This window comes from Cannabis sativa, chromosome 3 (genome assembly GCF_029168945.1).
Source record: "Cannabis sativa cultivar Pink pepper isolate KNU-18-1 chromosome 3, ASM2916894v1, whole genome shotgun sequence".
Classification (NCBI taxonomy): domain Eukaryota; kingdom Viridiplantae; phylum Streptophyta; class Magnoliopsida; order Rosales; family Cannabaceae; genus Cannabis; species Cannabis sativa.
In genome coordinates this window covers 74763199-74835287 of record NC_083603.1, presented here as the reverse complement: position 1 = coordinate 74835287, position 72089 = coordinate 74763199, and the positions used below count along the sequence as shown (strand labels likewise).

The 72089-nt window shown below is 35.5% G+C and overlaps 2 protein-coding genes and 1 non-coding gene across 3 annotated transcripts; 1 reads left to right on the top strand and 2 right to left on the bottom strand.

Moving 5' to 3' along the window:
* Positions 1 to 36059: 36059 nt before the first annotated feature.
* LOC133036286 (uncharacterized) lies at positions 36060 to 37175 on the bottom strand. The gene has a single exon (XM_061112832.1). It carries the CDS (start codon positions 37173 to 37175, stop codon positions 36060 to 36062), a length of 1116 nt encoding a protein of 371 aa, XP_060968815.1.
* Positions 37176 to 49084: 11909 nt separating this feature from the next.
* On the bottom strand, positions 49085 to 49901 carry LOC133035503 (uncharacterized). The gene has a single exon (XM_061111337.1). The coding sequence runs from the start codon at positions 49898 to 49900 to the stop codon at positions 49133 to 49135; it is 768 nt and encodes a 255-aa protein (XP_060967320.1). The 5' UTR covers position 49901; the 3' UTR covers positions 49085 to 49132.
* A 913-nt stretch (positions 49902 to 50814) lies between these two features.
* On the top strand, positions 50815 to 50921 carry LOC133036365 (small nucleolar RNA R71). Its single transcript, XR_009687022.1, has one exon. It is a non-coding gene; the product is annotated as a small nucleolar RNA R71 (small nucleolar RNA).
* The last annotated feature ends 21168 nt before the right edge of the window (positions 50922 to 72089 follow it).

Below are 72089 nucleotides of genomic sequence, written 5' to 3'. Positions count from 1 at the left end.
CCATGAAAAAGCATGAAAAATCGAAGAAAAACGAAAAAAATGTGAGCTGTATGCACGGTATGCGGTGCATACACGTTCGCGCGCGCTCACAGGGGTTCATGCCGAGGAACCTCGGCGCAGGAAGGGGACGTGCAGGATTTCCGCGCGCGTAAGGGGCTTCAGATAGGCGCTGGGCAAGCTGCTTGTCTGAATGCTCTCTGTCCGCGCGAGTGGGTGATGCAGCATCCCTATCTTTTTTCCGAATCTTCAAAAAATCATAACTAATTCAAATTAAGTCGAAATTGAGTTCTGTAAAAAAGTAACTTGCTTAATTTTTTCCATACTATCCAATAAAAATAATTCCAGAAACAAAATTTCAATTATTTTTCACAAAAATTTACAGACATCAATCAATCATCATATAACACTCAATACAACATGATACCATCCAAATAACAAACAATTTTTTCAAAGTCCAAATTTATTGCAAGCAAATCAATTACCATGGCTCTGATACCAGTTGTTAGAAATTATTTTACCAGGATCTTAGATCTACTCACAAATATGTTGTTTAACACCCTAAATATGAACTATCTAAAACGATAAAATAAACACATATAAAGTTAAGAAAACCTTACATTGATGCAGCATAATTAATGTCTCCTTCCACTCAGATCTCTAACCCTTGTATCCTTTCTGTCGCAGAGTATTATCAAGATCTGAGCCCGAATGTCCTTCTCTTTGAGTGTGATCCTTCACAGTCTTCCAATCTATGATTGAGTTACCACTTGCTGTGTGTGGGCACTTACTCTATCACTAAGGTTCGAAATTTATAAAGAAGAAAAGAGAGAGAGAGGTTTCGGCCAAGGTATAGAAAAGGGCAGGCTCAGTTTTTCTGAAGAGAGAATTTTCTGTCAGAAGAATAATGAAAAACTTGTATTTTGACTGAGCCATCACTTTCTATTTATAGTCAACTACTAGGTTTAGGTTAGGAATTATTTGGCATTAAAATAATGAAAATATCAATTTTAAATTCCACATAAAGTGGCCGGCCAAGGTGTAAGTAATGGGCCCCACTTAGTTTTGTAGTTTTCACAAATTTTATTTCTATTTTCTCAAAAACGCCAATTTTCCAATTCTAACCATTTAAATGCCAAAACTAATTATTTAATAACTAAAATATATTATTAAATAATATTGTCATTTAATTTAATTATTAACTATGTTGGATATTATTTTACCAGGATCTTAGATCTACTCACAAGTATGTTTATTAACATCCTAAATATGAACTTTCTAAAACGATAAATTAAACACATATAAAGTTTAAGAAACCTTACATTGGGTGCAGCGGAATTATAATGACTCCTTCCGTTCAGATCTCTAACCCTTGATTCCTTTCTGTAGCAGAGTATTATCAAGATCTGAACCTGGATCTTCTTCTCTGAATCCTTGATGCTGAATCTCCTTTGCTGTTGATCTTTCTTCACAATCTTCCTCACTATGATTGAGGTATTGCTTGATGTGTGTGGGCACTACTCTAATCACTAAGAGAGGTTCGAAATTTTGAGGAAGAAAAGAGAGAGAGAGTGGCGGCTAGAGAAGAGAGTGGAGGCTCAGGTTTTTCTGATTCAGAAAGTGTAATTTTCCTGAAGCCTTCACTATCTATTTATAGCATTCCTTCTAGGGTTTGATTTGAATTATATGGCATTAAAATAATGAAAAAATCATTTAAAAAAGATAACATAAGTGGCCGGCCCTAGGCTAGGTGGACTGGGCCTTGATTTTTGCAATTTTGCAATTTTACCACTTTTGTATCTGATTTTCTCAAAAATGCCAATTTCCTAATTCAATCATTTAAATGCCAATTCTAACTATTTAATAACTATAAATAATTATTAAATAATATTGTCATTTATCATATTTATTAATTGCACCATACAAAGTATCACAATTAACAAATATGCCCCTGTTAACTCTTTCTTTACAATTTCGCCCTTACTTAGTGAAAATTTCACAAATAGACATAGTCTAATTTGTGAATTATAATTGATTAATCAAAACCAATTACATGAGTCTTACAAGCAATATTATCTCAACTAGTGGGGGGACCATGGGTCTATATAAGCTGAGCTTCCAATAAGTAGATCAAGAATTTAGCACTAAAATTCACTAACTTATTAATTCTTCGTTGAATCCACGCATAGAACTTAGAATTGCACTCTCAGTATATAGAATGCTCTATATGTTCCACCATATAGACACATCATTAGTTATCCATTGTTATAATCCTAATTTGATCAATGATCCTCTATATGAATGATCTACATAGTAAAGGGATTAAATTACCGTAACACCCTACCATGTATTTTATCCTTAAAACACTTGACCCCGTATAAATGATATTTCGGCTTATGTGAAATGAGATCTCCACCATTTATTTTCGTTTGGCCAAGCTCGAAGGAAATCATCCTTTGCTTACTATTTGCCGGATAGAAGCTATAGATTCCATGTTTATGCTAGCGCTCCCACTCAATTGCACTACCGTGTTCCCAAAATGTACGTATCACCCTGACCTAAAAGTAGGCTTAACTAACAAATCAAAGAACACGAATAGCCTTTCAAGATTGAGCCTAATCATAACAGGATTAAGATCATTTGATCTAGGATCAACTTGGCGATATTGACTTGAATAGATTTTACGGTAACTTTAATTAAATCTAATTCAAAGTTCAATATCGGTCCCTTCCGATGCATACTCCATGCATCCAACACCGAGCTTTACTTTAACCAATGTTGGAAAGAACATAGTATTTCTCCAAATACAAGTAAACTCTTGTTGTAGATTATCATATCGGTAAAACCCCGTGTACCGATAAATCTAGGAAACTTTATTCACATAGTCATGTTTACTTTCCAATGTGATGACAAGACAATAAACATGATCAAGTATGTGAAAAGGGTTTAAGATGAATTTATAAATCAATTAGACAAGCAATTGATAAAGTGAACCAAAACATACACAAATGAATGAAAAATACTTCTGTTTCTTTATTGATGTTGAATAAAATAGATTACATTGAAATGGAGTTTTATTTAGGGCATAAAACCTAACAAACTCCCACTTGCACTAATATAAAACTAATTAGTACATATCAATTAATCCTAAATTCTGACGGTGCTTTTCAAAGGTCACGGCCAAGACTTTGGTAAATGGATCGGCTAGGTTGTCCTCTGTGTCAACTTTCTCAACTAGTACGTCCCCTCTTGCCACGTATTCTACGATAATGTGATACTTCCTTTCAATGTGTTTGCTTCTCTTGTGGCTTCGAGGTTCTTTACCGTTTGCTATTGCTCCATTGTTATCACGAGTAGTACCGAGGCTTTTCCATTCCAGGGAACAACTCCTATCTTTGGTGAAGAACTTTCTTAGCCGGACAAGTTCTTTTGCGGCTTCTACGTCGCTATGTATTCAGCTTCCATAGTTGAGTCCGATATTGCGGTTTGTTTAGCACTTCTCCAAACCTTCGCTCCACCCCCAAGAGTAAACACCATCCCGGATGTTGATTTCACGTCTTCAAGACTTGCTCGGAAATCCGAATCGGTGTAGCCTATGGGATTTAAAGCACCACCCTTGTAGACTAACACAAGATTCCTTGTACTCTTTAAGTATTTCGAATATACTTAATCGCATTCCAATGTTCATGTCCTGGATTAGACTGATACCTGCTCACGATTCCAACAGCATAACAGATGTCAGGTCTAGTGCATAACATTGCATACATTAGACTTCCAACTGCAGAGGCATAGGGAATTTTCGCCATGTCCTCTATCTCTTGAGGATCAGTCGGTGATTGTTCCTTAGATAGACGAATACCATATCTAGAAGGCATGTTTGCCCCATTGGTGTTGCTCATGGAGAATCTCTCTAAGACTTTGTCTATGTAGGTCGTTTGAGAGAGAGCAAGAGATCTCGTTCTTCGGTTTCTTATAATCCGAATACCAAGAACATAGGTGCTTCACCCAAATCTTTCATATCGAATTGAGTGTTGAGCCATTCCTTAATGTGAGTCATTTTCTTGACATTGTTTCCAATGATCAAAATGTCATCAACATAAAGGACCGGGAATACTACTATTTGGTCTTCCTTGAGTTGGTAAACACAAGGTTCATCTTCATTCTGAAGAAAGCCGTAGGTTTTGATGATTTCATCAAACCTCTTGTTCCATGAGCGAGAAGCTTGCTTGAGTCCATAGATAGACCTGTTTAACTTGCAAACTTTCTTTTCTTGCCCAGGAAGAACATAACCTTCTGGTTGCTCCATATAGATGGTTTCTTCAAGTACCCCATTAAGGAAGGCGGTCTTGACATCCATTTGCCGCATTTCATAATCGAAAGCGGCGGCTATGGAGAGAAGAATTCGGATGGATTTGAGCATGGCAACGGGACTAAAAGTTTCCTCATAGTCCACGCCTTCTCTTTGGGTATAACCCTTGGCTACAAGTCTAGCTTTGAAAGTTTCGACTTCGCCTCCAGCTCCTCTTTTCTTCTTGTAAACCCACTTGCATCCTATCGGATGATAGTCGTCGAGTGCGTCTACATATTCCCGAGACTTTGTTCTTTTTCATGGAATCCATTTACGAATCCATTCCGCCGACCATCGTTTCCGTTGCGGACTAGCCATTGCTGTTTATAGGTTAATGGATCGTCATCAATACCGTCACCTACGACCATATTGATTTCACCATCCAAGCCATAACGAGCAGGTTTTGTTGAAACTCTCCCACTACGACGAGGTATGGTTGTCTTCTGAACAGAAACTTTAGTAGTAGATTTCTCGCCTTGTTCAACTGAGGGAGTGGGATCGTCTTCTTCACGAGTGGAAGAGGACGAAACATTGGAAGGACTTATATCTGATAGCAATTCCTCTAGAACAACTTTACTTTTCGGTTTGTAGTCTTTAATATAGTTCTCTTCAAGGAAAGTAGCATTTGTAGAAACAAACACTTTATTATCCTTGTGACTATAAAATAGTCCACCCCTAGTCTCTTTAGAATTTCCAACAAACATGCATACTTCGGTACGTGATTCAAGTTTGCCTTCTTTCTTTCTTAAGACATGAGCAGGGCACCCCCAAATTCCGTAATGGCGCAAACTAGGTGTTCGACCATTCCAAAGTTCGACGGGTGTCTTAGTGGACTGCTTTAGATGGAACAACATTTAAAATGTCATTTGCCATACGTATAGCATATCCCCGTAAGGACGTAGACAGAGTTGAATAACTCGGCATAGACCTAACCATTTCCAAAAGAGTGCGATTTCTTCTTTACGCAACTCCATTTTGTTGTGGAGTAGGGGGCGAGTGTATTGGGATTCAATTCCAAGTTCAATTAAATGATCTTTGAACCGCATATCCATATATTCTCCACCCCTATCGATTCGCAAGATCTTTAATGATTTACCTAATTGGTTTTGGGCCAAAGCATGAAATTCTTGAAACTTTTCAAACGTTTCGCATTTCTTTTGCATTAGGTAAAGAAAACTATATCTAGAGAAATCGTCAATGAAAGTGACAAAATACTCATAACCACCTCGGGCTTTGACATTCAAAGGTCCGCAGACATCGGAATGCACTAACCCTAGAGGGATTTTGGCACGCTCTCCCTTTGCAGCGAACGTTTAGTCATTTTTCCTTCTAGGCGGGGACTCGCATGCTTGGCGGTTCACCTAGGACGACATTTTTTAATGGACCGTCTTTGGTGAGCCTATTGAGTCTATCAAAGCCTATATGACCTAAACGTAAATGCCATAGATAAGTTTGATCATCATTATCAATCTCTTTTCTTTTTAGGTTTCTAGGTCTAGCTACACTTTGAAAAGTTCACTATTTAGTGAGATTTGAGTACTCGGTCTTAAAACATAAAGCCCTTGTTCCATTATAGCAACACATATTTGAAATCCATTACGAGAAATTGAACAATTTGTACTCGAAAAATTCAATATATAAGATTGTGTTTGCAAACATGAGACACTAATCAAGTTTCTACTAAAGTTTGGAATAAATAAAACATTTTCTAAAATTAAAAATCTTTGTTGAAACTTGATGCGGGCTTTTCCTCTAGCTTTGACCGATACTAATTCGCCATTGCCAACTTTAAGCTGTAACTCTCACGGAAGTAGATTTTCCCGGGTTTCAAGCAACCGCAGTGAAGAACATACATGGTTAGTAGACCCGGAATCAACAATCCAGATGGATTTGTCGTTCTTTAAAACACATGATTCAAAGACAAAAGCATTACCTTCGTTTGAATTGTTTAGAAGCCTGGGACATCGTTCTTCATGATGACCCTTTCCATTACAATTCGAACATAGAAGATTATGTCTGATAATTGTACTTGAAGAAGCAGTTTTGCTAGATCCTTCATACCTAGTCCTTTTCCTTCGATTGTTGATTGCAAACCCGGGGGACCCATTGCAATCAAGTTCCGTTCATGGGCTCGTAATTACGTTTCGAGCTTGTCCATGTCGGAGGAGTTAGAATTGTTGATCATATAAGAGATAACAAATTAATTATACTCCGGAGGAAGACTATTAAGGATAAGTTGGACCCATTGTTCTCTTGATAAATCAATTCCCGATAGATTTGCCTTTTGGAATTTCGGATTCATCATCAACGAGGTGCGAGTTAATGCAACTACCGGGATGCATTTTCACACTATAGAGTTCTTTTGCTAAGATAGTAACTAAGAGAGGATCGGGGTGTGGGTTATTCATAATGACACTACAACACATCAATAAAACAGAAGTAAGGTTTTGGCTCATAAATTCATACACAATTTAGAAAATAGCAAGTAATTACATATGTTATAGAAATACTAAATCTAACATAGTTTATTTTCCAAGGTCTTTCAACAAACTGACACGTTGTCCCGTTTAGGCGAGAGTCAAAGCATCATTCATTGAATAGAGTTGTCAGCTCATCTAAAATGATAAACATTCTAGCAACCTTTTATTCGATCAAGATTTGAATTCAGCGTTGTCCCGTTTAGGCGAGAGTCAAGGCAATTCTATCTTATGAGCTTCCACCATTGTTTCATAACTTGCAAGTCAAGTATGGTCGCCACCATTAGGGTGATCTATACCATACAAAACACTTACAAACTACTTATCATGCGAGGTTAAACGGTGCGAAATTGCTAATGAACGTTCCTCCATTAGGGAGGATTACTCACTAAAACAAACACGGTGTAAAACCCACAATGGAGATCGAATGTCTCTTGATTAAAAGCTCATTATTTAAAAAAATATATATATGTATTTTGTATAATCATAATATTCGATATTATAATAATGAAAAATTACAAATTAAAGTTGGTTTAATTAAAATCAACTTTAATTAATTTTCAATTATTATTTAAATTTGAAAAATAAATTCAAATAAATATCGAATAAGTTCCATAATATAATAATGAAAAATTAAAAATCAAAATTGATTTAAATAAAAAATCAACTTTAATTAATTTTCAATTATTAATTAAATTCAAAAATTTGAATTTTAAATGGAACAAATTTGAAAATATCTTGTTTAAGTTGTTTTAGAAAGAATCTAAAAAATCAACTTAAATATCTTTCAAATCAGATTTAATTAAATTCAAAATTAAGTTGTAACCACTTAATTTTGTAGATATTTTAAGTTAAATATTCAAAAAAGATATTAACCTAAAAATATCTAAGATATTCCATTTTAAGTTAATATTTGAAAAATATCAACTTAAAAAAAAATATCTAAAGAATCTTAATAACCAATTCCTAAAATTCCTCAACTTAATTTAAAATTTTGAATTCAAAAGATATTCAGATTTAAGTTGGTTAGTTATGTATAACTAAATATCAACTTAAATAGGAATATTTAATGAAAAATTTAAAATAAGTTCCAGAAAGAATCTAGATGGTTATAATTCTATATTTAATTAAATACAAGAAAATACATATAGTTTAGCTTAGAATATTAAATTCTTTAAACTATGATTTTCTAAATTAATTTCAAAATAAATGAAATTAATTATGTTGCTAATTCAATTTTAATTAGGTTAAACTAGTGTAATTAACCCTAGTACAGTCATTCAAATCAGGCAAATGGGCCTTCACAATTGGGGTAGTTTGTGTGAGGGGGTGCTGGGTTCAGTATGTCGTACCCACTTCTATGGCTCCCAACTCTCACACAAGGCCCAAAAGAGAGGAATTTAACCTTAATAAGAACAACTGTTATTAATTGAATAGGCCCAAAAGCTAAATGGGCCTAAATAAATCCTATCAATAATTATGATAATTTATTTTAGCAACATTAACCTATATGCATCTATAATAAAATTAAACACATAGGCTCACACAGGCACACTTTGGATGGGTCCTATCATGTTGCTAGGTCATACACAGATGAAAGAAGATTGTAAATTATACCTGTTACAAATTATTATCTTGACCAAGGGAGCCATCAGATCATTAGATCTGGCAAAAGGTAACCATGGCTATTTGCAATCAAGTAATAATAGGTTTTGAAAACTTACACATAAGTTAAAACACATACTCCTGCAACAGGGTTAGCTGGATAGTTGGAAGTAGGATTTATTTTTTTTTTTATTTTTTTTTTTTTTAAAATAAATTTCGAATAAATAAATAATTAAATAGAAATTTAATATTCAAAAAAAATAATTTCGGAATTAAAAAATAAATTTCGAAAATTTAAAAAAAATTTAAAAAAATTAAACCTACTTTTTATCTTATATCTATTTAAAATTACATGATTATAAATATCTTATTTTAAATAAGGTCAAAATATCTTTTAAAATATTTATAAAATCTGACCTTAAATTTAAAAAAAATATAATCAAATTTAAAAATAAGATAGGTTTTTAAGCAAAAAGATAAATACTAATTCTATTCGAATTCAAATTACACTAATATCTTGAATTAATTTAAAAAATAAAATTAATTCAAAATGATAATTAGAATTGAATTAGGAATAGTATTAGTATATATACAAAACCATACAAAAATTTGGAAATTAATTCCATGAAAAGGTATGAAAAATTGAAGAAAAAGGGAAAAAACCGAAACTGTACGGACAGTTCTGCGATCGCAGAAAATATCAGCACAGCCCCGATTTTGTCAAATCTTCAAAAAATCATAACTAATTCAAATAAAATCCAAATTGAGTTCTGTAAAAGGCTAACTTGCTTAATTTTTTCCATACTATCCATTAAAAATAATTACAGAATCGAAATCACAATTATTTATCACGAAAATTTAACAAACATCAATCATTCATCAAATAACACTCAATACAACATGATACCATCCAAAGAACATACAAACAATCGTTTTAAAGTCCAAATTTCATGTAAGTAAATCAATTACCATGGCTCTGAGGCCAGTTGTTGGATATTATTTTACCAGGATCTTAGATCTACTCACAAGTATGTTTATTAACATCCTAAATATGAACTTTCTAAAACGATAAATTAAACACATATAAAGTTTAAGAAACCTTACATTGGGTGCAGCGGAATTATAATGACTCCTTCCGTTCAGATCTCTAACCCTTGATTCCTTTCTGTAGCAGAGTATTATCAAGATCTGAACCTGGATCTTCTTCTCTGAATCCTTGATGCTGAATCTCCTTTGCTGTTGATCTTTCTTCACAATCTTCCTCACTATGATTGAGGTATTGCTTGATGTGTGTGGGCACTACTCTAATCACTAAGAGAGGTTCGAAATTTTGAGGAAGAAAAGAGAGAGAGAGTGGCGGCTAGAGAAGAGAGTGGAGGCTCAGGTTTTTCTGATTCAGAAAGTGTAATTTTCCTGAAGCCTTCACTATCTATTTATAGCATTCCTTCTAGGGTTTGATTTGAATTATATGGCATTAAAATAATGAAAAAATCATTTAAAAAAGATAACATAAGTGGCCGGCCCTAGGCTAGGTGGACTGGGCCTTGATTTTTGCAATTTTGCAATTTTACCACTTTTGTATCTGATTTTCTCAAAAATGCCAATTTCCTAATTCAATCATTTAAATGCCAATTCTAACTATTTAATAACTATAAATAATTATTAAATAATATTGTCATTTATCATATTTATTAATTGCACCATACAAAGTATCACAATTAACAAATATGCCCCTGTTAACTCTTTCTTTACAATTTCGCCCTTACTTAGTGAAAATTTCACAAATAGACATAGTCTAATTTGTGAATTATAATTGATTAATCAAAACCAATTACATGAGTCTTACAAGCAATATTATCTCAACTAGTGGGGGGACCATGGGTCTACATAAGCGAGCTTCCAATAAGTAGATCAAGAATTTAGCACTAAAATTCACTAACTTATTAATTCTTCGTTGAATCCACGCATAGAACTTAGAATTGCACTCTCAGTATATAGAATGCTCTATATGTTCCACCATATAGACACATCATTAGTTATCCATTGTTATAATCCTAATTTGATCAATGATCCTCTATATGAATGATCTACATAGTAAAGGGATTAAATTACCGTAACACCCTACCATGTATTTTATCCTTAAAACACTTGACCCCGTATAAATGATATTTCAGCTTATGTGAAATGAGATCTCCACCATTTATTTTCGTTTGGCCAAGCTCGAAGGAAATCATCCTTTGCTTACTATTTGCCAGATAGAAGCTATAGATTCCATGTTTATGCTAGCGCTCCCACTCAATTGCACTACCGTGTTCCCAAAATGTACGTATCACCCTGACCTAAAAGTAGGCTTAACTAACAAATCAAAGAACACGAATAGCCTTTCAAGATTGAGCCTAATCATAACAGGATTAAGATCATTTGATCTAGGATCAACTTGGCGATATTGACTTGAATAGATTTTACGGTAACTTTAATTAAATCTAATTCAAAGTTCAATATCGGTCCCTTCCGATGCATACTCCATGCATCCAACCTGAGCTTTACTTTAACCAATGTTCTGGAAAGAACATAGTATTTCTCCAAATACAAGTAAACTCTTGTTGTAGATTATCATATCAGTAAAACCCTGTGTCTGATAAATCTAGGAAACTTTATTCACATAGTCATGTTTACTTTCCAATGTGATGACAGCACAATAAACATGATCAAGTATGTGAAAAGGGTTTAAGATGAATTTATAAATCAATTAGACAAGCAATTGATAAAGTGAACCAAAACATACACAAATGAATGAAAAATACTTCTGTTTCTTTATTGATGTTGAATAAAATAGATTACATTGAAATGGAGTTTTATTTAGGGCATAAAACCTAACAAACTAGACATATAAAGTCTATTAATAAATAAATAAACCTAGAATCTCTTTTCTTTACAATTTCGACCCTGCTTAGTGAAAATTCACAAATTAGACATAGTCTAACTTTAGAATTATAATTGACTAATCACGAATCAGTTATTGAGTCTTACAAGCAGTATGTTCTCAACTAGAATGGGGACCATGGATCTATATGCTGAGCTTCCAATAAGTGAACCGAATTTACTAAGTATATTTTTACTTATTAATTCTTCGTTGAATCCACTCTTAGAACTTAGAATTGCACTCTCAGACTTATATAGAGCATATTATATGTTCCACGATATAGATATGCTATCTCATTTAACCATTGTTATAATCTTATTGTGATCAAAGATCCTCTATATAGATGATTTACATCGAGATGGGATAATTTTACCATTCTCACCCCTCAATGTATTTTGCCCCTTAAAACACTTAGCTACCTGTAAATGGTGTTTAGTGATCTAAGGATTAGTCACTTAAACAAGAGCTCATCCATTTACTTCTATTTGCTAAGCTCGAAGGGAATCATCACTTGACTTCTATACACCAGTAAAAGCTATAGATTCCATATTTATGTTCAGCACTCCCACTCAATCATACTATCATGTTCCCAAAATATACGTATCACCCTGACCCAAAAGTAGGCTTAACTAATAAATCAAAGAACATGAATAGTACTCCTGCGTTGAGCCTAAGCATATCAGGATTTAGATTCTTTTAATCTTAAGATCAACTACTGATATTGACTTGGAAAGATATAACGGTAAGTTTATAATATCTTAACTAAGTTGCAATATTGGTCCAGTCCAATGTATACTCCATACATTCGAAACTAGTATACTTTACTAACGTCCTGGAAAGAACATAACACTTACTCTAAGTGTAAGTACACATCATCGCTGATTATCACATTAGTGTAAATCCAAAACACTGATGAAACAGGGACTTAGTCTTTTGATTCATATGATCAGAATCACATTCCACTATGTTGACGATACTGTAATTGTGAATAAACATATGATCTGAATTTAACTGATTCTGTGTGTAAATGTAATAAACATATTAAACCATTAGCATGTAAAATTCACGCAAACATTAATCACTTCAAATTTCTTATATTGATAACTAATCAGATTGTAAAGAGTTTTATTTAGGGCATAAAACTCAACATGTACTATCTACTTCCATAACCTAAAAAAAAAATACTTACCTAGAAATATGTTATTACAATAAAGAAACCTTCATTATTTGTTAATTAATTATGATGAACTATTTTTAAAATGATAAAGGTATATTTTTTGTCTACAGAAGGGTACAAAGTTACGTGATGTTTGATTTGAGGTATTTAATTAGGATGCTTTATTTGACACTGTAAATATAGATTGTAGTGAGATAAAGTTGTATGTGTACTATAATATCGACACTGTTATTACATTTAATATTTCAAATTTAAATAAAATTAAGAAGATAGGGCAAACTAGTGATTTCTTAACAATGTAATCAACATTAAAATTTATTAAAAAATAAAAGCAACCAAACAACTAACATTACAAAATAGCAACTAGGGACCATTAAATGGAACTCAACGCTGATGATTTCGTCCCGCGTCTCGGTTTTGTTCGAGTGTCTGGCACACCCGTGGTCGGTACGTCAAATATCAAAACGCTCATCCCACGGTGGCCTTGTGGACTGCGAGAGGTAGAGCCTCAGTTGGATGACATATTTGGCTGTGTTGGAAGTAGTTCCACCCAGCCTAATCCACCCATTCGAAGCCTTTGTCAATATTTCGTGAATTTATATATAGTACATACATAAATTTTTTTATAAACAATTACTAATAATATAACATTGAAATAAATAGATATAAAGAGTTGAGTTATTACCCGAATTTTTTATGAGATGATTTATTTGATTGCTGAAATTCCCTTGATGCACCTACAATACACGGTTGTAGTGCATACCAATCCTTTTGTTTACACATCTTCACTTCAGAGCAACAACAATACATAATTTAATTTTTTATATATTATCCCTATACATACGTCTACAGATAGGGAGTGACTTCTCTAGGCAACAAAACAATACTAAATTTAGGTGTGAAGGAGTAAGGAGAGGTAGAGGGATATATATAGGTACTTGTGGATGTGATTGTGTTGTGTAGTCTTGTCAGAAATTAAAAAATAATAATTAATATACCTGGTACGACTAAAGAAGGGGTGATATTACCCAAATATAAATTTAATTTTTTCAATCCCTTGAAAAACGTAAGTTGAACAAACCCAACTGACTATTAAATTTTCTCTTGGAAGACGTAATTTGAACCAACCAAATGACCAGTTTCGTTAGAGTTTGGTTGACTTTGATTAGAAAAATTCAGAATTTAAATAAGTGAAATTTTGTTCCCATCCCTAACCAACAAATATCCACATAAACTTCTCACATGTAGCAACAAATATCCTAATATTATGTCCAAATAAACATGTTTGCCCAAATGAATAAGAAATTAAATTATGATATTTACTAATATTGAAAACTAATTATTTTTTTTTTAAATACGATTTTAAGATTTTATTAAAATATTATTCGTTGGAATAAAGATTATAATAATTTTTTTAAGATTACATTAAAATATTATTCGTTGGAATAAAGATTATAATTTTTTTTAATATTATACAAATATAGATATTTTATAAAAAACAGTTTAATGTCCTGAATACAATAGTACTATGAGACACAAAGTGTGTAATAAAGTTAGGTTTAGTGACTCCGATACACTACTAATGAATTGACTACATACTCAGCCCAAACCACCGACAGTGATAGTGTGACTACTGCCATTGTGCATCGACATCACTGAATAGATCCCTGGTTCTACTGGGTTCAGTGATTTCGTTACGAAAATAGTGATTTCGGTACACTACATCTAACTTGATTACATACTATGTGTCACGGGACCTATAAAGACCAGCAGTGATAGTGTGAGTACTGCCATTGTTGAGTGTCACTCAGTAGAACCCTAGTTCGACTGGGGTCAGTTATTTCGTTACGAGAATAGTGACTCCGGTGCACTACCCCTAACTTGATTACATACTATGTGTCACGTGACCCCTAAAGACCGGCAGTGATAGTGTGACTACTATCAATGGTTGAGTGTCACTCAGTAGAACCCTGGTTCGACTGGGTTCAGTGATTTCGTTACGAGAATAGTGACTCCGGTGCACTACCCCTAACTTGATTACACACTATGTGTCACTGGACCAATAAACACCGGCAGTGATAGTGTGAGTACTATCAATGGTTGAGTGTCACTCAGTAGAACCCTGGTTCAACCGATGTCAGTTATTTCGTTACGAGAATAGTGACTCTGGTGCACTACCCCTAACTTGATTACATACTATGTGTTACGGGACCCATAAACACCGGCAGTGATAGTGTGAGTACTATCAATGGCTGAGTGTAACTCCGTAGAACCCTGGTTCGACTGGGCTCAGTTATTTCGTTACGAGAATAGTGACTCCGGTGCACTACCCCTAACTTGATTACATACTATGTGTCACGGGACCCCTAAAGACCGGCAGTGATAGTGTGAGTACTATCAATGGTTGAGTGTCACTTAGTAGAACCCTGGTTCGACTGGGTTCAGTGATTTCGTTACGAGAATAGTGACTCCGGTGCACTACATCTAACTTGATTACATATTTTGTGTCACGGGACCCCTAAAGACCGGCAATGATAGTGTGAGTACTATCAATGGTTGAGTGTCACTCAGTAGAACCCTGGTTCGACTGGGTTCAGTGATTTCGTTACGAGAATAGTGACTCCAGGGCACTACATCTAACTTGATTACATATTATGTGTCACGGGACCCCTAAAGACCGACAGTGATAGTGTGAGTACTATCAATGGTTGAGTGTCACTCAGTAGAACTGGGTTCAGTGATTTCGTTACGAGAATAGTGACTCCGGTGCACTACATCTAACTTGATTACATATTATGTGTCACGGGACCCCTAAAGACCGGCAGTGATAGTGTGAGTACTATCAATGGTTGAGTGTCACTCAATAGAACCCTGGTTCGACTGGGGTTAGTTATTTCGTTACGAGAATAGTGACTCCGGTGCACTACCCCTAACTTGATTACATACTACATCTCACGGGACCCCTAAACACTGGCAGTGATAGTGTCAGTACTATGAATGGTTGAGTGTCACTCAGTAGAACCCTGGTTCGACTGGGGTCAGTTATTTTGTTATGAGAATGGTGACTCCGGTGCACTACCCCTAACTTGATTACATACTATGTGTCACGGGACCCCTAAACACCGACAGTGTGTACAAGTAAGTGTCACTCAGTATGATGTGCCACATGATTTTTATTTTTTTTCATTATTAAAACACATAATTAGTTGAAAAATTAATAATTAACTAAAATACATAAAAGTAATGACACATAATTATTAATATGAATAATAATTATTTTAATAATAATTGTTGTCATATGATTAAAAGAAATAAACATAAAAATTAAGAAATCAATGAAGAGAGAAAAACTAGTGTATAGGGTGTTTATTAATTTCGGCCCACATGTTTATGTGGACATAAAATAAAAAATAATAAAGTTCATTCCATTCCAACTATAATTACATGAAACCAAACCCGCTGTATGTGTGTTTATTCATTTGGGGACACATGTTTACTTGTTGTACTTTTAACTTTTCATAGATATCACAATAAAATATTATTTTAAGTTGATTGGACTGCTTGTGATTGACAATACTTGTTGTATGTAAGTATAGTGCACCAAAGACTTTGAAAGAAAGTATTTAAAGGCAGCAACAAATATGCTCCCCAAGTTTAACATACTTTCAAACGGTTTCAAAAAAATTCAGTTTCCCCCCTTAAATTCATTTTCACAAGGCTATATTTATACAGAAAACCCACTTTTCTTATTCCAAAAATACTACTACACACTATCTCCACCATTAGGACGAGGGAAACACTCCTTTTGAAGCCTCACAAAAACCAAAACCTTTTAAAAAAAAAAACACATGGTAGCTCGTGGTGGAGAGGACTCCTACGGGTTCGAGAGGGATATCACGGCATGGAAAAATTCACTTGAAGGACACCCCCATTGCTACTGTGGAGATCTAGCTTATGTTTGGACTTCTAGTAGTAGAGCAAATCCTGGTCGTCGCTTCTTTGGATGTCCGCACTATGTAAGACTGTTAACTGCAGTAAGATTTTGAACTAGGCTTTGTAAATATGCTAATGTACTTATTTTAACTTCAGGAGAACAACGAAAGTTGAGGATGTGATTACTTTTGTTGGATCGATCAATCTCTTCCTAAAAAACCTACAGACACTACTCCCGGATTGCGAAACCAAATAAAGATTTTGGAGAAAGAGAAGATGCACCATGAAAACATTATTAAAAAATTATTATTCATTATATTTATTTGCCTTTTCATCATTTGCCAACTTTCATTTTGTTAGAGATATGGTATGTGGTATGATGTTTATTTTATGTTTTTTTTTCTATGTTGTCAAATGAAAGCTAGGATTTAACTTGGTTCTAAAAACAAATTTCTTATGTACTAACTAGTGATTGATTTTCACTGTTAATATGTGCGTGTACAGTAATTCTCTTTCAAAGTCGTTTCATTATTACATAGTGATTAATAGGATTTTTAAAGATAAATATAAGTAATTTTGAGAATATAATTCACAAACATTTATAGTAAGTTCGTGAATAGTGTTGTGCTTCTCTATATTGCATTTTAAAAAAACTTCAACTTTTTTTCCATAGTTTCAAATTACATGATTTACTTAGATATGAGTTTAATGTTTAATAGATTGATACCATTGTTTACAATTTTTAAAATATTAGAGGTATCCATATAATTGTTGGTGCCTATAATTGTTATAAACCTTGATGTTCAATATATTGCATTTAGAGGTGTCCATATAATTGTTGGTGCCTATAATTGTTATAAACTTTGATGTTCAATATATTGCATTTTACAAGTACATTAAGTTTTTTTTTGTTAAAAACTTAAATTACATGATTTAGAAATAGTAAAATTGTTATGTACGAAATTGTGTCAACCTAATTGGTTCAATAATTAATTCTTATTTCTCATTATTGTACTGTACTTACACTTTATGATCCAAATTTATAAGCAAGGCCAGAAGTAATGCTTTCATCTCACTACAATGGGAAAGTACATAAGTATAGGTATTTTAATAATTTTAGCTATGGACATAATTGGCGTAAAACACATAGTGTCAACAAAAAGGAAAAATTGGTTAATTTCATTTTCTGAATAATGTACTTCACATATTGTTATGGTAACGAAATTTCCAAAAACTAATAGTAATGGTAAAAGATAACAATAGTAATAATAATCACCATAATAATCGCCACATAGTAATAATAATTGGTTCCACCAAATTCCAAAAACTACCACAAGTCTTACCCTATAGTAAATGCTAAAATCACCACCATTAGTGCAATTCCAAATCACCACAATTATATAACATAACTAAATATAATTTATGACCTAAAACCTAACTTTTGTAACAGTTGTACTGAATATGCTACAACAGTGTTTCACTACTTGTTACTTGATGCCAGCCTTTTAGAATGACAGGTTTTGGGTGACTTGCTCTTCCCAGTCCACATGTTCTCGGACCTGGCCTTCGCTGTGCTGAATCGGGGGTCTCGAGGAGACCTTGATGGACTACGTACTGGTAAAGTTGTGGATGCTGATGGAAGAACTTTGGTCATTCCAAATTGCTTCTTAACTCCCTCCATCACCGCATGTTTAGCCTTGTTACTGTCGTGGGTGACAATTTTCCCAACACAATCCAGTCTGTCTTCAATAGGATCAAACTGCATTGTACATTAGGGATCCAATTGAGTAAAGACACACGACAAAGAAATGCATAGAAACAAATCAACACAACATACATTGATACGTCAATTTCGTTATAAACACTTAGTTAACTGGATGAAAACTAAACTAAAGAAATCAACATTAAATTACCTCTTCCATTGTTTCATTTCGCTCAACCATTGATTCCATATACTTCATTACAAAAATCCCACAATCGTGCCCATTTTGTTGTTGTGGGTAGTCACTGCCAGAAGAAATAATTATGAACTCGCTAAATTTGAGGTCTCCTTGCTTAACAGAGGCAAATAATTGGTCCAAAGTCTGCAGCTGCAAAAAAATTAAAACAATTACAGCTGCGATTCTTGCAATTACACTAATACAACATCAAACTATGTACACACGTGTATACCATCTCTAGGCAAGTGTTCTGACGTGACCTCTTATGCATTGCAGAAGACAACGAGTCTCTAATTTCCACTGTTGTATTATCCATGGTTAGATTCGCTGCAAACCAGTGTGGAGCACTCTCGGTATCCAATAAGGGTATCACCATCTGCGACAAAGTAAAACAAACGTCATAAAAAAGTTAACTAAACAAATTTGATAAAACACAAAAGTATCAAGAAAATGCAAATTACAGTGTGACATAAACTCAAATCTGCATCGTCATAAAGAGTGGACCACTCTTGCTCCTTCGCCATCCTCTCCACACTCATCGTTCTTCCAAGTAAATAGCTCGGCACAATAAGAACACTGAATAGATTACATTTTAAATGAAAACATAGTCGAGATTGTATTAAATCACAAATACAAAAGGTTCATGTCGATTTTTAAATATCAAAGTTCATACAGAAAGTCTTGTGGGCATAAACCAAGTTCTCTTTGTTCCAAGTCCGTTGCGCTTCTTCTCTCGAAAATTCATGATTTGAGCAAAGCAATCAATGACCTGCCATTTACACAAACAGTATCCATTATGTTGTCATTCATACAATTTCTAAATGGCAATAACTAAAATAATGAACTAAAAATTTGAAAGCAACCAAATGGAAATTTCTACGTACACTGTTTGATATATCGTACTCTGGTTTCATGCATTTGAAATTCCTCCGCTCGACCTCAACCTTCCCAAAAAGGGCTAACACTTCACTGAAATACAAAACAAATAATCAACAACGAAACAAATGTACTAATATAAACTACGTACACAATAATCATCAAACATGAGATTACCTTGGATCATTGGCGCTAGAGAAAATGTAACAAGAACTCGTACTGTTGATTTGAATAAACCTTGTTCACAGTGAACGACCCAATCACCTTTCCTCCAGAGTCTTTGAATCTTTCGAAGGCAGCGACATCAAAATCATCCTTGACGGTCTGCTCAACTTCCTCTTTTACAATAGCTGGGAGTTCTTCTCGCCAGAAGTTCGTATCTTCAAAAGACTCATCAGAAACAACCTTCTCAATTGGAACAACGACATTGTCTTCTGATAGATTAAGTGAAGGGACACTCAGTACATCATCGACATCCTCTTCGGATTTATCCTTCATCCCTTCACCATCCTTTTGCTCCACACCCACATCATCCTTCTTCTCGGTCTCCCCCTTGAAAGAAAGCGAGTGCTGAACTTTGCTCGTCTCAGGTATCTCCAACACTTCATTCATATTACCCTTGCCAAGGTAACTTGAGACTACCTTCAGTAACAACTCTTTTGTGCTGTTCACCTTCAAATCAAGGCGGAAGACATCATCTTTTAACTCACACACAGCTTTGTATATTGCGTCATTTGTTGGTTGCCCAACTGCACCGGATTCAAAACTTGGTACTAACACATATGTGTTAGTCAATTTTACCTGCTTAGTACACCAAAAAAATTAGTTAGCATATCTCCCAAATAAAATTCTAACGCATCAGAAAATTGAAGTACTAAATGTACCTTTCCACTTGTGTGACCACCGTGGTCTCAAATCCACTTGTACACTGATTTGCACTGTTTTGTGGTCCAAAAGTCAATTGGAGCCACAGTGCGGTCCACGTGACTAGCAGTCCAGTCAACATGCGTCAAATATACAAGCTGCCACCAAACAAAAATACATACATCTATTAGCACCGCAGTGCACGAGAGAATAAAATTACTACCATCACAATAATTCAAAAACTTACCTGTAAAAATATGGTGCAGCCGGAGACATTTTTCGTGTTCTTAGTCTTGTACCGCTGTAGAGAGCTCATAAGATATCGAAAGCCAGCAGTCGCCCAATTCTTCTTCTTAATTGACCTTGTATCAACTAAAGTGTGCATGTAGCTAGTGTTGACCTCGGTACCATTCTTGGGCAGCAGGACAGTTCCAATACAAACAAGCACAAACTTAATGAGAAACAGGTAATCGCTCTCGCTGCTTTCCTTCAGCTCATTCTCCAGCAAAGTCAGGGAAAACCTATAGTCCTTGGCCTTTAAAATTTGGTCAAACTCAACGAGTCACGGTCACTTTCGGTTGCCACGGGTTCTCCCCCATCCCTGATTCCCATGACATCCTCAAACAGCTTCGACGATAGTTGGATCGTTCTTCCAAATATCTCCAGCCGAGAAGTGGTTGGATCCACGTGATCGATGGACCAACTAACTATCTTAGCATCGATGTACGGGGCATCCTCCCTTAAGAATGTAGAGAAACCGACATTTCTGACCATTTCTTTTTGAGCGTCGTTGAGAAGTGGGACTATTCTACCCAAACGTTCGAAGGAGCAACGTCCAGAAACTTGAACATCCCCTACCCCTTTATTATTCTCAATCCATGGCTCAGCAGATAATGTCTCCTTTAACTTCTTCCCTTTCCCTCTAACACCAACCTTCGAGGGGGAAGCCTCAACTTCATATGAAGCCCACTTCTCAATCTCTTCCTCACTAAGCAGCTTAAATTGCTCCTTAAAACTACCAAGGACCTGCAATATTAAGACTCTCGATTATTAAGTAAAGTACGCTAAATAAAAGATAAAAAATAAAAGATCCATCACACACTCCAAGTCACTCACATCTGCTTTTGATTTATCTGTATGTGCATCAACATAAGCTTTGGCTTGGCTGCATCAATTAAATAAAGGAATGGAATTACAAATATTATTTTCAAAACCAGAAAATATTAGTGCGAAAATAACTGCCACAAATAACTCACTAATATTTCGCCCAAGCTTCCTTCGAATCCTTCTTTTTTATCTCAGCTGCATCCTTTTTCTCTGTAGCAGCACCCGTCTTCCGTTTATACACCATTGTAAAAACCTATTACACAAGACAAAATAACTTAAATTAACAAACATTCAAAATACTAAAATATTGGAAGACAAATACTTTGAATAATTCATTGCAATCGTCTAACATTTCAGTGTATTCATGACATCCCTACACTTAATTTCCTATATGTTTACAATAACAGGTAAGCATCTCTTCCTATATAACATCATTTCATTATATGTACTATAGTCTAATTGTTAAATGTACTATATGGAAATTGTTAAATACAATGGACCAATATGCCTAAAAAATGGATTCTGTAACTTGTTAGTTTTGTTTTATTTATATTTTCGCAAAAGGAAAATTAAATTAAGATTAAAATGCAATTAAAAACAATGTCAATTTCCCTAATCAGATCAGAAAATAACCCTATTAATAACACAATGACTTTGTCAGTGAAAGAGTAAAATTTAAATTTTGAAAAAGAAAGAACATAGGAATAAGATTTAAGATATATCTTCACAAAAAAAAAAAAAAAATTACACAAACTACTCTTTTTCTGTAAATTTTTTACACTTTTATGTTACAAAAAATAAAATTTTAACATTTTAATAGCATTCTATTAAAGTACCGTAGCAGTTAACTTCCTAGGATGTCTTCTATACCAAATTCCACATGATCTTCAACATATATGTTTAAGGCATGATTATAACATTCAGGCTAATCATGACCATTTCTAATTGTGACTAAGCAGGACAACCTAATGGAAATTTAAAATTGTATGAACTCTGCCCTTTAGTGTCTCATGCATGTTTGTTTTTTACTACTTTCAAAAAGGTACACCACCTTTTACTGTAAATGCAACCAAATGCAGCAAACACATTCATAAAAATTAAACTGAATCAACAAATGCGGCAACAAATTGTTGTCAATTTGTGTGCGGCTTTTTATAAAACTATCTTAAGAAAATAATTCAATTTTTCAACCTCATAAAAATTACACTTAATCAAGCAAATATTTTTTCTTTTACTAACACTAACAGTGTAGTTAAAATAACATTTTTAAAATCGACATTGTTGATAACATATAATTTGTCAAATAAATTTTTCACTTAATTTCGTTTGTCCTTAGTTTATACCCATTTCATACATTACTCAAAGCTATTAATTAACCTAGTAAAATGACATACTTCAACTAATAATCTATGTAATCAAAGAAACAAAGATCACAACCAAGTTAGATGATGTGAATCCCACTCACCAACAAATTCATAAATTAATCTTTCACAAAATTATGACACTTGAAAACAGAAGCATAGAGTATAAATCATTATTGTGTATGAATCTTTTTCAAAACAAATTTTTTAATTTCTTAACCTTAATAATTATTAACTATTTTTATAAACAAAATCCTAATAATTTGTTTCCACAAATGGAGCAACAAATATAGATGGCAAACATAATTTTAAATATACAAATTGACAACAAACACTTTTTCGACCAAATATTGCTCAAAAAATCTCCATTTATCCAATCCCCAAAAATTCAAAATCCATCCAAATCAACTAACACATTCCAAAAATACCTAAATTAAAATCCCTAAATTAGAGTACAATGCAACCAATTCAATTTAAACAATGCAACTCTTTATTGCAACAACCTAAATCAAAATACCAAATCACAAATTCATAAAAAACTAAAACGAAAAATTGAAAACAAATTACAGTACACTGCACACTAAAAATCAGAACACATGCACTGGGAGAGAGAGAGAGAGAGAGAGAGAGAGAGAGAGAGAGAGAGAGAGAGAGAGAGAGAGAGAGAGAGAGAGAGAGAGAGAGAGAGAGAGAGAGAGAGAGAGAGAGAGAGAGAGAGAGAGAGAGAGAAATTCCTCAACACAGAAATGGAAACTACCTCCAACACCTCACCGTCGACACCTGAGAGAAAATGAAACTATTTAGTACACGAAAATGGACTAACACCACATTCCCTTCAAAAAAAGATTTATTTTTTAATACCCACAATGAAGAACGAATTATAAAAAGTGAAGAACGGAGAAACTTACAAGTAGAACCCACCGTCGACACCCACGACTGTAACAACCCCAACAATGGCGGATGACGACTAATGTACACCACAGTAAAGAACGAGGTATACAAAGTGAAGAAAATGTGAAATCTTGTTGTGGAAAATGGAAAAGGGAAAAATAAAAGGAAAAAGGAAAAGAAAATGATAAATGTATGTTTTGCCCTAGCAGAGACGAAAATGGAAAATCCAAGGAAGGAGAAAATGAAAAATGAAAAATAAAATGAAAGTGAAGCAAGGAAATGGAAGAGTGGAGGAAGACGACGACTGATGTGATGTGATTGATGGATGTCAGTTACCTTTTTCAAATTTAATATATTTAAATTTCAAACACTTAACCGGCTGCCATTTATTTAACCCTAAATACCGCTAGGTGAACCCCAACCCTTAGATCAAATTAACTACCCATCCGACGGTTGCCGTACATCACGGATTGCAATCCGTGAAAGTACAATAACGGGGCAAAATCGTGTCCCTAATAATATAAATGATGTATTATTTAGGGAGAATATAGATTTTATTTTTTAATGAATTGTATTAAATTCGAAGAAATAGAGTAGATAAAGGAAAAGTAACTATAAATAATAAAGCATATATCCGTATAGCTAGATTAGTTAAAAAAGAAAACAACAACTTTGCTCAAAGAAAGAAAATAAATACTTGTATAAATAAGCTCTTCTAAAAATTTGAAATTTCCACAAAAATTATAAATCTTTATTACTAGCGAGATAATGTCTAATGAGGTATAGTAAAAAATAGAGAGAGAGAGAGAGTAATTGCATGATAAATAAAAAGAGAGAGATTATGTGTGTAATGTATATAGATATATTTTAAGAAATAAAGAGGAGAATTCGTGTGTGTAGGTAATGTATGTATATATATAGATTGATATATAGGTTTATGATTAATATTATATTATTATTAATATAATTTAAGTTTTATGGAGATATTTTTGTACTTTTTATAGAATTAAAAATTAAAAAAAATGAGAGAATTAAGGAGAGAACAGAAAAATAGCTTTAAAGTAAATTTAGAGTGCCATGTCACCGCCTCATACTTCTCCTTTATATATATATACTAGTAAACAACTCGCGCTTTGCGGCGGTTTAAAAAAAATAAAATTATATATATGAAATAAATTAGTAAACAAACTGCACTTCGCGTGCGACTATTTATAGAAATTTTAAATTATACGTATATGATTATTTTTTTTTGAAGAAAATAATCAACTTTATTAATTGCAATCATTCATGATTACATGAAGCAATTCAGTAGAAACATCATTGCTTGTAAGAGTACGATCAACAACAAAATAGGATGCCCTCGCAAAGGAGTGAGCAACACTATTAGCAGACCGTCTAATGAAATTAACAGAAACATCACCAATTTGTTCTAAAAATAATTTGCAATCAGATATAACACTTCCAAAGTAGGATAACAAAGGAAGATTACTACGAATTGCTTGAATCACTGAGAGACAATCCGACTCCACCACTACACCATGCCAAGCCTTCTTCTTAACCCAACTTAAAGCCTCCCGAACACCCATGGCCTCGGCCAACTCCGGTTGCACAGTACCTGCCCGACAGCATGTTAGAGCCTCAACCAAACTCCCATTAGCATCCCTTGCTACACACACAAAACTATACGTACCATTGTTGTCAAAAGTTGCAGCATCTACATTGATTTTTATCATGGTAGCAGCTGGTTTCTTCCATTTAACCAAACCATCAGCATCGGTTAAGTAAGCTAGTGTGGGAACACAGCTTCTGTCTTGAGCTTGAGACCAGTTTGAAAGTGTAATCTGAGCAAGAACCATAACACTCTCAGCAGTGGAGCTTTTCTCAGACCAAACCAGATCATTTATGGTTTTCCAAAGCGCCCAACATGTTACAAAAATGACCTCTCTTGTAGCTGAATCCACTTGCTTGAACACTGCCTCCAACCAACTAGCAAAGGAAATAACCCCCTGAATGTTTATCCTTATGCCACTAGAATCCCAACAGTGTGAAGCAAAAGGGCAAGTAACCAAACAATGCAACGGTGTCTCAGGTTGAGCAATACACCTAGGACAATGATTCTTAATCTGCACGTGTTGAGATTGCAGCCTTGTTTTCGTGGGGAGACAATTCGAAGTTGCGCGCCATAACAGATCCTTTGCTTTAGGAGGAACACGCAGCTTCCAAATGGACTTCCAGACCCCTGAATTGTACAAGTTATCCCCTGCCTCCTTACTCAATTGCAAAACTTTGTATGTTGATTTGGCTGAAAAGTGCCCAGTATTTTCCAAATGCCAAAACCATGAATCACAAACCCGACTTGAAGATAAGGGAATACTAAGTATTAATGTAACGCCCTGTCCAACAGGGACGCCACGTGTGTGCAATTTAATAAAATTCTTATATAGATACTGTATAATTATACCAAAAGTGTGGGTAATCAAATTTTTTTGTAATTAAAAATTTGACATATAAACTAAATGATAAAAGATAAGTGGTATTAACCATGGGGTCCCCCTGTTTTCAAAATATTCACAAACTAGTGTAATAGTGTTTTTACAACATAAACTTTGTACTCCCAAAATACTTTCAAAATAGAGCATCCTGATTACTGGGCCGAAACACTGCGACTGATATGTACATTGCTGCTATGACCCCGAATCTCATGGCTGCTCAACCTTTGCTTTCCCCTTACCTGCACCATAAAGCACCCGTGAGTCATAGAGACTCAGCAAGAAAAAGTGAACAAACAATAACTGAAAAAAATGATTATAAATTTAATCTCATGTCATCATGTTTACACATTACATAATATCATAAAGTACCCCTTTACACATTACACATTACACATTACACAATCTTGGTACTTATAAAGTACCCCTTTACCAATCGTTAACCACGAGCTGTATATGTCACTATCGTTGCCCAATGAAGCAAACAATAAGTAAGAAACCTAACCGCAATTTCAAGAGTAATTACTCGTAATGGTATTAACCGTTTCCTACCCTAGGTCATAACCTAGGCTCAACAAATATTTAATCAAAGTCTTGATAATAATCAAGGCCACAACCTTTCAGCCATTAATATTTAACCACATACGGTGCTTACCACTTTTCTTACCTTAGTTCTGAATTCAAGCGTACGGGCCGACTTGAGTGGAAAACAAACTAGGTGATTCCGGTCCTATGTCACGACAACCAAAACTCAATAAAAACCTTAATCAAATTTCTGATAATCAACTCTAATTCTCACAATCGAACACACCCTACTTTCCCCATATCAAACTAGCTTAACCATCTCTAAAACACCCTGAATTCCACTACGAAAGACACCCCGAATCAGATCGGACTTGAGGAGACAAACCCAAAATCCCCCTTTCCTGGGAAAAACGGTCGGCCGTTTTTCAGACACCCAGAAAAACGACATGCCTTTTTTTCCTGGCAGCCATGGTGATTTCTGGTTTTTCACCCCAAAAACCAATCAAACCTCCACCAAACCTGCTCAAACCTTTCAAAATAGTATAATATAGTAAACATGACATAACCCAACAACCAATTCATTGAAATATATCCATTTGCTCAAAATCACACTTCAAAGTGAAGAAAAAACACAATTCTATCCCTATGTAGCTTAATCAATTCAACCAGCCCCTAACTCCAATCAAATTAAACTTAAACAAGTTTCAAACACCCTCAACAACTACCCTAGAATCATATTCCATCACCAAACAACTTCCAGCCCCCTTGAAAAACCAAAACCCCAACCAAAGCAAACTTAAAACCAAGAGAATTTAGAGAAAACAAGCAACAAAGACTTACCTCAACACCTATGATGTTCTAAAGAGTGAATCAACAAGAGAAAGGATGAATTGAACTCAACGTTCCTCCCAAGCTTGGCTGGCTCCAAGTTGAACGAGAGAGAAAGGGAGAAGGGAAGTGGTTTCCTTGCCTTGGAAGCTTTCTTCTTATAATAGGGTTTTCTTTCTTTCTTCTTCTTCTTTTTATATAATAGGCAGCCCTAAAAAGTAAAAAGGCAAAAGACTAATTTACCCCTAATGAAAAAAATATAAACTTTAAAATAACCTAGGACATTTTTGTAATTTTGCTAATTTCATTAAACCGACATTCTAAAATTTCTAACCTAGTCCGGAATATTCTCAAAATAATTCTTCCATAAATGTCGTGACATTTCTAACCAAAATCGTCGGGCCCAATAAAAAACTATTTTATTTCAAAATTGATATCCTCGGTACTCACATATCCCAAAATAATCTCCGTAATTATTAAATTACGCTTTTTATTTCATTGAGTAAATTCTCAATAGTTACCCTAAGTAAGATCATAATCTTACTTCATTACCAACATAATTACATATTTAATAAAAATATGCCTATTTAAATATTATTTATTTTCCGGGATATTACAATTAAACTAGCGTCCCTGTTATTAAACAAATCTCGTACCAAGTCAACATCCCAGGCTAACTCTCCAGGAACCATCAACACACTAACCTTTTGATTCACCAAGGCCAGATGAGTAGAAGTAACTAATTATTAATTGAACAATAAAATTGTAATTTATTTTTATGTATAATTTAAAATATATATATATTTTTAAAAAAAGTTAACTAATGAATTCTAAAAAAAATTATGATCATACAATTTATCATATAAAAATATAAAAGAATAATTAAAAAAAAAATAAAAAACAATAAAAAAAAATTACAAATATACAGTTGTATGGAATTTTAAATATATATATATATATATATATATTTTTTACAGTTTTTAAGATTTTATTTACATAAAATACGGTCTTTTAATGTATTTTTATACTCTTATTATTTTGTTGTTGATTTTTTGTTATTTGTATGTTACTTTTTATGTTATTTTGATGATGTATTGTTGTTGTAATAATATTGTTTTCCTGTTATTTTCATGTGGTATTCTTGTGCTTTTATAGAATACTATAAAAATATAAAATAAAAAAATGAATTTAAGAGTATAAATATTTTATCAAAAGTAATAATTTATGTAATTTAGCACACAACAAATATTTTTAAATGTACATTATTATTAAAAATTAAACAATATTCACAAAAATAACTGTAATTACCGTATTAAAAAATGTACATTATTATTATTAAAACGTACATTATTATTAAATCTATAGAAAACTCGCACAAATTTAAACAGTTATTTTAATAATACGTAATAAATCTATAGACAACTCATCATATAATTTTAAAATAACTATAATTATCATATTCCACTTATAATTACTAATACATTTAAAGCTAATATTATTACCGTACATTACTTGTAATCATCATTAATAATTTGTATATATATGATCTTAAAAATAAAAATAAGTTAGTATACGTTCTTAACTTATTGTTTAACTTGATTATTTATGATTAAGTAGTAAAGCTTGTTTTACTTATATTTATACTACGAAAGTATTTTTTTAAAGAAAAAAATTTATATGAAAAATAAAGGGTATACTACTGAAATCAACCAACAAAAAATTCTCATTTTTTTTTATTATAATTTAGAGATTTTTGTTATGGATATTATACTTCCATATACTATTAATATAATTTGAGAATTGATTTGTGTTTTGTAAAACCATCTGCAAATAAATTGGCTCATTGCTTGACAAGAGACTCTTGTTTCTCTACAGGTTGTGTGCTTTAGCTGAAAGATTGTTCCTCTTAAGTGCATTAATATTCTATTGTTTTGAACTAATTTATTAATTAATAAATCTTATAACTTTTATTCAAAAAAAAAATATAATTTGAGAATGTTTTCTTAATTAAATATTAATGGAAGTAATTAATTTTATAATACATGCCAAATATATAATTTTTTTTTAATAAAACATATAGTATTAGTATCTCGTATTAGTATATTAGAAAATTTGATAAATATCTTTAAAAAAAAATTGATAAATAAGTTTAGACTAATGATCACAAATAAATACATAATAAAATAAAAAAAAAAATCAATATTGTTAATGCTAGTAAAAAAAATAAAAAACATCTTCTTTGGTTAACTCTTTGATTATGGATGGGAAATTTGATTTTCTATACTTAAAAGTTTTCAAAATTTTTTTTTTGAACCAATACATTTTATACTATGAAAAATATGCCTACTTTACCTAAATCCCAAAATTACCCCTCTCAAAATCCCACACCCATCAGCCCTCTCTCTCTTTCGCCTCTCTTTCTTTCTTTCTCTCTTTCTCTCGGTGCCGCACCCACAGACCCACGCCGATCGACCACCACCCACGGTGAACCACCGCACCCACGGTAGACCGCACCCACCCACCGACGGTAGACCGCACCCACCCACCCTAGATCGCACCTACCCACTCTTGACCGCCCCCACCCACTTCCTGCGATTTTCTCTGAAACTTTTTTTTTTTTTTTTTTTTCCCCGCGATTTGAGAGAGGGAAGAAGACAATCCGATGGTCGGACCTTGGGGGTCCGATGGTCGGACCCATCGGACCCCCAAGGTCCGACCATCTGACCTTTGAATTTTTTTTTTTTTTTTTTTTTTTTTTTTTCTCGCGATTTTGGAGAGAGAGGAAGAAAGGGTCCGATGGTCGGACCTTCGGTCCGATGGTCGGACCCATCGGACTTAAGGTCCGACCGCTTTAATTTTTTTTTTTTTTTTTTTTTTTTTTTTCCCCGCGATTTGAGAGAGAGGGAAGAGAGAGGTCCGATGGTCGGACCATGGGGTCCGATGGGTCCGATTGGTCGGACCCCATGGTCCGACCATCGGACCTGGGGTGTGGGATTATTGGGACCGGCTAGATAGAGAGAGAAAGAGAGATAGTTTTAGTTTGGGGGTATTTTTGGGGTTTTGAAAAAAAAGGTATAGTTTTTTTAGGGTTTTAATTATTGGTTTAGAAATCAAATTTTTTGATTTTCTAAGCATAGAAAATCAAATTTCCCTTATGGATTTATAAAACTTGCTTTTGATGAGCGTGAGTACATTTTTTTGTGTACTCTCTCATCTCAAGACCATGTGAAGTAATGCAAAACATTTATAATTATAAAATAAAAAGGTATTATTACGGAAAGATAAAAGTATTACAAATTTTTCTTTAATATGTTTTGAGGAAGGAACTATCCTCCTACATAGAAAAATTAGAAGAAGAAAAATCATCAAAACATAGAAGACAGAAAAGAAAGGAGGGTATGTGTTGAGAACGAAAATTCTAAGAAATTTTAACTAAAAGGACAGTTTTACTTATACAACTTATAGTTAGGAATATATTTTAATTTGTTTATTAATTTTTTAAAAAAAGATAGTTAATATTTTTTATTTTTTATTTTTAAAAAAATTTGTTAATATTTTTTTAATTAATTAATCAATAAAAATTTATAAACCTAATTAAAAAAATTAAAAAATTAGAGAATTAAGGATAGAAGAGATAAAACTATTTGAAGTGATATTAGAATGCCATATCACCGCCTTATACTTCTCCTTTATATATATATATAGATTTGTGTTGATTTTTCGTTATCTGTATGTTATATTTTATTGTTTTTTTTTTTTGAGAAAAACTGCTATTATTAAATATTAGAATCTTTAATAACAACAAAGAGAATTGGGGAAGGAGTTTCCCCCAACCAAATGTTATCTTCATCCAATCGAAGAGCGAACTTAGCTAAAGCATGAGCTGCTTCATTAGCATCTCTTTTAACATGAGATACTTTCACTCCAGGAAAATAGGATAAAAGATAGGAAATATCCTCTACTAAATCATAAAAAGGAGATACAAATCTAGTAGAAGACGTCTTATTAAGTGCATTAACTACCACAAGAGCGTCTGTCTCAACAATATGAATCGGTAGTTGATGTCGAAAAGCCCAATGAACACTATGAAACAATGCTGCAACTTCCATTTCTTTAGGAGAAAAATTCCCATGAAAAGGCTTTGAGAGACCAGCAAGAACATTACCATAGTGATCTCAGAGTAACGCTCCAAAACCAATTACTGCTCCAGCTTCATTACAAGCGGCATCAACATTTAATTTGAAGCATCCTACATCAGGTGGTTGCCATTTAGGCATTGTCTTCTCAGTTGCAGACCCCTTACGAGCCTGAGGAATACAACCGCTAGATGCTACACCAGAGACAACAGTCTACTGTACAGTAGCCATTTTATATTGTGACAAATAAGAGGCAGCAAAGGAACAGAGAATGGCTGCTGGTTTCGGTTTAGTGCCATGTATCTCCTTGTTTCGTTCAGACTAAATACACCACATGAGGCATGTAATTAGTTCTAACTCAGTGTCATTGTGGGCAGCAACAAGATGGGAATAAATATCAAAGCCTTTAATGTTACCAATGTTCGGGATGAACACATTGAAATGAAACTTATTCCACACCGACTTAGATTTCTCACAACGAAAAAGGGCATGACCAACTGATTCCCAGCTGCATTTACAAAGAGCACAAGCAGCAGAATGGGTGATTTTCCTATGAGCAAGATTAACCGCTGTAGGGAGAGCATCATTAACTAGTCTCCAAGCAAAAATTTGGACTTTTTTGGGGAGTTTTAGAGACCATAACCGGTTCCACCATCTTCTATTCGTGGATGATGATGAATGATCATCCCTTAAATCCAAACTAACAACAAGGTGATATCCGGATTTCACCGTATAACATCCAGTATCCGAATGATGCCAAATAATCTTATCTTGTTTGGGAAAAGGACTAAGCGGAATAGAGAGTACACGTTGAATGTCCATGGTTCCAAAATGTTGCTCTAAGATCTGAATATCCCTTGCCTATTTGTAGAGATATAGTGTTCAACAGTGAAGAGGGGATCACCACCATAATAATAGGGAGTAAAAGTAGTATTCCCAGGTAACCAAGGATCCGTTCCACACCTAACAGTTCCTCCATCACCAATTTTCCATCTAAGACCTTTCAACAACAACTCTTTACCATCACATATACTCTGCCAAGTGAGAGATGGTAAAGTGCCTTTCTTAGTCGAAAGGAAACCACCATTTCTAAAATACCGGGCTTTAAGCACTCTTGCTAGGAGCGAGTTAGGGAAATCTAATATTCACCAAGCTTGCTTTGCTAGTAGAGCCTGATTAAAATGAATGAACGATCGAAAACCCATACCACCATCAGCTTTTGAGGAGCACATGAATTTCCATTTCTTCCAATGTATTTTGGAATTATTAGCATTAGAACCCCACCAAAAATTAGCCATCATAAATTCTAATTGGTTACAAAATTTCTTCGGAAGACCGAAGCAACTCATAGCATAAGTTGGAATTGACTGAACAACCGCTTTTAAAAGCACTTCCCTTCCACCAATAGAAAGGAGCTTAGCATGCCATTGATTCATGAGTTTACAAATACGATCTTTGATACCACTAAACAACTCCTTCTTATCCTTGCCCGCATATGAGGGAAGACCTAAGTATTTCTCATGGAGAGAACAAATAGGCATTCCAAGCACACTATGAAAAGACTGTCGGATACCATGAGTAGCATTAGGGGAGAATGACATAACTGTTTTCTCAGTATTCAAAAGCTGCCCTGACGCTCGATGATAATAGTCAAGTACTCTGCTAATAGCTTGGCAAGAGTCTTCTGTAGCTTGACAAAAAAGTAAGCTATCCTCAGCAAAAAGAAGGTGGGATATAGCTGGAGCACCCCTCGCAATTGTTAAACCCTTCAGATGACCCATGGTTTCTTCATGTTTCAATAGAGCCGATAGTCCTTCAGAACATATAAGAAACAAATAGGGTGACAATGGATCTCCTTGACGTAAGCCTCTTTTGGGAATAATAGAACCCTTGATCGCTCCATTAAGATTAAAAGAGAGAGTTGTAGATGTAACACATTTCATAACAAGATTCACCCAGTTCATATGGAAACCCATCTTGATCATTACCTCATATAAAAAGTGCCATTCGACTCGATCAAAGGCTTTACTCATATCAGGCATTAGTGCCGCATAGCCCAATCTACCTCTTTTCTTATTTTTAAGACTATGAACCAATTCAAAGGTAAGGAGTACATTATCCGCAATAAGACGATTAGGGAGAAATGCACTTTGATTTTGTGAAATTACATGGGGTAAAACCTCTTTAAATCTGACTGCTATGACCTTTGAAACCAACTTGTATAGAACAGTGCATAAGCTAATAGGTCGAAACGTTGGAATATTTTATTTTACCAGGATCTTAGATCTACTCACAAGTATGTTGTTTAAACACCCTAAATATGAACTTTCTAAAACGATAAATTAAACACATATAAAGTTAAGAAAACCTTACATTGATGCAGCGGAATTAATGTCTCCTTCCACTCAGATCTCTAACCCTTGTATCCTTTCTGTAGCAGAGTATAATCAAGATCTGAGCCCGAATGTCCTTTTTCTTCAAGTTTGATCCTTCACAGTCTTCCAATCTATGATTGAGTTACTGCTTGCTGTGTGTGGGCACTCACTCTTTCACTAGGGTCACGAAATTGATGAAGGGAAAAGAGAGGGATGATTTCGGCTAGGTATAGAAAGTGGGGAAGGCTCAGTTTTTCTGAAGAGAGAAGTTTCTGTCAGATTACTAATGAAAGCATGTGAAAGCATGTTATGTGACTACTAGGTTTAGGTTAGGAATTATTTGGCATTAAAATAATGAAAATATTAATTTGAAATCCCACATTAAGTGGCCGGCCATGGTGTTGTATTGGGCCTCACTTGATTTTGCAGTTTTATCAATTTATCTCTATTTTCTCAAAAACGCCAATTTTCCAATTCTAACCTTTTAAATGCCAAAACTAATTATTTAATAACTAAAATAGATTATTAAATAATATTGTCATTTAATTTAATTATTAATTAGACATATAAAGTCCATTAATAAATAAATAAAACTAGAATCTCTTTTCTTTACAATTTCACCCCTGCTTAGTGAAAATTCATAAAATTAGACATAGTCTAACTTTAGAATTATAATTGATCAATCACAAATCAATTAATGAGTCTTACAAGTAGAATGTTCTCAACTAGAATGGGGACCATGGATCTATATGCTGAGCTTCCAATAAGTGAACCAAATTTACCAAGTAAATTCCTACTTATTAATTCATTGTTGAATCCACTCTTAGAACTTAGAATTGCACTCTCAGACTTATATAGAGCATATTGTATGTTCCACGATATCAATATACTATCTCATTTAACCATTGTTATAATCTTATTGTAATTTAAAGATCCTCTATATAGATGATCTATATCGAGATGGGATTTCTTTACCGTTCTCACCCCTCAATGTATTTTGCCCCTTAAAACACTTAGCTACCTGTAAATGGTGTTTAGTGATCTAATAAATAGTCATTTAAACAAGAGCTCATCCATTTACTTCTATTTGCTAAGCTCGAAGGGAATCATCACTTGACTTCTATACACCAGTAGAAGCTATAGATTCCATATTTATGTTCAGCACTCCCACTCAATCATACTATCATGTTCCCAAAATATACGTATCACCCTGACCCAAAAGTAGGCTTAACTAATAAATCAAAGAACATGAATAGCACTCCTGAGTTGAGCCTAAGCATATCAGGAATTAGATTCTTTTAATCTTAAGATCAACTACTGATATTGACTTGGAAAGATATGTATAACGGTAAGTTTGTAATATCTTAACTTAGTTGCAGTATCGGTCCAGTCCAATGTATACTCCATACATTCGAAACTAGTATACTTTACTAATGTCCTGGAAAGAACATAACACTTACTCCAAGTGTAAGTATACATCATCGCTGATTATCACATTAGTGTAAATCCAATAACACTGATGAAACAGGGACCAAGTCTTTTGATACATATGATCATAATCACATTCCACTGTGTTGACGATACTGTAATTGTGAATAAACATATGATCTGGATTTAACTGATTTTGTGTGTATGAATGTAATAAACATATCAAACATATTAAACCATTAGCATGTAAAATTCATGCAAACATCAATCACTTCAAATTTCTTATGTTGATAACTAATCAGATTGTAAAGAGTTTTATTTAGGGCATAAAACCCAACACGAAAATCACTCACAAGCTTGGGTTGATCAATCTTTGGGATTAGAGTAATGAGAGCCGAGTTTATAGAGTCCATATCCCGACCTTCATTCAGAATTTGTAGAGTACTTTGGATAACGAGAGGCCCCACAATGTCCCGATGGTGCTGAAAAAACATTGCAGACATACCATCTAATCCAGGAGACTTATCAGGAGCCATAAAGTGGAGTGTCGTTTCTACCTCTATAGCTGTAAAAGGCTCCAGCAAAGATTGGTTCATCTCAGGAGTGATAGCTGAATGAATGGTAGAGAGGACATATTGCAAAGCTTCATTATCAACACCATTAGATGAGAATAAATTAGAGAAATAATTAACAATTTCCCCACTGATTTCCTCTTCAGTATGAACCATTCCACCATTACTAGATTGAAGCTTTTAATTTTATTAAATGCATTTCTCGATTTAGCTCTGGAATGAAAAAAACTTAGTGTTTGAATCACCACTTTGAAGCCAATCTACTCTTGCACGTTGATGCCAATATAACTCTTCTTTTTCAAGTAACTCATCAAGAACTTTATCAGCATCTTCCACCCATTTCAAATGAGCAGTAGAGTTGTCATTAATATTATTCAAGTGAGATGAAGTCTTGTGAGCAGCAGCAATATCCTTCCCCATTTGACCATATTTTTTGCCATGCCAATCTTGTAAGGCAGCCGTGCAAGCTGCAATATTCTGCAGAACAGAAGCCGTGGGCTGTCTAGATGAGTTTGTGCACCAAAAGGCTTGAACAATATCTCTGCAATCAGTATCTTTGAGCCACATTTGCTCAAATCGGAACCTGATACGCCTCTGAGATGAAAGTACTGGCAGATTAGGCTGAGACACTATATATTCAATAGCTCTATGATCAGAATGGTAAAAGTCAAGATGGGAAAGAGTGGCTTTATTAAAAAAATCAGACCAATTGTTATAAATGAAACCTCTATCAAGACGTTCCCGAACAACATTCCCATGATGATTTTTGTTAGTCCATGTGAAAGGATCACCATTAAAATAAACAACCCTTAAGTGACAACGATTAATAGCTCCTCTAAAATTATCCATAAGCATGTCATCTCTAGGAGGGCCCCCAACTTTATCCTCATTTGAAAGTAATTCATTAAAATCTCCAAGAACCAACCAAGGTAAATTAGAAGCATTTGAAACAAGGCTGCTTAAAAGATTCCAAGTGTTGATACGCAAATGAGTTTCAGGTGCTCCATAAAAACCAGTAAAGTGAAATTGGTGGCAATTATCCGACGAGACTAAAACATCAAAATGATTCATTGAGTATGAATTAAGTGTTACATCAATATTGGCCAACCATAACAGCAATAAACCACCCTTCATACCTAACCTAGGAACTTCCAGACCATTACTGAATTTTAAACAAGAACAAAAACGATCAACAGAATTACAAGTCAATTTAGTCTTTATAAGGAAAAGTAAGTCGGGACGCTGCTCTTTTACTAGCAGCTTTAGAAATCTGAATGCCGAAGGGCTTCCCAATCCCCTGGCATTCCAGCTTATAATTTTCATGGCTGGGAGCGGGGCTGCATAGAAGCAACCTCCGCTGAACTAGATGAGTTTCCTTCAACTGAATCTGCAGGCTGATCAGAAACATGCTGTAAGGATGACCCCTCAACACAAGAACTATCCATTTTAGTACCACGACATCTCTTTAAAATATTGCGAAGGTTCTCAGGATCCATTTGTCGTTTAAAAGTCTTGACAAAATCCTTATTCCCCTCAAAAACTTTAGAATTCATCACAACTTTCCCTTTGTTCAAATTCATAGTAATTGGGGCATCAAAAGTGTTGGTAGGTGGACATTGATAGGTGGAATAGGATGGCAGATGAGAGGTATTTCCAGGTTGTAAAGGTGGCGGTTTGGATAGTATTTCAGAAGAAAAAATGGTAGAATGATAAGACGGGAAAGGCAAAGGCAATTCACGGCATTTTTCTTGATCTTTAGTTGTTGATTTTTCTGGTGTAGAAGACTCGGCTAAGGTTAAAGATTTTGGCTGAGGCTATGTTCCAATGGCCAAGTTTCGATGAGAGTGAAGAGCGAGAATAGATGAAGCAATGGTTTTTCTAGTAAGACGAGTAAGAAAAGGGTAAGCATTTGCTTTGGAAAAGTCACCACGGTATCGATCATAACCTGAAATTGGTAGCTTGTCTCCAATCATTTGTGGACCATAGGGCAGTTTAGGATCAACACCAACATCAACCAACTCCATAAACCTGATGCATTTGTCATAGGGGTGTCCCAGTATACCACAATGAAAGCAGAATACAGGCAAATTTTCATAGCGAAACTCTAACCAATGTTCATCCTTCACCCAAGGCAGAGAAAACCCCACATAAAAGGTTGAGTAACATCAATTCGAGCTTTGGTGCGCATGAAAGAACCCCATCCTTCATGGAGAGAGTCTTCGTGGACATCAATAAACTCTCCAACCCATTCCCAACTTTCTTAGCCAAGGCTCTCGATTTGCTTAAGAAAGGGAGACGGTGGGTTTAAACCCAAAACTGGGCAAAACAAAGGTCATCTCGAGTTACAGATTGCAAAGAAGAGGGAGATTGCAGCACTATTAGTTGATTCATATAATGCCACGACTCCCCAGTAAGAATTCTTTGATAATCCCCTTCACAAGCCAAAGTTAAAAGAAAGAGATTCAAATGCATCTCCGAAACAACAACTTCAAAACGACATTTGTTACTCCAAAATTCGCCCATCTTTTTGATAAAGGTGCTCGGATTAATTGAACTTGCAAGACACTTAGCCACCAGGAAAAATTTGGGGGATTGGTCGGGATCACAGAGATCAGCCTCTGAAAGAGAATGCACCACTCTCTCTTTCTCAGACAAACAAAGATTTGAGTTCATATTTTGAAGAATTGATTCAATACAAGTAGAAGAAAAAGAAAAAGAGAACAAAAATCTAAGGAACAAATCATAGAGACTATGATGATATTTATAGCCCAAATTAGTATCCAAGAAAGATATCATGGGGCTAGTAGGAACCAGCGGTTTCATCCGAAAAGAATGAAGGTATGGACAGTTAACCATGGACATGGCAGAAATGGGGAGAAGAAGTGGAAGGGAAGAACAGGAAACCTGGAAACTGAAAATAACTACAACAGAGAAAAAACCCCACTCGGGCAAAATTAATTCTAAATAAAAATTTTGTTATATTTTGTTGTTGTTTTGATGTTATTTTCATGTTTCTTTTATGTAGTTTTCTTGTTGTTTTCGTATTGTTTCTATGGAAAACTGTAAAAATGTAAAAAAATTCTGTAAACGTAAAAATATAATTTTTTTACAAAAAAAAATAGTACTTATGTAACTATCCCTTTTTGTTAAAAAAAAAATTTTAAATAAGGCCTAGCCCATTGGCATTTACAACCCTAACCCTCTTTTTATCTCATATTAAAAGTTCTCACTTTTTGTTTCATTTTACTGTGGGGTATAATTTTTTTTCAAAAATACTGTGTTTTTTTTTTCAAAAATATTTTGTATTTTTATACTGTGTACAATGTTCAGTTTTCATTGTTGTTCTACTATTATTTTTTAGGGTTTAGATACAAAATGGCCCTAAATTTGGTAACTAAGTTAGTAAATGTCCACTTTTTAAAAAAATTAAGAAAATGGCAAAATCTAATAAATTAGCTAATAAAAATTATAAAAATAGATTTATCACATATTTTTTTTTTTAAAAAAAATATATATAATAACAAATTAAGTTACATAATTTTTTTAGTATTGCATATTATTATATTGTAACAAAGATAAATAAATATATTAGATCATTTAAATATATACAGCAGTATTAGATATATCGTAGTACAGAAAATTAATATACCGTAGTAATAAAATTATATACCACAAAGAAATTATAACAATACTAAATTAATACTCAATATATATATATCATGCTAACAAAATTATATATATCACCATTAAAATATGAATACATACCAAAAAATTTATATACAATAAAATATAAACTAAATATCATATTAAATATAAATAATATATTATAGACAACAAAAATCATATACTATACAATAAAACGTATATACCTACAATAAAAAATAAAATAAAATAAAATAATATTATTAAAAAAAATTATATATATCATATTAACAAAATTATATATCACCTTTATGTATACTAAAATAAAAACTAAACATGCATTATCTAAAATAAAATGATATACTATACAATAAAACTTATATACCATATAACATAAAATATATACCTTACAATAAAAATATATATAATAATAACAACAAATAAAAATAAAAATATATAGGATGTTAATAAAATTATATATCATGTCAACAAAAGTACAATAGAAAATAAAACTTAAATATTATTTAAAAAAATTATATACCGTATAACAAAAAATACATATACCATACACCAAAACATATATACAAAAAATAATAATAATAAAAATATAGATTACTAATACATATATATATGTATGTATACTATACTAACCAAATTATATACCACAATTAAAATATATATACCATGACCATTGTATATAATAAAATAAAAATTAATTAAATATTATTTAAAATAAATAATCATACAATCAAAAGATATAAAAATAATAATTAAATATATGTAGCATGGCAATAAAATTATATACATACATAAAAATATTTTTATTATGCTAATAAAATTATATACCACTATTATACATATCATAATAAAAAATAAATATCATCTAAGAATAATAATATACCATACAACAAAATAGAAATATACCGTACAACAAAATCTATATACCAACAACCCAAAACAACTCATAAAAAATTAAAAAAATTGACATAACTTTAAAATAAAAAAGATTTTAACAAAACTAATATAGATATACCATAATGTTTAAACAATTTGCTTCTAATCTAAAAAAATAAAAAAATAAAAAAAAAATTTGAAATAAGGACATTTACTAACATAGTCTTATGATTTAGGGTCATTTGCTATATTTTTTTGAAAAGAGGACATAAACTAACATACTCCTATGATTTGGGGCCATTTACTATAATTTCCCTATTTTTTAGTTGTTCTACTATTGTTCTTTTTTGTTCTATTTTGTTGTTTTACGATTGTTTTATACAAAGATAGTATGTTTGAAAAAAAATTCGTGTGATAGTATTTTTGTAAAAGTTAACCGAAATTCCAGTATTTTTGAAAATTCCCGAAAAACTTTGGACCCCCAATATTGAAGTATAAATATTTATTAAATAAAGTAAATTGACCTTAAAAAGATATATGCTACTTAAATGTACACTTTTAATATTTTTACTGTGCATTTCACTATATATATCTTTATTATACTTATTGTTATCCTAATTTTTGTTCACCTAACGTGGCATAATCAAAACTGAAAGTACGTGAAATACAACCTGTCATTAACTAGACAAGGTTACCTTGCGCGGTACATCAGTTGTTAAGATTTTGAGATTGTCAAGCGAGATCAAACGAGAAGAAGATGACAAACAAAGGAAACCCTGGTCAGACCATACCTGTCCGGCCAATAAAACCTCACATGCCGGCCAGACCCTAAAAATAGAGTTGGCGAGCCAGCACATGCAAACAACTTCAAAGAAAGGTTGAATGAGTTGCGGGGTCCACACCGAGCCTTCTAGAAGATTCACAAGCTAAACTATAGTTACGGGGCAGATTCAACAACCCTTAAAGATAGAGATATTTCCTTAAAATATTAGTCCTATATTCTAGGGATTTAATTTTTTTTTTGTAATTTAAATATAAGATAAAAAAGATGTTATTTTCCCTATTTTAGAAGAGATATTTAGCTATTTGAATTAGGATGTTTTGTAAGCCCTACACTCTATAAAGGGCATTAGACTACATGAAAAGGGACCTTAATCTCATGTCTCACACGTATATAGTCTCTCACTCTCTAAGTCCTACACGTCACTTTCCTAAACAAGTCAATTTTCTTCATAAAGTTCTTGACAAGATCTCACAAGTTCTTGGTTTGTAACATTTTATTTTCACTACTGTAATACTAAAGAGAGCCATAGTTAGAAATTACAAGCTCTAAGCTTGTAATCTACATGGTATTATCTTTAGAGTAAATACAACAAAAGGGGGAATAGGTCATTACCCGTTCATCAAGGGGGCCAAACCTTTATAAATTCCTATGTCGTTTTTAATATTTATTGTTATTGTTTATACGTAGTGATAATCAACAATCAATAAGGCTCCATTGTCTGTTGACTAAATTTTTAGTCAACATTTTTGTAATATCTTGATAAGCTTAATTATAAATAATTAGGATTTATATTTATATTATGGGTTAATTGTTGGGATCTTATACCCTAAATAAAATACATTACAATACAATTTGATTGGTTATCAATAGAAGATTAGAAGTCATTTATGTTCACATGTAGTTTTCATGTTTATGGTTTAATGTGTACAAAATCTGTTAAGTCCAGAACATATAGTTATTCATAATTACAGTGATGTCAACACAGTGAAAGGTAATTGTGATTATATGCTTCAAAAGATAATGTCCCTTGATTCATCAGTGCACTGGATTTACACTAATGTGATAGTCAGCGATAAAGTATACTTACACCTTGGATAAGTGTTATGTTCTTTCCTAAACATTGGCAAAGTATGCTAGTTTCGAATGTATGGAGTATATATTGGGCTATGACCGATATTGATCTTGGTAAAGATATTATAATCTTACCGCTGTATCTTTCTAAGTCAATATCACTGGTTGATCTTAGATCAAAAGATCTTAATCCTGACATGGTTAGGTTCAATCTCAAGAGTGTTATTTGTGTTCTTTGATTTGTTAGTTAAAGCCTACCATTTGGTTCAGGTCGAACGTACATTTTGTTGGGTTTTATGACCTAAATAAAACTCTGTTTCAATGTAATCCAGATTATTCAATATCAATAAAGTAACAGAAGTATTTTTTCATTCATTTGAGTATGTTTTGGTTCACTTAATCAATTGCTTGTCTATTTGATTTATAAATTCATCCAAACCCCTTTTCACATACTTGATCATGTTTATTGTGTTGTCAACACAGTAGAAAGTAAACATGACTATGTGAATAAAGTATTCCTAGATTTATCAGAACACTGGGTTTTACTGATATGACAATCTACAACAGAGTTTACTTGCATTTGGAGAAATGTTATGTTCTTTCCAGAACATAGGTTAAAGTAAAGCTCAGGTTGGATGCATGGAGTATGCATTGGAATGGACCGATATTGAACTTTGAATTAGATTTTTGAAACTTAGCGTAAATATCTATTCAATTCAATATCATAAGTTGATCCTAGATCACATGATCGAAATCCTGATATGGTTAGGCTCAATTTCAAGAGTATTATTCGTGTTCTTTGATTTGTTAGTTAAGCCTAATCTTTAGTCAGGGCAATACATACATTTTGGGAACACGGTAGTGCGATTGAGTGGGAGCGCTAACATAAAGATGGAATCTATAGCTTCTATCTGGCGAATAGTAAGCAAAGGGTGATTTCCTTCGAGCTTAACCAAACGAGATAAATGATTGAGTACTCATTTCACTTAGTTGAAATATCATTTATACAGGGTTAAGTGTTTTAAGGATAAAATACATTGTAGGGTGTTACGGTAATTTAGTCCCTTTACAGTGTAAATCATCCATATAGAGGATCATTGATCACATTAGGATTATAACAATGGATAACTAATGATGTGTCTATATGGTGGAACATATAGAGCATTCTATATACTGAGAGTGCAATTCTGAGTTCTATGTGTGGATTCAACGAAGAATTAATAAGTCAGTGAATTTAAGTGGTAAATTCTAGATCTGCTTATTGGAAGCTCGGACATATAGACCCATGGTCCCCTCACTAGTTGAGATAATATTACTTGTAAGACTCATTTAATTGATTTTAATTAATCAATTAAAAAATTCTCAAGATAGTCTTGTCTATTTGAGAATTTATCACTTATTAAGGGCAAAACAGTAAATAGAGATTTTGAAGGGCATATTTATTAATTAGGAAACTTTAATTAGTTTCATTATTAATAAAATAAATGACAATATATTATTTGATAATTAATTTTAATTATTAAATAATTTGATTTGACATTTATGTGGTTGAACAAAGGAATTGGCAGTTTTTGACAAAACAGGAAACTATCAGTGTAGGAAAAGGAAAGTTGGAAAAGTGGCAAGTCTTGTTTCCACAATGCCTAGGCCGGCCACTTAGCTTCCCTTTTCCCTTTGATTTTTTCAATATTAAATGTCAATTAATTCAATCATAGCCCTAGGTGGTCTTCTATAAATAGAAGGCAAAAGCTTCAGAGTTGAACATAACTGTACAACTGATACAGAACTCTGAAAATTCTCTCTGAGCCGCCACCCTCTCTCTCTCTCTTCCTTCACTGTTTCGAAATCTATAAGTGCTAGAGTAGTGCCCACACACATCAAGTAATACCTCAATCATAGTGAGGAAGGCTGTGTAGAATTCAGAAACAACAAAGAAGGACTATCGGGCTCAGATCTTGATTATACTCTGCTACAGAAAGGAATCAAGGGTTAGAGATCTGAGTGGGAGGAGACATATATTCCGCTGCACCCAATGTAAGATTTCTGATACTCTTATGTGTTTAATTTACTATCGTTTTAGAAGTTCATATTTAGGTTGTTAAATCAACATACTTGTGAGTAGATCTAAGTTCCTGGTAAAATAACTTCCAACAACTGGCACCAGAGCCATGGTAATTGATTTGCTTGCAAGAAATTTGGACTTAAAACGATTTGCTTGTTTTTTGGATGGTATCATGTTGCTTTGAGTGTCATATTGATGTTTGATTGTTGTTTGTGAATTCTGGGAAAAATAGTTACTTTTCTGTCTCTGTAATTATTTTTTTTGGATAGTTTGGAAAATTCTAAGCAATTTACTTTTTTACAGAATTCGATTTCGATTTAATTTGAATTAGTTATGAATTTTTGAAAATTGGAAAAATCGGGGTGATGAGCACCCTCATCACGCGCGCGGAATGGCTGCAAGCAGCCTTCCTGCGCCGTGATTCCTCGGCGTGCACCCCAGAGACGCGCGCGGATGAGCATGCATGGCATGCCATCCGTACAGTTCATCTTTTTTTCAATTTTTTTTTTCGATTTTTCATGCTATTTCATGGAATTAAATTCCAATTTTTTGTGTTTTGTATGTTGATTTTTGTTTTTCAAATTTCAAATATAATTATCAGAAATAAATTAATTTTAATTTTTAAAATTAATTTTAGATATTAGTGTAATTTGATTTTGAAAATAGGAAAAATCAAGTTTTGCTTATCTCTTTTCTTATTTCCTTTAAAATTTGATTATTTTATTTTTTTTAAGGTCAGATATTAATTTTTTTTGGTAACTTGACCTTAATTAAAATAAGATCAAAATAATCATGATAATTTTAAAAGAGGAAATAAGGTATTTTTGTTAACTTTTAAATTTTGTTATTTTTTTAATTAAATTAAATTATAAAACAAGAAAAGGGTATGTATTTACCATTTTCTATTTTATTATTTAATTTATTAAATGACATGAAATTTAAAAGGAAAGTTAGCAATTTAATTTTGAAATGACATTTAGGTTACCCAAAACCTAATTTTTCAAAATGGTAGGTTTAATTTTAATTTTATTTTCGAAATAAATGTTTAAAATTAAATAAATCCTACATCCAACTATCCAAATCTAACCTTGTTGCAGGAGTATGTGTTTTAGATTGTTTGTAAGTTTTCTAAAACCTATTATTGCTTGATCTAAATTGCCTTGGTTAACTTGATGATAGATCCTATGATCTAATTTTAACCAAAGGTTCAATTGATGATAGATCAAGTAAATAATTTGTAACTGGTAATTTTTACAAACTTCTTTCATCTGTGTATGACCTAGCAACATGATAGGATCCATCCAAGTGTGTATGCCTGTGTGAGCCTATATGTTTAATTTCTGTTATAGATACATATAGGTTGTTGTTGCTAAATAAAATATCATAACTGATAGATTTTATTTAGGCTCATTTAGTAGTGAGCCTATTCAATTAATAAAAGTTGTTCATTTTAAGGTTGAATTCCTCTCTTTTGGGCCTTGTGTGAGAGTTGGGAGCCTTAGAAGTGGGTACGACATACTGGACCCAGCCCCCCCTCTCATGAACAACCCCAATTGTGAAGGCCCATTTGCCTGATTTGGATAACTGTGCTAGGTTAATTATATTAGTTTGGCCTAATAAAAAATTGATTAGCAACATAATTAATTTCATTCTTCCTTGAAATTAATTTAAGAAAAACATAGTTTGAATAGTTATATTCTGGAAAGCTATATGTATTTTTCTTGTTTTTAATTAAATATGGAATTATAACCATATAAATTCTTTCTGAATCTTAATTTTATAATTTAATTAAATATTCCTATTTAAGTTGAGATTTAGTTAAATCTATCAAATCAACTTAGATTTGAATATTTTTGAATTTCCTATTATAAATTAAGTTGAGGAATTTCGGGAATTGGTTATTAAGATTCTTTAGATATTTTTTAAGTTGATATTTTATAAATATGGGAACTTAAAATGGAATATCTTCTAAATTAAGTGGTTACTACTTAATTGGTAATATTTAATTAAGTCATTGATTGAAGAATATTTTAAGTTGGGTATTTAGATTTTTTTTTCTAAACAACTTAAATAAGATATTTTTCAAAATTATTCCATTTTTGAAATTTAATTAAAGTTTTTACTTTAATTTGTAATATTTCATTATTGAGATATGGAATATAAATGATTAAACAAAATACATTTTTAAATAATGAGCTTTAATCAAGAGAAATTCGATCTCCATTGTTGGTTTTACATAGCTATTGTTTTAGTGAGTAATCCTCCCTAATGGAGGAACATTCATTAGCAAGTTAGCGCCGTTTAATCTCGAAAGATAAGTATTCTTATATGTTTTTTTTATATGGTTCATGACCACCCTAATGGTGGCGATGTTGCTATATTTTTAAACGCTACGCAAGTATACGCAATCAAGTAGTAAAATCTCACACAGGTGAGGTCGATCCCACAGGGAATTGGATTAAGTACCACTAAATTATACTTATGATTCTATTCGGTAAATCAAAAGCAATTACAGTTTAAAAACAGTAAAATTTGAAAGAAATTCAGAAAGCTTAATAACACAGTTTAAAGTTTAGCAAGATGAGACAATAGGGAGGAGAATCCTGTTGTTGTTTACCCAAATTGTTAATGATTAATTACTATCCTATTCTTGGGGTGAATGACAGATTATAAAGTAACCTAGCTCCTTTCAGATCTTCTAGATTCTAAATCACATGTTATCTAATTAATTCCTTAATTAAACTAACATGAAATCAGCATTAAGCAATAATCTACTCGTCACATAAGTCATGTAAATACTTTCGTTTCACATAGAACATCGATTATCTTAATTTTAGCATTCTCAATTCTCACTTTTCAGATTTTGAATTGAGATCATGGAGCATGCACAAGGTGATCAATCTTAAACATGAAATTAAACACAAATTAAGATAATTTCACACACACAAGAATTGAGGAATGGTAATTAAACATTAACTAGGAAAACATTAAACAACAATCATCATCCTCCCTAAATGGGAAATTTAGTTCAGAAACAAATCCATAACCATTCCTATAGCGATATTCAACATTAATAAATTAAAGAGGAATAAAGAAAAGAACTGTTTAAGGGTGAATTCTGGATCTTCACTTGAATCTCTACGCTCTTCCTGCCGCTCTCAGCTGTGTTTTAGGGTTCCAAATCGCTCTCTTTGACTTCCAATCGCAGTTTTCTATTTATACTTGAAATTTAGGGTTCGATGGACGAAATTACCCCCGGTCCGTACGGGATCTCGCCGCGGCGACACTTCCTCTCGCCGCGGCGAGAATGTGCCAAAATTAGGCACTTTCGTTTCTCGTATCTCGCCGCGGCGAGACTCTTCATCGCCGCGCCGTATATGCAAAAACTCATAAAATGAAGTTTTTCTTCGGCCAAAGACGTTTTTCGTTGAATTTATGCACCCGAGACCTCTTTTACTCCAAAGAACCTGAAAACATAGAAAACAAGCGTAATTCCGTCCCAACACAGCTAAGAATGCACATAAATCGGATCCATAACATAGGCTAAAAATAGCCTAACAAACTCCCCCAAACTGACTCTTTACTCGTCCCCGAGTAAACTAAGACTAAACTAAAAAAACTAAAAATGATAGCTGAACTTTCCAACAATTAAATTGTTACCACCACCTGCACAACTTCAATCCTTCAATAACCAGAATTTCAACTTGCCAACTCTAAGAACTAAGTTGAATGTGCAGTTTACAAGTAAGTAATTCATACAAACATAAAGCATCGCAATTCCCATCAATATCACAACTGTTCTAACTTTCCAACATCCCACTAACACATGATCAATAAGTTTGAATGACATACCTCTCTCCACTAATGTTGACAAATTTCTACCTGGAATCAATAGGTCTTTTTCAGTTAAAATCACATGGCTTAGGTACATGGGTAGATGAGAAGTCATTTAGGCTATACTATACCATAAGCACTATTAACCAAGCAAGCCTAGACATTTATTTTGCTTTCTTTCCATATATCCCAAAAACAGAAATAAGAGATTGCAATTTTTTCTTGTGTGTGCACCTCATAATTTTCTTAACTTTTTTCAAGAAGACACATTTTTTTTCTTTTTTTTTTTTTATAGGCACAACACACAATATTCTTATTATTTTTTTTTCAATCTCTCATTCCTACACTTTATATATTTTTTTTTTCACTTACAGCACTTATCCCCCCCCCAAACTTGTTTCAAGGCTTATGGCATAACAAAATATGTTCAGGGTGAAAAAGAGTTTAGAATAACGAATTCAGCTCCGTGAAGTGGTGAAAAATTTTAAAACAGGCTAAGGCTCAACTTTGGGTATACTAAGGAAAAATTTTTTTCAGGTAGGCTTGAAAGGCTCAATCGATCCAAAGAAAATTTGCCTAAATCATTTTCCAAACAAAAATCATCAAGGATTTCGCTTCAAGAGAGTATGTCAAACAAATTCTATTCCATGTTCAATCAATCATTCCACAATCCAAATAGAACACAAGTGATATGTGAGAATAGCAAATGTTTTAAATCTACATGAATCACTTCCTAGCACACATCCAATTTAATTCAAACAGTTGCAAGTCAAGCACACAGTTATGTTTCAATCCATTGCACAAGTGAATAACAACAATTCAATCCATTTTTCAATTTAGCTATCACGCAAGACTAAAAAAAAAAAACTAAAACTAAACTAAAACAAATAAACGCGAAAAAAAATAGATTAAGTTCCCCCCCCCAAACTAAAATGCACATTGTCCCCAATGTGTGAAAATAAACCAGGATGAGAGAAACTTACCTGAGCCCCATCAGAAGGGATCAAGTCCACCCTTTGCATTCAAAAGAGCCCTCGCACTAAATGAAGAAAATTTACCACCAATAGTGTTGATTTCAGAGTTTTGCACAAGAGTAAGCTCACCTTCAGAACTACCACACATCAATCTTTTCCAACGACGCTGAATCGTTCGAAGTCGCTCTTTAGGCTTTGCTTTCTTCTTATCAGTTTTAACAAAAGAACCCTTCACCACCTCAATCTTGCAACAGGTAGGAATGTCAGTTGGGGCAAAAACATTAAAATTGACCTCTTCATCTTGGACTCGCAACTTTAACTCCCCCTTTTGAACATCTATTAATGCTCGACCCGTGGCCAAGAATGGTCTTCCCAAAATAATGGGAATAGTTGAATCTTCCTCCATATCAAGAATTAAGAAATCAGCAGGGAAGATAAACTTACCAACCTTCACCAGTACATCTTCAATTATGCCACGAGGATGAGTTAGAGAACGATCCGCTAGTTGTAGAGTCACTGTTGTGGGCTTTGCTTTTCCCAATCCTAGCCTTTTGAAGACAGACAACGGCATTAGATTAATGCTTGCTCCCAGATCACATAGAGCTTTAGTTTCCACTGAACCCCCTATAGAGCATGGAATATTGAAACTACCCGGATCTTTAAGCTTGGGCGGTAGTTTCTTTTGCAAAATGGCGCTACACTCCTCAGTTAATGCCACTGTTTCATAGTCCTCCATTTTTCGCTTCTTAGACAATATCTCCTTCATGAACTTCACATAACGGGGCATTTGTTCCAAGGCTTCAAAGAAAAGGAATGTTGATGTGTAGTCTTTTGAAGACCTCTAGAAATTTTGTAAACTGCTTGTCTAGATTGGTCTTTCGGAGTCTCTGAGGATAAGGTATCTTCACATGATGATCAATACTGATTGGTAGAGACTGTTGTGGTGGTGCAGGGCTATCAGTAGTTTTCTTTTCTATTGATGTTGGGGTTGGTGCTGATTGATCTTTAACTTCTTCATTGAATGGTTGTACCACATCAGGCCCATCATAATTCTTTCCACTCCTCAAGGAAATTGCTTTACATTGCTCTTTTCCTTTTGCCTCACTAGTGCTAGCTGAATTTCCTTGAGCTTGGTTTGCCACTTGAGTAGCCAATTGTTCCATTTGAGTTTCTAGAGTTTTAATAGAGGCTCTAGTTTCCATCATGAATTGGAGCAATAAATCAGCTTGGATGTTGGAGCCACTAGGACTTTGTTGTTGGTTTTGTTGGGGCTGATTTCTCTGCTGGTAGAACCCCTGTTGGTTGTGCCCATAATTATTATTTTGGGAGTAGTTCCCAATGGCTTTTGCTTGATCCATTGGCAAATTATCCACATCTGCCTGACACTCTGAAAAGTGATGGTTGCCTCCACATATCTCACAAATAACTTGGGCTTGTTTAGCTTGCCCTGCAATGATTTTAGTCAATGCCTCAACCTGAGCTGTTAACTTTGTGATGGCATCAACCTCTAGCACACCAGCTACTTTCTTAGTTTGACTCCTTTCAGTTGGCCACTGCTGATTATTTAGAGCCATCTCCTCTAATAGATCGTAAGCCTCATTAGCACTCTTTCTCATAAAAGCTCCACCCGCCGCATCTATTAAAGTTCTAGTATTACCAACCAGCCCGTTATAAAAGTTGTGAACCAGCATCCACTTCTCTATACCATGATGAGGGCATTTTCTGATTAGATCTTTAAACCTCTCCCAAGCCTCATGGAGAGATTCATTATCTTGCTGACAGAAGTTGTTTATTTCTCCTCGCAGCTTTGCAGACTTTGCTGGAGGGAAGAATTTAGACAGAAATTTTGTTGCTAAGTCTGTCCATGTTGCTATAGAATTTGGTGGCAAGGAGATCAACCAACTCTTGGCTCGCTCTCTCAGTGAGAATGGAAACAATCTCAGTCGAATGGCATCATCGCTAACTCCATTAACCTTAAAAGTTTCACAAAGTTCCATGAAGTTAGAGAGATGCAAATTAGGATCTTCAGAAGGGAGACCACCAAACTGAACTGAAGACTGCACCATTTGAAGGATGGCAGGCTTAATCTCGAAATTGTTTGCATCCACTGCCGGTGGCCTGATACATGACTGCACTCCCGTCAGAGTAGGGAGAATGTAATCTCTCAAGCTACGGCCATTAGCTTGATCTTCCACGGCACCTCCATTATTACCGTTATTACCCCCATTGTTTCCAGCATTATTGTTCACATTGGCAGCCATGATCTCTGATGTTTCAGCAGTTGCTGAAACTCTTTCTTGCCTCTTGTTCTTTCGATTCCTCCTGCAAGTTTTCTCAATTTCAGGATCAACTGGTAATATGACTGTTTGTCCTTGACGGCGCATGCACTTAGGATTCCTGAAATAAATCAAGAAAATATTGCAAGAAAAAGGTTAGAAAAATCAGCAAGAGAAAAATATACCAAATTAGAAGTTAGTATAATTTTATGTAATATTAATCTTTAACAATTCCCCGGCAACGGCGCCAAAAACTTGTTGCTATATTTTTAAACGCTACGCAAGTATACGCAATCAAGTAGTAAAATCTCACACAGGTGAGGTCGATCCCACAGGGAATTGGATTAAGTACCACTAAATTATACTTATGATTCTATTCGGTAAATCAAAAGCAATTACAGTTTAAAAACAGTAAAATTTGAAAGAAATTCAGAAAGCTTAATAACACAGTTTAAAGTTTAGCAAGATGAGACAATAGGGAGGAGAATCCTGTTGTTGTTTACCCAAATTGTTAATGATTAATTACTATCCTATTCTTGGGGTGAATGACAGATTATAAAGTAACCTAGCTCCTTTCAGATCTTCTAGATTCTAAATCACATGTTATCTAATTAATTCCTTAATTAAACTAACATGAAATCAGCATTAAGCAATAATCTACTCGTCACATAAGTCATGTAAATACTTTCGTTTCACATAGAACATCGATTATCTTAATTTTAGCATTCTCAATTCTCACTTTTCAGATTTTGAATTGAGATCATGGAGCATGCACAAGGTGATCAATCTTAAACATGAAATTAAACACAAATTAAGATAATTTCACACACACAAGAATTGAGGAATGGTAATTAAACATTAACTAGGAAAACATTAAACAACAATCATCATCCTCCCTAAATGGGAAATTTAGTTCAGAAACAAATCCATAACCATTCCTATAGCGATATTCAACATTAATAAATTAAAGAGGAATAAAGAAAAGAACTGTTTAAGGGTGAATTCTGGATCTTCACTTGAATCTCTACGCTCTTCCTGCCGCTCTCAGCTGTGTTTTAGGGTTCCAAATCGCTCTCTTTGACTTCCAATCGCAGTTTTCTATTTATACTTGAAATTTAGGGTTCGATGGACGAAATTACCCCCGGTCCGTACGGGATCTCGCCGCGGCGACACTTCCTCTCGCCGCGGCGAGAATGTGCCAAAATTAGGCACTTTCTGTTTCTCGTATCTCGCCGCGGCGAGACTCTTCATCGCCGCGGCCAGATATGCAAAAACTCATAAAATGAAGTTTTTCTTCGGCTCAGCACGTTTTTCAGTGAATTTATGCACCCGAGACCTCTTTTACTCCAAAGAACCTGAAAACATAGAAAACAAGCGTAATTCCGTCCCAACACAGCTAAGAATGCACATAAATCGGATCCATAACATAGGCTAAAAATAGCCTAACAGGCGACTGTATAAGACTTACAAGAATGCGAAACAATGGTAGAAGCTCATAAGATAGAATTGCCTTGACTCTCGCCTAAACGGGACAACGCTGAATTTCAATCTTGATCGAATAAAAGGTTGCTAGAATATTTGACATTTTAGATGAATTGACAACTCTATTCAATGGATGATGCTTTGACTCTCGCCTAAACGGGACACTGTATCAGTTCGTTGGAAACCTTGGAAAATAAACTATGTTAGATTTAGTATTTTTATAACATATGTGATTATTTGTTTTCTGAACCTGTGTATGAATTTATAGAACCAAACCCTTACTTCAGTTTATTGATATGTTGTAGTGCCAATATGAATAACCCTCATCCCGATCCACTCCTAGTTAGTATCTTTGCAAAAGAACTCAATAGTGTGAAAATGCATCCTGGTAGTTGCATTAACTCGCACCTATTGTTGATGAATCTGAAATTCCAAAAGGCAAATCTACTAGGAATTGATTTATCAAAGGAACAATGGGTAAGACTCATACTTTATAGTCTTCCTCAGGAGTATGACAGTTTTGTTATATATTACTTATTGAACAATCCTCACTCCTCCGACATGGATAAACTCGAGACTGAGTTGAGGGCCCATGAGCGGAATCTGATTGCAATGGGACCTCCTGGTATTGCAAACTTTAATCAGAGGAAGAAGATTAAGCATGAGGGCTCTAACAAAGCTGCTTCTTCAAGTACAATTATCAGACATCATGTTCTATGTGCGAATTGTAATGGAAAGGGACATAAAGAAGAACAATGTCCTAGGCTTCTAGACAATTCAAACGAAGGTGATGCTTTTGTATTTGAATCATGTGTTTTAGAGAACAACAAATCCACCTGGATTGTTGATTCTGGATCTACTAACCATGTATGTTCTTCATTGCAGCTGCTTGAAACTTGGGAGAATCTTCACCCAGATGAGTTAAAGCTTAAAGTTGGAAATGGCGAGTTGGTATCAGTTAAAGCAAGAGGAACAGCCCGAATCAAGTTTAATTCTAAGAAGTTTTTACTTTTAGAGAATGTTTTATATATTCCCAATTTTAGTAGAAACTTGATTAGCGTTTCATGTTTACAAACACTTTATTATATATTGAATTTTTCGAGTTCAAATTGTTCAATTTCTCGTAGTGGATTTCATATATGTGTTGCAAACATGGAACGAGGGCTTTATGTTTTAAGACCTGATACTCAAATCTCACTAAATACTGAACTTTTCAATGTAGCTACACCTAGAAGCCTTAAGAGAAAAGAGATTGATAATGATGATCAAACTTATCTATGGCATTTACGTTTAGGTCATATAGGTTTTGATATACTCAATAGGCTAACCAAAGACGGTCCATTGAAAAATGTCGTCTTAGGAGAATCGCCAGTCTGCGAGTCTTTCCTAGAAGGAAAAATTACCAAACGTTCTTTCTCTGCGAAGGGAGAGCGTGCCAAAGAACCCCTAGGGTTAGTACATTCAGATGTTTGCGGACCGCTGAATGTAAAAGCCAGAGGAGGTTATGAGTATTTCGTCACTTTCATTGACGATTTCTCTAGATATAGTTTTCTTTACCTAATGCAAAAGAAATCTGAAACGTTTGAAAAGTTTCAGGAATTTCATGCTTTGGCTCAAAACCAATTAGGTAAAACATTAAAGATCTTGCGAACTGATAAGGGTGGAGAATATATGGATATGCAGTTCAAAGATCATTTAACTGAACTTGGAATTGAATCCCAATATACTGGCCCAAGCACTCCACAGCAGAATGGAGTTGCAGAAAGAAGAAATCGCACTCTCTTAGAAATGGTTAGGTCTATGCTGAGTTATTCAACTCTGTCTACGTCCTTCTGGGGATATGCTATTCAAATGGCAAACGACATTTTAAATGTTGTTCCATCTAAAGCAGTCCCTAAGACACCCGTCGAACTATGGAATGGTCGTACACCTAGTTTGCACCATTATAGGATTTGGGGGTGCCCTGCTCACGTCTTAAGAAAGAAAGAAGGCAAACTGGAATCGCGAATTGAAGTTTGCATGTTTGTCAGAAATTCTAAAGAGACTAGGGGTGGACTATTCTATAGTCACAAGGATAACAAAGTGTTTGTTTCTACAAATGCTACTTTCCTTGAAGATAACTATATGAAAGACAACAAACCGAAAAGTGAAATTATATTAGAGGAAATGCTCACAGATACTGTTCCTTCAAATGTACCATCCTCTTCTACTCAAGAAGAGGAACATCCCACTCCCTCAGTTGTAGCAACTGAGAAAACTACTACCAAAGCTCCTGTTCAGAAGGTCACCGCTCCTCGTCGTAGTGGGAGGGTTTCTACAAAACCATCTCGTTATGGCTTGGATGGTGAAATCAATATGGTCGTTGGTGACGGTGTTGATGACGACCCATTAACCTATAAACAGGCAATGGCAAGTCCGCAACGGAAGCGATGGTCAGCCAGTATGGATTCAGAAATGGATTCCATGAAAAAGAACAAAGTCTGGGAATATGTAGAACCACCTGATGATTTTCGTCCAATTGGATGTAAATGGGTCTACAAGAAGAAAAGAGGTGCTGGAGGCGAAGTTGAAACTTTCAAAGCTAGACTGGTCGCCAAGGGTTATACCCAAAGAGAAGGTGTGGACTACGAGGAAACTTTTAGTCCGGTTGCCATGCTCAAATCCATCCGAATTCTTCTCTCCATAGCTGCCGCTTTAGATTATGAAATTTGGCAAATGGATGTCAAGACAGCCTTTCTTAATGGGCTTCTTGAAGAAACCATCTATATGGAGCAACCAGAAGGTTATGTTCTTCCTGGGCAGGAGAATAAAGTTTGCAAATTAAATAGGTCCATATATGGATTTAAGCAAGCTTCTCGCTCATGGAATAAAAGGTTTGATGAGATCATCAAAACCTACGGCTTTCATCAGAATGAAGATGAACCTTGTGTTTACCAACTCAAGGAAAACCAAGTAGTAGTATTCCTGGTCCTTTATGTTGATGACTTTTTGATCATTGGCAACAATGTCAAGAAAATGACTCACATCAAGGAATGGCTTGACACTCAATTCGACATGAAAGACTTGGGTGAGGCAGCCTATGTTCTTCGTATTCAGATTGTCAGAAACCGAAAGAACAGATCCCTTGCTCTCTCTCAAACAACTTACATTGACAAAGTTCTAGAGAGATTTTCCATGACCAATACCAATGGGGCAAACATGCCCTCTAGACATGGTATCCGTCTATCTAAGGAACAGTGTCCTACTGATCCTCAAGAGATAGAAGACATGGCAAAAATTCCTTATGCTTCTGCAGTTGGAAGTCTAATGTATGCTATGCTATGCACTAGACCTGACATCTGCTATGCAGTTGGAATCGTGAGCAGGTATCAGTCAAATCTAGGACGGGTACATTGGAATGCTGTTAAGTATATTTTGAAATACTTAAAGAGTACAAGAGATTATGTATTCGTCTACAAGGGTGGTGCTTTAAATCCCTTAGGCTATACAGACTCAGATTTCCAGGGATGTCTTGAAGACAGGAAATCTACATCTGGGATGGTGTTTACTCTTGGGGGTGGAGCAGTGGTTTGGAGAAGTGCTAAACAAACTGCGATTTCGGATTCTACCATGGAGGCAGAATACATAGCTGCGGCTGAAGCAGCTAAAGAGGTTGTCTGGCTTAGGAAGTTCTTCACCAGTCTCGGTGTAGTTCCTGGAATGGAAAGGCCTCTAGTCCTGCTTTGTGATAACACTGGAGATATAGCCAACAGTAAGGAACCTCGGAGCCACAAGAGAAGTAAGCATATAGAAAGAAAGTATCATATTATCAGAGAATATGTGGCAAGAGGGGATGTACTGGTGGAGAAAGTGGATACGCAGGATAACTTAGCTGATCCATTCACCAAAGTCTTGGCAGTAACTTCATTCGAAAAGCACCGTCAGAATTTAGGATTAATTGAAATGTACTGATTTGTTTTATATTAGTGCAAGTGGGAGTTTGTTGGGTTTTATGCCTTAAATAAAACTCTGTTTCAATGTAATCCAGATTATTCAATATCAATAAAGTAACAGAAGTATTTTTTCATTCATTTGTGTATGTTTTGGTTCACTTAATCAATTGCTTGTCTATTTGATTTATAAATTCATCCAAACCCCTTTTCACATACTTGATCATGTTTATTGTGTTGTCAACACAGTGGAAAGTAAACATGACTATGTGAATAAAGTATTCCTAGATTTATCAAAACACTGGGTTTTACTGATATGACGATCTACAACAGAGTTTACTTGCATTTGGAGAAATGTTATGTTCTTTCCAGAACATAGGTTAAAGTAAAGCTCAGGTTGGATGGATGGAGTATGCATTGGAATGGACCGATATTGAACTTTGAATTAGATTTTTGAAACTTAGCGTAAATATCTATTCAATTCAATATCATAAGTTGATCCTAGATCACATGATCGAAATCCTGATATAGTTAGGCTCAATTTCAAGAGTATTATTCGTGTTCTTTGATTTGTTAGTTAAGCCTAATCTTTAGTCAGGGCAATACATACATTTTGGGAACACGGTAGTGCGATTGAGTGGGAGCGCTAACATAAAGATGGAATCTATAGCTTCTATCTGGCGAATAGTAAGCAAAGGGTGATTTCCTTCGAGCTTAACCAAACGAGATAAATGATTGAGTACTCATTTCACTTAGTTGAAATATCATTTATACAGGGTTAAGTGTTTTAAGGATAAAATACATTGTAGGGTGTTACGGTAATTTAGTCCTTTTACAGTGTAAATCATCCATATAGAGGATCATTGATCACATTAGGATTATAACAATGGATAACTAATGATGTGTCTATATGGTGGAACATATAGAGCATTCTGTATACTGAGACTGCAATTCTGAGTTCTATGTGTGGATTCAACGAAGAATTAATAAGTCAGTGAATTTAAGTGGTAAATTCTAGATCTGCTTATTGGAAGCTCGGATATATAGACCCATGGTCCCCTCACTAGTTGAGATAATATTACTTGTAAGACTCATTTAATTGATTTTAATTAATCAATTAAAAAATTCTCAAGATAGACTTGTCTATTTGAGAATTTATCACTTATTAAGGGCAAAACAGTAAATAGAGATTTTGAAGGGCATATTTATTAATTAGAAAACTTTAATTAGTTTCATTATTAATAAAATAAATGACAATATATTATTTGATAATTAATTTTAATTATTAAATAATTAGATTTGACATTTATGTGGTTGAACAAAGGAATTGGCAGTTTTTGACAAAACAGGAAACTATCAGTGTAGGAAAAGGAAAGTTGGAAAAGTGGCAAGCCTTGTTTCCACAATGCCTAGGCCGGCCACTTAGCTTCCCTTTTCCCTTTGATTTTTTCAATATTAAATTTCAATTAATTCAATCATAGCCCTAGGTGGTCTTCTATAAATAGAAGGCAAAGGCTTCAGAGTTGAACATAACTGTACAACTGATACACAACAATATTCTGACAGAATTTTCTCTCTGAAAATTCTCTCTGAGCCGCCACCCTCTCTCTCTCTCTTCCTTCACTGTTTTGAAATCTATAAGTGCTAGAGTAGTGCCCACACACATCAAGTAATACCTCAATCATAGTGAGGAAGGCTGTGTAGAATTCAGAAACAACAAAGAAGGACTATCGGGCTCAGATCTTGATTATACTCTGCTACAGAAAGGAATCAAGGGTTAGAGATCTGAGTGGGAGGAGACATATATTCCGCTGCACCCAATGTAAGATTTCTGATACTCTTATGTGTTTAATTTACTATCGTTTTAGAAGTTCATATTTAGGTTGTTAAATCAACATACTTGTGAGTAGATCTAAGTTCCGGGTAAAATAACTTCCAACACATTTTGGGAACATGATAGTACAATTGAGTGGGAGCGCTAAACATAGATATGAAATCTATAGCTTCTATCTGGACATAGAAGTGAAATGATGATTTCCTTCGAGCTTGGCTTAATAGAGATAAATGGAAGAGCTCTTATTTCAGTGATTACATTAGTTTACTGAAATATCATTTGTTATCCCAATTTTTGCACTCTGACGTGGCATCACATGCTGGTGGCACGTGGACGTAATTCCCCATATCTGCCCGAAGGAGATGTTCCGAACGCACCGTGTATACCTGTACGGATGAGGTCCTCACAGCCGAGCAGTGGACAATCCGAACAGCATATCAACACTTAGCAATTTTAGCATTTGTATCATGAAGCAAAAGAGAAATACTTATAAATCTGGGATCGTATCACAGAGATATGGCAAGCTGTCCAAATCTCTCAATCTGTGTACTCTATATATGTAATGTGTAATCTTACCAATTATAGACATTGTAAGAAAAAGGGAAACCTTCCCTCAAGCACATAGCCCTATAAATAGTGATCCATTCTTACTGGAAAAGGGGTCGAGAGAATTATCTAACAAAGCATACTTAGAGATGTCATTGTAAGAGCTTTAAGAGAAGAATCATTGTATTCTTTGTTCTTAAGTCAATACAAATCAAGGGGAGTGGGCTATTACCGAACTACTCGGGGCCGAACCTCTTTAAAAACTCTGTGTTCTTTATTTATTTATTTATCTTTTCATATTATATCTAAATTATATCACTTATCGCTTACAATTAAGACTCATTGTCGTTTCTTAAAAGCAAGGTCAATATTTTGGTGCTTTCATTGAGAGGAAAAGTCATAAATTTGCTCTTTACTTCAAATTTAATCATAAACACGATGGTGGTACAAACTCGTAGAGGCGTGGTCGATCAGGTAAATCCACCGGCAGTGGATCCCGCACTGCAGAATCTAGGAAATGCAAGGGTTCCACCAACCACAAATCCTGAACAACCCATCATGCAACCACCAACCGTGGGTCATGGTGTGACGTCTCCTTTGAATGGAATTGCACCCGGTGTGCAAGAGATTGGAAATACCAGTTCAGCAGCCAATCTGGGTATTCCCAGTACTGGAGTTCTGCTAGCAACAAATGTCTGAATAACCGTTGGAGACGATACTGAGATCCAGAACCTCTGTGATGCTCTTGAACTCATGCAAGGCCATACCAATACTCTGCATCCTGATCAGGAAGAGCTCCGTACTGCAGTGAACCTTGCATTTGAAGAGAAAAGGTGTCTGTTCGCTGAATGGAGGGATAAAGAGGTGGAAACATTGAGGGCTCAACAAGCAGCCATTGACGACCGAACAAGACAGGCCACCGTACTGATACGAAGAGCCTATCAAGTTACTAATTAGCAACTTGCGACCAGCATCCCGCTGGGCGAGTCAGACGAAGATCCAGCTGGGAACGCTTCCCAAACTCTGGCGATCAACCGTCCAATCCTCGGGCATAGTTTCCACCTGTGGGCCAAGTGGTAGGCGGCTAGACCTTATCTAGTAACTCGTTATGAGGGGTTATACCTAATAACTCCACCCAGACTAACGGTTCCGGCCAATTGATCAGCCAAACCAACCAGTCACTGAGATAACCTAATGCATCTGTATTTAATAGATTGGGAACAACTCATGATCTCAGGGATGACCTGAACAAAAGGAGAGGGTTAGACGAACATTATGAATCACCAGCTACTCAGCCCGGGACCCGTGCTCAAAATCCATCTCAAAAAGATCCTGACGTGACCCTGGTCGGCCAAGAGGCCAAACAAGTTCATCCATCCGTGCAAGCACAGTTGGATGAACTAAAAAACATGTTCCAAGGTCTGGTTGGTCAGAAGAACAATGATCTCGAGTTGGACCGAGCACGTGGATCCCCTTTTACTCCAAAGATCAATGTGCTAGATTTGCCTCATAAGTTCAAGATGGCGACTTGGAAGATGTATACCGGGAAAGAAGATCCCTTATCACATCTTAAATAGTTTGAAATGCAAATGGACTTGCAAGGAATACGAGAAGATGTTTGTTGCAGAGTTTTTCCTGCCACTCTCTCGGAAGCTGCCCAACAATGGTACTTCAAGTTGACACCAGGAAGGTTCAACTCGTGGAAGGCTTTCTCCTCAGAATTCCACGCACAATTCTCTTCTTCTCGCCAACTCCCATTGCATTTAGAGGACGTGGTCAAAGTGAAGCAAAGGCCAGGGGAGCCTCTCCAAGCTTATATCAGAGATTCATGATGGAGGCGACAAAAGTTGCACGGTTAACCGAAGAGGGGAAATTAACCGCAATACTGGGGGGCATCAGAGTTCTCGGGGAGCTTTGGAAGGACATCAAGAGAGACAGACCAGTCAATTCTATGAGTGACTTCCTCGATCGCGTAGATGGTTTCATCAAGCTCGAAGAGGCCATTTAGCGAGTAAAAGTCGAGCTTAAGCCAGGCCAGTCACAAGTTCCCTCCGTTGGAACATCCGTTCAGCACCCCTAGTACCCAAGCAATTCAAGCTCGGGCGGTAAAAGGTCTAACAACAACAACAGGCAAGGCAATGGGAAAAAGGGAAAAAGGGAAAATTTGTTGGCAAAACCGAACAGGTCCCTAGAGAAAATCATTCCAACTTCACTGCTTTCTTTGTCTTGAGTGAAGATTTGGAGACCATTTACATGGCTACTCAGTCAGTAGCTCCGTACAAGAAACCTGCTCCCATTAAAAAGGACATAAGTAAGAGGGACATGTCCAAGTTTTGTCGTTTTCATGGATATTATGGCCATGAAACCAACGAATGCAACAATTCGTAGCGGGAAATTGAATTTTCAATAAGAAAGAATAACCCGCATGTGCAAAAATATGTCAAGACCGATCAAAATCAGAGGGCTGCCCAGACAAACAATAATCAAGATTTACTGCCACCACTGGTGGATGGGCATTTGCAAGTTATAATTGGGGGCCCACACATAGCTGGAGATTCGGGCAAAGTTTGGGAAAGGTATGCCCGAACCTTATAGCACAAGCAAAAAGAAGTGGTCCTAGCCGTCAAAGAATGGAAGCCAAAAGTACCACGGGTAGGGGAACCCACCATAACGTTCAATGAAGAGAATGCTGTCAAAGATAATTTCCCGCACAATAATCCGTTGGTCGTGGAAGTACAGATAGCCAACAAAACAGTGGCCCGAACTATGATAGATAATGGAGCCTCTACAAATATCCTGTTCAAAATACCATATGAAAAAATGGGGCTCCAACTCAAAGATTTAACCCCTTGTCTTCAGCCCGTATATGGTTTCTTCGGCAAGAGTGTTGCACCTCTAGGGCAAATTTACCTACCCCTTACTGTTGGGCAAGCTCCGAAGAGCATAACTGTAATGGCACAATTTTTGACATTGGATGTTCCATCAGCCTTTAATGTCATGTTGGGCTAACCAGCCTTATATGACCTAAAAGCTGTTACGTCGATATTTCATTTGTGCCTTGAGTTTCCAACGAAGAATGGGATCGGGTGCTTGAGAGGAAATCAACAAGTTGTTGGGAATGTTACAACCTCCCCTAACCAAGGCTAAAAAGGAAGTATCCTTTAGTGAGAGTTCAGACAAGGGAAAAGACATTGCTAAATAGGGAATCGCCCAAGGCGGGGATGAAGATGTGGATCCCCGACTTGGGGAACCAAATACAAATGTTGGGCCAGTGGAAGAACTAGAAGAGATTGGAATCGACCCAAATGTTCCGACCAAGAAACTCAAAATTGGAAAAGGTTTGTTGCTCGAAGTAAAATCAGCATTGATAAAATTTCTAAGAGCAAACCTAGACATTTTCGCATGGTCACATGAGGACATGGTCGGAATCGATCCTTCTATAATTTCACATGCCCTAAATATTGATCCTAATTTTCGGCCTGTTCAATAAAAAAGAAGATTGTTGGACAAGGAACGAGCCCTAGTGCTAAAAGAAGAGGTAGAATAGCTACGCAACAACATTTTCATATTTGAAGCTTTCTACCCGACCTGGGTTGCTAATCCCGTACTAGTACCCAAGCTGAACAAAAAATGGCAAGTTTGTATTGACTTCACCGACCTCAACAAGGCGTGCCCAAAAGACTTCTTTCCACTTCCGAGGATAGATTAACTTGCGGATGCAATAGCAGGGCACGAGATTTTAAGCTTCGTGGATGCCTATTTTGGGTACAATCAAATCAAGATGCATCCACCAGACCAAGAACATACAAGTTTCCGAACAGATGTTATAAAGTCATGCCATTTGGTCTTAAGAATGCCTGAAATACATACCAAAGATTGGTAAATAAAATGTTCAAGAACCATATCGGACGAAACATGGAAGTATACGTGGATGACATGCTCATCAAATCCAGGAAGGCTGGGGGGCATATAGATGACATGGGCGAATGCTTCAAAGTCCTCAAGAAGTACAGCATGAAACTCAATCCCCTAAAGTGCTCCTTTGGAGTCAGCTCGAGTAAGTTTCTGGGCTTTATCGTTAATGCCCGAGGAATTGAAGCCAATCTAGAGAAAATTCAAGCCCTCCTGGATATGAAATTGCCAACAAAAACCAAGGAAGTTCAAAGTTAGACTAGTGAGATTGCCACACTCAGCAGATTTATTTCAAAGTCAGCAGACAAGTGTGTTCTATTCTTCAGCATCGTGCGAGGAAATAAGCAATTTGAATGGACGGAGGAATGCGAAAAAGCATTTCAAGAGCTAAAAATGAAACTCGCAAAACCTCGTCTACTCTCAAAACCTCTAGACGGAGAAGAATTAGGAATATACTTGGCTGTGACAAGTAAGTTCCGTACTGATCAGAGAAGAGAACAATATTTAACACCCGGTCTATTATATCAACAAAAGACTCATTGAAGCTGAAGGTCGGTGCCCATTGATAGAAAAGCTCACCTATTGCCTAATCCTAGTAACAAGAAAGCTAAGGCCCTACTTTCAAGCTCATCCTGTTCGGGTTTACACTGACCAACCATTGCATCAAGTATTGCAAAAACCGGACGCCTCTAGATGGTTGCTCAAATGGATAGTACAGTTGGGCCAGTATGAAATTATCTTTCAGCCCCGAACAGTGATTAAAGGTAAGGCCTTAGTAGATTTTATGGTTGAATGTACGGGTAAAGAAGAGAGCATTTTAGAATGTAACCCAGAGCCAGTACAAGTACCTCAGCTGAGCAATAGTGAAGACAAGCCAACTTGGAAGCTACACGTAGATGGGTCGGCTACGGATCAGCTGTCTGGTGCAAGAATTGCCCTTGTCACACCTGGGGGGCAACACCTACATGGCGCAGTTGAATTCAGATTTAAGGCATCCAATAATGAAGCTAAATATGAAGCTCCTATTGTCGGCCTAAAACTCGCTTGGGAATTGTTGGGTTTTATGCCCTAAATAAAACTCAATTCATATAATCAGATTTACTTATTAATAAAGATCAGAAATAACATTTTATGTTGCATGGTTCACATGATTTATTTCATGATTATATGTATATAATGTATGAATTCTTTTTTAAGTCCAGAACATATGAGTTTGTTAAAGATTATAGTGTTGTCAGCACAGTGGAATATAATCTTTATTATATGTTCAAAAGTTTATTCCCTGATTTGTCAAAACACTGGATTTAGACTGACATGGTATAATCAGTGATAGGTATTCTTACACCTTGGAAAAGTGTTATGTCCTTTCCAGGACATTGGCAAAGTTTACCAGTATCTGATGTATGGAGTATACATCAGAAGGGACCGATATTGAACTTTGATTAGATATATTAATATTTACCGTAAATATCTATTCAATTCAATATCACTAAGTTGATCCTAGATCACATGATCGAAATCCTGATATGGTTAGGCTCAATCTCAAGAGTGTTATTCGTGTTCTTTGATTTGTTAGTTAAGCCTAATTTTTGGTCAGGGCAATACATACATTTTGGGAACACGGTAGTGCAATTGAGTGGGAGCGCTAACATAAATATGGAATCTATAGCTTCTATTTGGCGAATAGAAGTAAAGGATGATTTCCTTCGAGCTTAACCAAACGAAGATAAATGGTGGAGATCTCATTTCACTTAGGTGAAACATTATTTATACAGGGTTAAGTGTTTTAAGGATAAAATACATTGAAGGTGTAGCGGTAACAGTAGTGTCTTTTCAATGTAGATCATCTATATAGAGGATCATTGATCACATTAGGGTTATAACAATGGATAACTAATGACGTGTCTACATCATGGAACATATAGAGCGTTCTATATGATTGAGAGTGCAATTCCAAGTTCTAAGTGTGGATTCAATGAGGAATTAATAAGTTAGGGAATTTACTTGGTAAATTCGGTTCGACTTATTGGAAGCTCGGTCATATAGACCCATGGTCCCCATACTAGTTGAGACCATACTTCTTGTAAGATTCAGCTAATTGATTTTAATTAATCAATTATAATTCTAAAAGTTAGACTATGTCTACTTTATGAATTCTCACAGTTTAAGGATGAAATTGTAAAGAAAAGGGTTTCTAGGTTTAATTATTAATTGAGAGACTTTGCATGTCTAATTAATAATTATTTTAAATGACAATATTATTTAATAATCTATTTTAGTTATTAAATAATTAGTTTTGGCATTTAAATGATTAGAATTGGAAAAATGACATTTTTGGAGAAATTGAAATAAAATTGAGGAAACTGCAAAATCCAAGTGAGGCACATTTCACCCTATGGCCGGCACCTCTTTGTGTGTTTCCCAATTATTATTTTCAATTTTAATATACATGTAATTGCTAATCAAAGCCTAGCAATAATAGGAAAGTGGTGGATCACACTAAATAAGGCAGTTAATCAATTACACAGTAAAAAAGGAAACTGTTTATTTAGAAAGTTGTGCTCTCCCTTCTCCCTATATAAAGCAACCTTTGTTCTCTTCTCTTGTATGCTTAAGACCACGAAATTAAGAGAGAAAAAGAGAGAAAATTTCGAAATCCATGTGAGATGAGTAGTGCCCACACACATCAAGTGGTACCTCAATCATAGTATGTAAGACTATGGAATTTCTGCATCAAAGAAGGAGAAAAGAAGATCCAGGTTCAGATCTTGGTGATGCTCTGCTACAGAAAGGAATCAAGGGCTAGAGATCTGAACGGAAGGAGTCATAATATTTCGCTGCACCCACTGTAAGGTTTTCTAACTTTATATGTGTTTATTTTCATTGTTTTAGAATTCATATTAGGTTGTTAATCCAACATACTTGTTAGTAAATCTAGATCCTGGTAAAATTATTTCCAACAGGAATTTCATGCCGAACACGTTGAGATCTGCAGTGACTCACAGTTAGTGGTAAATCACGTATCTGTGGAGTACGAAGCTCGGGGGGAAAAGAGTATAGCATATCTGGGAAAAATACACGACCTGCTCACACAATTCAAAAGTTATGCTCTTAAGTAAATTCTAAGGGAAGAAAACACAATTGCTGATGCACTAGCCCGACTTGCGAGCAGCAACATAAATGATAAAGCAAATATGATTCCTATCCAGTTTCTTGAAAAACCTAGTATCACCGACACGGAAGAGGTTGAAATGATTGATACATCCCCAAACTCGATTACACCAATAACAACCTACCTCAACACTGGGGAACTCCCAGATAGCAGAAATGAAGCTCAGAAAATGAGGATCAAGGCTGCACGGTACATCATTGTAGAGGAAGTTATGTATAGAAGAGGATTCTCCATGCCGCTACTCAGGTGTGTCACACAAGAAGAAGCTACACGACTTTTATCAGAAGTACATGATGGATTCTGCGACAACCATGCAGTTGGGCCGAGTTTATCTAAGAAAATTCTAAGGCAAGGTTATTTCTAGCCAACCATGATTGAAGAGTCCAAGGCCTATGTTAAGAAATGTGATAAATGCTAGAGATTTTCAAAGATACCTTGTGCACCGCCCAACGAACTAACTCAGATGCAAAGTCCTTGGCCTTTCGCCATTTGGGGAATTGACCTGATCCAACAGTTACCCAAAGGCAAAGGCAGAGTGCAATATGCAGTGGTTGCAGTTGATTATTTTACCAAGTGGACGGAAGACGAGCCGCTGGCAACCATCATGTCCCAAAAAGTGCCAGACTTCATTGTGAAAAACATAATTTGTTAGTTCAGATTACCATACAAGATAGTTTCGGACAATGATAAACAATTTGACAGTCAATCCTTCATTGATTTCTGTGCGAACCATGGGATCATAAAAAGTTTCTCTGAAGTGGCACATCCCCAAGTAAATAGTCAAGTTGAAGTAGTCAACAAGACACTCAAGGATACCCTAAAGAAGAAACTTGAGGATGCTAAAGGAAACTGGCCGGAGGAACTTCCTGAAGTATTATGGTCATACCGCACAACTGAGAAAACAACGAACGGATAGACTCTATTTGCCATGACATATGGATATGAAGCAATGTTGCCCGTAGAACTCGAACTGCCGACCCATAGAATACTGACATATAACCAAGAGGCCAATCATGCACTCCTCGCAAAATCACTTGATGAAGTTGAAGAAAAACGAACCGCAACAAACTTGAAACTGATAGCCCATCAGCAAAAAGTAGCTCGATATTTTAACAAGCAAGTGAGAGCACGAAAATTATTTGTGGGAGATATGGTCCTAAGAAGAGTATTTTTAAACACCAAAGACAATACGGCAGGTGTGCTTGGACCGAATTGGGAAGGACCATATCAAGTGGTCGAAGTTCTAGAATCAGGAGCATACAAACTGGGTAAGTATGACAAAAAAAAATGTAACTCGTTCTAGTACCAATGTATTGGAACGGGGAACATTTAAGAAAATACTACTAGTAAAAGTACCAGGTCGGATGACCATATCAAGTACGAAATAAAAGAACACTTACTCTTAAGTGAATGGTCTTTTGGGTGGACCACGTCCAAAGGTTCAGATTAAATTATAAAGTACTCAGGTCACATTACCACTTATGAAAGTACAATTTTTATTTTCTGTAATTTATTTTGTTTATGCTAAGCTAAATATCAGACTAGATCAACATAATAGCTTCAATGTAAGTTACTACGGTAACATACATATTTCTGACCCATAAATGAATAAAGATGTTTATTTAAATTCAAATTGAGTCGAGTTCATTAGCATGTTACAAATTTACCATCCAGTGCGTAGAAAAGGTCTGGTCGTACCCAAAACCCCGAACAGACAAAAAAGGATACTTGTGAAAAACAAGAGACCAAGTATTAAAAGTTTGCTCGGTCACTTGGGGGCACCTATACCTGTACAAAGCATTTGGTAAAAAAAAACAAAAATAAAACGAACACAATTGCACAATGATTATAAACAAGGGATGAAATTCATTAAGAATAACAAAAGCATTTAAATCCAGGATTAAAGGCTGCCCATTCAGCCAATTGTTCAAAAAATGAAAAATAATATTCCAAGTTTAAAGACCGCTTGGGCGGTCACTTTGTCTCAAAAGAAGGCCTACTGGCCGAACATACATATAAAAGAGACGGTAAAAGGAAAGAAATTAAATAGGAGGAGTCCCAGGCTCTTTGTATGGGTCAACTAGGTCTGAAGGGGCTAGAAGATCATCATTGTGGGCAGAAGGAGCCTCAACACTTTGATCGGTAGGAGAGGTGGAAGTGGTCGCCTCGGGATTCCCGTAGGCTGCTTGAGCATCGCAGTAGTTGAGAAACATGTCTTCCGAAGTGCCAAGATATTAAAAGTTTGCCTTGGGATTGGCCTTCCAAAATTCATAAAAAATCTTGAGACCAGCTGTCTCTAAGGCATTCACCTTTTCCCCGAGCCTCACCACCTCGAACTTCTGGTCCTTAACCTCAGCCTCAAGTTCCTCCTCCTTAGCTTTCTTCTCATCCTCCAACATACGGAGAAGAGTCTGGAGACCCTCTCTTTCGTCTTGAAGACTGGAAACGTCTCGAGACAAAGAAGCATTATCTGCCTCGAGCTGCTCGGTCGACAGCATCTCCTACAGTTCCCTGGTCAGCTCGACAACTTTGGTCTCAGCAGCTAGGAGTTTCTTGTTGACTTCTCAAAGTTTTTCCCGCACAGTCTCAAGCTGAGTCCGCGCATCTTCAGCCTCCTTTTTGGCCAAGTTTGCATCCATCTGCAGTGTGTTTAAAGTGGCAAGATTTTTGACAGCTGCCGACTTGGCTCAGGAATAGGTGTAGGCCTTCTTCAAACCAGTCTGTGCGAAAAAAGGCATTAAAATCCAAACTAGTCAAAGAGGAATAAAAGAAAAATGTTAGATAGGACTTACCCGCAAAATTTCCTTCAAAACTCCTCCTAAGACCAACTCCACGGAAAACTCATTGTCCGCCCCAGTTAGCTGTTCGTTCACCTCTGGGATCGACCGACTCACATAATGGTTAAGCATGTCTCTACCTCTCTTGGTCTCCGAGCACAATACCAAAGGTGCGGCAGGAGCCTTAACTTGTTCAGATCCACTTCTGACGAGCTCAAATTCGTCCTTAGCCTACTCAAGTCCATCCGAACTCTCTCCTCGGGAAATTTTGGACTTAGTGACTTTCAAGGTAGAAGGGTCCACAACAGGTTGTTCCTTAGAGAGATCAATGACCTCTTCAATCGGTGCCTACTCTTTGGACGGAGTCTCACCACCCTTAGACTTCTTGGCCGGACGGGATAAGCCCGAGCTTCCCCCCACTCTCTTCTTCAAAGTCTCAATCATATTCTGAGACATTTCTGCACGGAAAAAATAGTATAGTCAAAAGAAGGCATAAAATATATGAAGGCATGAAAATCAAGAAAAATAAATGCAAGATTAAGTACTCTGCACATTGGCAGGAGCATCGACCCGAACAAGCACAGATGGGGCGTCATCATCCGAAGAGTCTTCCTGCTCCTCCAGGACGGCTTTTCCCTTTCCCTCTACCGGGGTTGATGGCTGAGCAGGTAGACCAGGCTCCCTAATCCGGATAGTATGTTCGATGGGCCTCTGCTCGGTCGGGAGGGTTTTCTTCTTCTTGAGTGGCCTTTCCTGCTCAAAATATTCTTGAGCCTCCTTCTCCTGCTCAGAATATTCCTGAGCATACTGCTTGGCTCCAGTATCACCCTTCAACTTAGCGTCATGCTTAAGTTGAATGAGCTCTTTCTCTTGCTCAGCTCCCTCAGCCCGGCTAGCCCTGGACTTGTTCTTCCTCCCCTTCATAGGCTGGGGTATAAAATCTTCCGAATAAAGCTTGTACTTCACAAAGTTGTCCTCCGAGGTCAATAAAGTGATATTCCGAGCAGCATCCAGTAGCTGGAGAATCTTCTAAGCCTTGTCCTTAAGTGCCAATGTGAAGGGTGGACGACAGTACACTGGGATCTGTTGAAATCGAGTATAGGTGGTATCCATTCCTTCCACGAAGTAGTACTCGTCAACAAAACCCCCAATCTTGCTAACATCCTTGTCCACAGTGCCCGTTAGCCACTTGTAGTCCGGGTGAGAGAAGTAGAAGTACCCAGACCTGCTCTGCTTAGGGGTAGACTTCAAGTCAAAAAGCCAGTTGACCTTGTGTGGGGACGGCACACCCCATCCTTGAATGGCGTAGAGGACGAACAGGGCAGACACGTATTTAATGCCCTTGGGAGTGAACTGGGTCAGACAAAGGCGAAAATAATCCGCAACCCTCTTGAAGTACGGGTGCAAGGGTAGCATCGCCCCTTGCTTAGTGTGGGCACCCGACCAAGTGCAGAACCCTTTCTTTGGGTTAGTTGCCCGGTGATTCGAAGAAGCGACGTAACACTCAAGTCCACCCAGATACCCAGCTTTATCCAGGCCCCTCATGCGCCCCTCGCTTATTTTTGACGGAGGGCACACCCATCTGGCTCCTAAAGCACTTTACCTCCTATGCGGGACTGCCTTGGTAAACTCCTCGGTGACATAGTCTTCCCCTTCGACCAAGACGTCACCCTGCACGGATACTGGCTCCCCGACCTCATTATACCCTCCAAAATTGGGAGGTTCGGCCACTCCTTCCTCCTCAGCTTCGGAAGGGCTATCAAGACGGACATCGTCCTACTCCTCTATCTCCTACACCTCAATGTCCCCCTCGTGATCCTCCTCCTCCACAGGGGGCAGATCTTGCTCGGCACTTGGCAACGTGGTAAGCTGGGCCACGTGAGGATCAGACGCATTGACTTTTCGCATCGTCTGCTTTGTGCGGGCCATCATCCTTCTCTTAGACGGATACTGATGTGTATGTCGTGCAACAGTAACAGTAGGGATAACTATTGGGATGCCAAAGTTGCCAGAACTTGGACGGCCAACGGGAAGAGTATCAGCAACACCTGGTTAGACAATATACGTCTAGTTGGACGAAAGATAATGTCTCCAACCCTTCTTTAGCTCCCAAATGAAGCGACCGTATCCTTCTCTTGCGATCTGCTTGGAGTAATAGTGGTGTTGCAATTCGAGTTTTGGAGTAGGAGAATGATCACTACTCACTTCCCAATCTTCAAAGCTTGAGTTAGAAAGTCCGTCACTCAAAGAGGACGGGCTAGCGCAAAGATGAGGTTGATCCTCATACAGAAGTTGAAGCAGATCCTGGTCAATTCGGTGTTTGCCTCCCCAAAACTCACCAGGGTTCATCTACAAAAGACAACACAGGAGATGAGTGTTTGGCCAGGATATCGAACAATAAACAGGTAAATATACCGACCAAGACTACTCAACAGATTAAAAAGAGGAAAAACACACAAAAATAAAGTCATAACCCAGGAGTTTTAAATTTTTGGGTCAAGGGTTAAATTTCACAAAGCTTCGAATGAGCAAGCTAAAAATCAAACATTGCGAGATTTAAGTCAGAATGTCATAAACCACGAAGTTGTACAAACTATTGCAGAAAAAACTACAAAGTTTCGAGCCTAGATTTTTTATGTATCTTCTACAACAAGTCAAGAACAATTGCACTTTCTACAATGGAAAACCAGAGATTAAAGCTACAAAGATAAAAGAAAAGAAGATTGAAAACTCACTCACTGTTTGAAGCCTAAATGTTGTCCTGGTGAAGCTGCTCGGATGCCTCTACTAAAAATCTCGCGACAGACTTGAAGAAAATTCCTTTTTGCTCTGAGTTTGCTTCGTGGAGAAAATGGTGAAAGTGATTTCTGAAGAAGTTCCAGCTTTATTTGTAGGCAAACTGGTGAAAAGGGGTAATCATTTCAAAATTCCCAAATGCTTTGATTTCCCCCCAAAAATAAATATTGGGAAATAAAAAGCATTCAAGTGCCTCAAGAGAATAATCGTCAAAACGTGCAAAAAAAATCGTGTCTCGAGGCATTAATTAGC

What these genes read in the sequence shown, in the direction of transcription:
- LOC133036286 (XM_061112832.1), bottom strand. Translation starts at nt 37,175, where the DNA reads ATGAAAATTATAAGCTGGAATGCCAGGGGATTGGGAAGCCCTTCGGCA.
- LOC133035503 (XM_061111337.1), bottom strand. Translation starts at nt 49,900, where the DNA reads ATGCCCCGTTATGTGAAGTTCATGAAGGAGATATTGTCTAAGAAGCGA.